The sequence below is a fragment of the Apus apus genome, chromosome 2, assembly GCF_020740795.1.
Source record: "Apus apus isolate bApuApu2 chromosome 2, bApuApu2.pri.cur, whole genome shotgun sequence".
Classification (NCBI taxonomy): Eukaryota; Metazoa; Chordata; class Aves; order Apodiformes; family Apodidae; genus Apus; species Apus apus.
In genome coordinates this window covers 28,564,624-28,636,712 of record NC_067283.1, presented here as the reverse complement: position 1 = coordinate 28,636,712, position 72,089 = coordinate 28,564,624, and the positions used below count along the sequence as shown (strand labels likewise).

At 41.1% G+C, this 72,089-nt stretch overlaps 2 protein-coding genes across 5 annotated transcripts in view; both read right to left on the bottom strand.

Moving 5' to 3' along the window:
• The window catches only part of ARL4A (ADP ribosylation factor like GTPase 4A), a 3,106-nt gene extending 974 nt beyond the window's left edge, over positions 1-2,132 (bottom strand). The window contains exons 1-2 of one of the 3 annotated variants that reach the window (XM_051610472.1): positions 2,109-2,132; positions 1-1,580 (exon numbers count right to left, since the gene is read on the bottom strand). The exon at positions 1-1,580 is cut by the window's left edge and continues 974 nt beyond it. In XM_051610472.1, the coding sequence (XP_051466432.1) occupies positions 894-1,496 (603 nt within the window). In that variant the 5' untranslated portion in view covers positions 1,497-1,580; positions 2,109-2,132 and the 3' untranslated portion in view covers positions 1-893. Of the gene's footprint in view, positions 1,581-1,838; positions 1,967-2,108 lie in introns of those variants that run through there. The other 2 variants (XM_051610471.1, XM_051610473.1) reach the window with 2 other exon arrangements.
• Positions 2,133-17,651: 15,519 nt separating this feature from the next.
• SCIN (scinderin) lies at positions 17,652-71,405 on the bottom strand. Of its 2 annotated transcripts, XM_051610468.1 has the most exons (16): positions 71,184-71,405; positions 66,691-66,845; positions 65,067-65,228; positions 51,332-51,481; positions 37,979-38,071; positions 36,239-36,371; positions 33,672-33,760; positions 33,263-33,478; positions 31,426-31,547; positions 31,188-31,278; positions 27,289-27,459; positions 23,986-24,163; positions 23,424-23,545; positions 21,624-21,701; positions 20,175-20,235; positions 17,652-19,355 (listed from the first exon to the last, which is right to left on the bottom strand). In XM_051610468.1, exons 1-16 carry the CDS (start codon positions 71,386-71,388, stop codon positions 19,222-19,224), a joined length of 2,160 nt encoding a protein of 719 aa, XP_051466428.1. In that variant the 5' UTR covers positions 71,389-71,405; the 3' UTR covers positions 17,652-19,221. The 2 variants fall into 2 exon arrangements, with proteins under 2 accessions (XP_051466428.1, XP_051466429.1); XM_051610469.1 differs by lacking the exons at positions 20,175-20,235; positions 71,184-71,405 and having other exon boundaries at positions 19,202-19,355; positions 66,691-66,839.
• Positions 71,406-72,089: the final 684 nt, after the last annotated feature.

The window sequence follows — 72,089 nt, the reverse complement described above, 5'->3', positions numbered from 1 at the left end:
AAGAATGCTGCCCTGGTTAGAACCACAACAGTCACGAGTTGTTCTTTCTAGCTCCTTTACTGCAATTAATTTACTTTTAACTTGATAGGAGGAAGACATAATACTCATCATTCAGAAATAAATTACTAATTTTGAGTAAGAGTTTAAACCTGATTAGCACTGTATAATGATGAATGGCTGCTTCTAAAAATAAAACCCTTACATACCAAAAAACATCCTGTATGTTGAGAAACCACTTTTTCATGCTCCAGTGTGTTGTTTACATTTTATATTTGTCAAAAAGTCCATCTTTTATCAGTTGAAGAATCCACAGCACTTAAATTTCAAGTATTTGAACTGAATATGATTGAATTTCCAAAAAGTGCCAAATTAAAAAAACTACACATGTAGCCAAGCTTTCATAGAAATCCCCAAATAAGATAAAAAACAGCCTCTCAAAATAATGGGTTACTAGCTTCATACGTTTTTAAAGCTGTATAATGTTCACCTAAACACTCCACTTACAAGCATCAGAAGTTTAAAAACACAGAACACCTTCAATGCAAACTGCTTGCAGAGGGCACCCTCAAACATGAATACAACACTAAGCAGAAACCCCTCGTTTTATTTGGCCATTTAGACATCCGTGTCACATATACCCACCCATCCATTTCCTGATAGTATTACATCATCGTTAGGACTTCTGAAATAACGCAGAGCCATAAAACTCAGAAGAGACTAGTATATAAAAAAAAAAGTTCCATAACAGCACAGCCTTCCACAAGGCAAGGTTGTGCAACTGATTGTTTAACGTAACTAAGCTTAACAGCATCCAAACAAGCAGGCCTGTGCTTGGAAGCTGTTTAATGTCAAATTTTGACCATGTAACTAAAATAGAAAGGTCAAAATAGAACTCATCTCTTCTTTTTCTGCTGCCTCAACATTTTCCTTCGCTTAATGATCATATCATGTAGTTTCTCCAGTCCCTCTTTCAGTCCATCTCCAATGATTGCACAGGTAGGCTGCAAATGCCAGGGAGTCGAAGAACTAAGCTCACTCATTGCTAACATTTTCTCAATTTCAGAAAGGGAGAGGGAGTTCCTCAAGTCCTGCTTGTTAGCAATGATAAGAACAGGCACTCCTTGATTTTCAGATATCCTAGTAATTTTATGAAGTTCTGTTTTGGCTTCCTCCATTCTCTCAACATCGACAGAGTCCACCACAAACACAATGCCATCGGTGCACCTTGTGTATGACTTCCACAGCGGCCTTAGCTTCTCCTGGCCGCCCACATCCCAGAAGTGGAAAGTGACCGTTTTCGAGTTGCCCAGCGTCACTTTTATTTTCTCTGTATTAAATCCTTTAGTGGGGACAGTGTTGACAAACTCATTGAACTGCAGCCTGTAGAGCACGGTAGTCTTTCCTGCGCAGTCCAGACCCAAGATGACAATGTGGAAACTCTGGAAAGAAGGCAGGCTGGAGAGAATGGGCGTCTGGTCCGAGAGTCCATTCCCCATTGCCAGGCGAGAAGGTGACAGCAGGCTGCCACGAGCAGAGGCCGGCTCCAACGGCTACGCTCTCCGCCGCGCTAGGCTCCGATCCTGCCAACGACACAAGCGGCATTAACCCACGGACGACTCCCCTTCCGTCTTGACCGGGCTTTCGCGGCCACAACGCGCCGGCCAGAACCGCCGCTTCGACTACCGAGGCGGCCACGGGCAGCGCGGCGCAGACCCGCCACATGACCCCCGCCCAGCCCGGCGGGCTCCGCCGCCCCGCGATGCGGCGGCGGCCGCTACCGACACTGCATCTTGCCGGGCACCTGCGCCCCTCCCCGCCCCCAGCCGCCCCTCGCCTACCGCCTGGCCGCGTCCCTCAGCGCGGGGACGTGAGAGCTGCCCGTGACTCCATGCCCACGCACCGCGTCCGCCGCACGCGCCACCAGCGCTGCCGCCACCAGCGCTGCCGCCACCGCCGCGACTCCCCCGCCTCTGGCGCCCGGCGCCTCCCAGCCCGCGCCTAGCCCCGCGCGCCCCGCCCCGCGGCCCCCATTGGCTCCGCCGCGCGGCGGGGGCGGGGAGGAGGGCGCGCTCCGCCTCGCCCATTGGCCGGCGGCACCGGCCACTCACCGTCCTCAAGGAACGTTGGGGCCGAGCGAGGCCGGGGAAGGAAGGGGCGGCGGTCACGGCCCCTGCAAGGGCGGGGGCGCACCGCTCTCCGCCCGCGCCCTGCCTGAGGGGCCTTACTCCGCCCTCCGTCCCCCACCTCCCCTTGCGGGGCGGAGTCACCGCCTCACACGGCCCGTTCGGGGAAAGCCCGTACGCCAGCGGGCGGGCGGCGCCAGGAGCCTCTCACCCCCTGCAGCGGGCGGGTGGCAGCGCCCCGACCGCCTTAGCCGCCCGCCCCTCCGCCACAGGCGCGTGTGCTCGTTGGATGTTGGGGCTGTCCCTCTAGCCCCGCCCCCAGCGGCCTGGGAGACGGCTCGGTGGCGCCTCGCAGCGCATTTGCGGCACTGCCGGGGGTGCGCAGCGCACCGGGAGACCGGCGGCACTGCCCTTCTCCGGCCGCGCTTTACTGCCGGTAGCACCCCGGGGGAGGCGGCCGCTGCGGCTGCTCCGCTCGCCCGGCCGCTGCGTCACGCCCCCCCTACCCGCGGCCGCTCCCGCTCCCGCCGGCGCCGCGCGCCCTCCCGTTGCCGAGCAACGGGCTTCAAAGCGGCGGCTCGCGAGCCGTCTTCCGCCAGTGGCGGCCCTGCCCACGTGACCTGCCGTCCCCCGCCGCCGAGGCGGCGCCGGCATGGCGGGCGCGGCTCGCGCCGGCGGCTCCCGGGGCGGCCCTGGTGGAGAGTGGTGCCGAGCGAGGCGGAGGGGCCGCAGCGCCGTCGGTAACGCCGTCGGCGCCTCAGAAAATGGCTTTCCAGCCATGATCTGCCGCAGTGACGCAGCAAGCGTGCCAGGCTCTAGGCCACCGCCGTGCCTCGGCGGTTGCGGAAGCGCCCGCTCTCTGCCCGCCGCCCTCCGCGCCCCGCGGCCTCTGCAGGCGCTGATACGGGCGAAGTTGGGCGGGAGGGAAGCGCTGCGCGGGGTGTTTCTTGCTGTTGCACAAATAAAAGAGTGGTCCGAGGTCCCGAGCCTGACTGTGTGTTCTTACCGTACTTCTCGCCCTTTGCTTGTCCCCATGAAATAGCAGAGAAACAGCCTGGGAGGAGCTGAGAGACCTGAGTTGATGAAATAGGCCTGTTAAAACACCTGGCTTACAGAAGTAGCAGCAGAGCTCGGGTCTGAATGTACGTGCGTGTCACAGCTTAGTTACAAGGAGGGTTTCCCACAGCGCAAGGATGTTCAAGTCATTCTGCATTTTAATATCTAATTTGAGCAGTGAAGTCTGTCAAAGTCAGAACTAATTACTAGTGTCTAATAAGACACTTTCATATGTTAAAAGAGTTTTCGGAGCATACAGGTTTTTCAGAGGCCTGGAGGAGTAATTTATCTCAGATATTTTTGCTGTATCTCCATCATTGTGTTCCTTCCCTTGACTCTTTTACAGCATTTTCCACTATGGTGTTTAGACAGCTGTGGCAATGTAAATGATTACTTCTGCTTCTGGTCAGTGTACATCAAATGCCAATAGCACACAAAAGGATCAGACTGCAGAGCATACTAGAAACGTCTTCATCTATAACCCTTAATTAGAGAAAAAATAAATCAATATTTTTTTATAAAAGCCTATGTTTAGCTGCTAACTTAAACTGTTAGGCTACTGAAGTATGTTGTTCCAAGCGTATGTTTTCTCTATTTGGTACCACAATCACCCAAGTTTTTGACAGGCAGGTCTCTAATAAAAAGGGAAAAGAGAGCATTTTCACTTCTAAACTTGCATTTTTTTCTAGAGAACTTTTGAATTTATTTATGTGGCTGGTGAAAAGAGATGAATTTTTAAGAACAGTCTGGCAATCATATTTCTTTTTTTTTTTTTCCTCTTTGCAAGTGTTGTACTTTATATTTTAAATCACAAAAATACTATGTGTAAAAGAGAAGTAATTTAGTAGTAAAAGGACATTGTGTAGCAACAAAAATTCTACAGTGTACCTTAGGCAAGGTTTCATATTATTGCAGTGTCAAGTGACCCATTATAATTCTACTAAAATTAGCAAAATTCTCATTTGCTTACATCTCAGATGAATGTTTCACTGCTTTTATCTTTGTTAGTTATTTACATCCTGATCTTGCAGATGACTCTGGTTGGAGGAAGTGGTCTATTTGTGAAGGAAAGTGACTGCATCTACGGAAAAGGAGGGGCAAGCCAGTACTCCTATGAACAACTAGTAAATTTCTGGTTTGACAGTATTTTATGCTACTTCTGCATCCTGTGAAGAACTGCACAGCTTGTAATGTAATAGAAGAGCATTTCTAGTGACAGTAGAAGTGGGCCTTAATTCTTTCAGGGATGGTTTTCAGTAATTTAAAATTGTTGGAAACCAGGTAGAAACACCTCATTAAGGAATATCACTAGAGATAATAGATTTATTCATAAAACTTGACAAGCTGAAATAAATCAGTTTGACCTTTATCTTCACCTACAAAATTATGTATTCTCTATTTCTAATGGAAAAATAAGCCTATTAGATACAGTCTTCTAAACTTTAATATCTGATTGTTACCAACATCTCTTCATGCTTTAACACAACTTTATAATAACGTATTTTACAATTAATTCCACAAGGAGGGATATGGGCCTGCTGCTACTTTTGTTTGAGGTATTTTAATATTAAACATAAAATATGGAAAGATTGCCTCTTATCTTATTTTTCTGAAAAGCAGTCAATATATAATTAGATATTTTGGTGCCATTCAAAAGGGAGGGATGCAGAACTGATGATTTCCTAGAGTATAGCATGTCCAACACACTAGGTGGAGAAGGAATCTCATAGATTATTTGTTTCATTGGAAGAAGAGTTTTATGAAATCAGGGAGATCATTTAACATCTTCAGCAAATTGAGTGTTACTGTATTTGTAAATACATACATGAAAATGATCCACACTGTCTAGAAAATGCTTGGAGTAGATTGTTCTGCTTCTCTTTCCTTCCCTACAGTTAATTTATCTCATCCACCTGTTGTAACATGCTATGAAGTGAGTTATGAACTCTCTGGGGCAGGGACTATTTTTCATTTTAAGTCTTTTTAGTATTTAGCACCTTGATCTTAATTAATGCCTGTAGGCACTTCTGCAAAACAGCTATTAAATAACAATCCAAGTTGATCAACTCCTCCCATGCCCTTCATGCTACTTTAGAAGTCAGAGGTGCAGACTGGGCAGATGTTCCAGGTGTTACAAAGGGAGTAATGGTATCTAAATTAGTGGGAGTGTAAGAAAGCTGACACATTCAACCTCTGATAATTGAAGGTAAGGGTGAAGCAAGGCTTTGATTATCCTGTAGAAATCTTGAATGAAGGAGGTGTGCAGCAAGAAGTATACTTAACTTTCTTTTCTAGCAGATGAATGGGGAAGGGGTTGTTATTAGATGACAGGTGACAATAACTGCAAGATGCATATATGAGGAAACTGAATGGACAAGTGCTGGAGCAATGTGCAGACTTTTGATGCAAAATAAGGACATGCCTAATTTCTGTGTTAGGGTCATTTCGCCTGCTGTTATTTTTCTCATTTCCTATCTAACATGTCTCTGAGTTCTTTCTGGCTCGTCATTGCTTAGTTCAAGAGAACAACTCCAACTTCAGGTTCTCTGGGCTAAGAACCTTTGATACCAATTTACTGGGGTAAATATATTATTTTCTACCTATTTTTCTTACGTACAGTCTACATATATGTCTACAGAAGTAGCAGCCTGGGACAGGTCTTTGTCTTTCAAGAAAAAGCAGCAGCACCTGCATAACACATGCCTGTTTCATTATGGTAGAATAGTTGTTGTTTTTTTTTTCCTAAATGGTCCAGGAATGATTTTGGTTCAGAGCAGGTTCATGCTGCAGCTATTAACAACCTCTGTGAAAAATATACCTTATTAGCTATATGAGCCATGAAACTGGTTGAAATGTTGCCAAGAAAGAATCTGCATAGGGTGGAAAGAGAAGATGCCTGAAAAATTTTAATATAACTACCCAGCAAAGACTTAGGTTACCTTTTAATACACATCACCTCATGTGCTACAGGAGCTGTCTCTTAGTGCTCAGATAACAACAAACATGCAAAGGATCATCAGACGTCCTCTTGTGAAGCTGTACACGTTCTTCACAAGAAGCTATCTTTTATATGGAAATAGCAATTAGTGGAAATTAAAAGCTAGCAGTTCATGAGAGGTTCACTGTAGCAAGATATTAAATCAGTGCTTTCAGTTAGGGCTGCTCATTTTAAAGCTAAATTCAATTTATGTAGGATGTGACCGTTGTTAAACAACCACATCTAGTGGCACAGCAGATGAAAAATTGTTTCCAAAGTGAAGCCACTGGCTTGAATTTCCTTGGCCAGATAAGCACAATATTCCTTTTGATTAAATACCATCGTTCTGTAGAACAGGCTAATGACATTTATTATCCAGTTCAATAGCTAATCACCTTAGCAGTTATTTTTTAACACCATGTGTTGTGAGTAGCATGCACATCAAATGAGAAGTGAAATGTAACACAAATGACCCAAATCCCACAGACTGCAGCTGCAGAGGGATACAGCTGGAACTGCAGGAGAGTACAGGACAGAAGGAAAATTGAGCAAATGCAGAAGGATAGAGAGGAAGAAACCAGCTGCATCATGGAACTGAACTGGTTGTAAAATGCAAAGGAACAAAGTAATGAGAATGGGAGAATGAAACTGTGGCAAGGACAGGTAGCTGGCATATAGTCTTGGGATCCCAGCACTTCTGTCTTCATGAAAGAGACATGTTAGCCACCTCACACCAGCAATTCTGGTTGCTCTGTGCGGAAACTGAGCAGATTCCTCAATGTCTATGAAAGAGAAAGTCAGTTGCCTTTCAGTTCAATGACACAGCAAACCTAGGCTAGGGCAATATGTATTAATGTATGTGTAATAATAATAATAAAAATAATGTTTATTATTATTACAGTAACCAACTGTAGTTTGGTTGTGCATTGAAAAATTCAAGTTACTTCTCTTCAGCTATACCTTAGATCTAAGATTAGAGCTAAAAGTGTTACTTTGAGGTGATGTTACATTGTTCTAAAAGATCAAGTTTCTACATAAAATACTACAGCAGTTTCACTATGGATTTTGAGAACCCCCTTGAAAATAAGCACTAACAGTGAAATCACTGACAAATTGTAACAGAAAGTTTTGCTCTTAAGATCATATCTTAAACTGACATACAAAATGTTCTGCACAAAGAATCCTTTTATCATTTTTGCTATGCCTGCTGAATTATGTTAACATACATGCTGCAGGAATTATTTCGCTTTGATTATTAAAAAGTAGTCCACGATAGAAAATAAAATTTATTTCCTCACAATAAATATCAAAGCTTAGAGCAGTAGGACATGGAGTTGCTTTGTGTTACAGTTTAAGTTACCACTCTAGACCAGTTACTTAAACCTATTCTGATTTCATATGTACCTTCACATGAAGTCTAACATTTACATTTTACTGGTTTCATTTTCATAAATAAGCCATAAAGTTGGCTAACAAACAAAAAACCTTGCTCTCTGGTACTGACAGCCACACTGAGTTACATCTTGAAAGCTGCTTAAGTCTGTTAGCTGAAAAAAAGTGACACTAGCCTATCTGTGTTCTTTGTCATACTGACCAAGTGTTGTTCCAGAGTGACCAGAATTATCATCTCCACCTTCCAAGTTATTTGAAATTTGGTTGTTTCATTCTCTGATAGGATGTCTATAAGGGCAGTGACTCCAGGTTTGCTGACCACAGGGAACAGTCTAACCACTTTCTGTACCTGTAGTTGTGAGTAGCATGCCTTCTTCCTGAGATCAGGTGGAACAGCAGAACAACTGTCCCCAACAGCATCTATTTGTTAAGGACTTCAATCTCAAAACTCTCTACCATCCTGATTGTTCATTTAATAGCAGTATGTAGTTAATAAGGGTTAAGGATAGATCCTGTCTTAATATATTACAAAGCTTATAGTCACAAAATCCAAACTCAGACATAGAACTAGTTATGGGACCGTTTTAAAGAATAAGAAAAAAGCATTATTGTTGCAAGTAGCACTGTTTTTGTCTCCTTACTGCTGCTTCACTAAGCAGCTGGCACTAAAATATATATATATATATATATGTATATAAAAAAACACAAACAAAAAACCCCACAAAACCAAAACCTGAAGATGTTTCTTTAATAAATAGAAAAAATACCTCCTACCTTAATCATTCAGTATTTGAGGTAAGATTTCTGCACCATGAGAAAGTCAAAAGTTTTCAGTGTGTGATACTACATATGACCTTTACAGCCTTGGCTTGTATGTTTTCTTCAGTGCTTTTATACTCATCAAAGACATCTGACATCATTCTCCACAGCAAGAGGTTCTCCACCCTGCACCTTCCCACCCCCTGTTTGACACCATTGTTGTGTTTTTTTTCTAGAACTACCAATTTTAGTCAAACACACTCTACAGCTGAGAATGTTGGGTTACTCAATGCTACCATTGAAAAATCCTGCCAGTTGCAGCACTGGTTCCAAGAGCTTTATTTTTTTCCCTAATATTTTCTCCCCCAGAAAAGTAAAAGGCACTTTAGAGGGGATTTTTAAATTATTATTTATTTTTTTCCAGAATTATTCTAAATTGTTTAAAATTCTACCAAGCTGAGATTTCAATATCAGCTACCATCTCCTCTCAATACTTCCTTTGAAGAGGATTGCACGATTTTTAAATAGATAACTTTTCTTTGTTACAATTGAAGCAGTTTGAAGCAGATTAAAAGTACTACAGTTTCAAAATACAGGAGGAGCATCTAACTTATTTTTGTCCCTGCATAGCTAGATTTAATGTGTGCAGGTATTTTCCCTACTCCAGAATAATAATTTAAGTACTACTAGTACATAATTGTTGTTTGCTTTGCAATAGTGCTAGCACAGAGTAATGAAGAAAAGAATACAGTTACATTTTTGCTTTTCTAAAGAACTATATAAATATTGTGTGAGTATTTAACATTTATAAGGGTACTGATATTTGCTGGGATTATAAAATATTGGATAAACAAACCAAACTCAAACATCAGAACTAAGGCTTATTTTTTCACTGAATTTGTATTTCAGTTGATCGACTAGTGAAAAAAAGAGATGCAAGTTCTGATTGAGACTTCTGGGTAAGTGTTTGTGGGTTGAAACATTCATTTAAGCCAGTTATTTTGTAGTAATCCATTTGCTTGTAACCGTTACTTATTTAAAGCTATGCTTTGTCCTTCAGGTACTGCATATATCCCAAAGGAAGTGCAAGGACAGAAAGACATGTAGAGCACTTAGTTCACAGAGTAGGACAGCTAGCATACAGTTAATGAACTGCTTAAATGACAGGGACAGTACACTGAAACCTGCTATGAGAGAATTTCAAAGACATTTGCACAAAAGAAAAAACACTGCAGCTCCAGGAGTTTGCAGCTGGCAGGTAGCATGTGCCTGCGTGGTGTGCACACAGCTGGATCCTGGATATGTTCTCACCCTTCTGGCAACAGCTCAGCAAAGATGCCCATCCAACATACAGAGCTGACGTTGACTGTAAAAATGAGCAGGCTGTTGGTCTGTAATAACTTTGTGTAAATCAAGTTAAGTGCACACCTTGGAGAGGAAATGTAGTTGTTCATCTCTCCTAAAAAAGGCATAGTAGCAATAGAAAAAGATTTCGCAGAGATTACAGTGTACAGTAATAAAATTTTATGGGAGATATACCTTAACTCCCAGGAGGGCTGTGAAAAAATCTTAAGTCTCTGCTTCAGTGTATAATGTTGTAGGTAGTGTAGTGATAATTGCACAGCTCCTTCAGATTGGTGCTCAGTGGCAACAGCTAACATAAGTCCCTACTGAGACAATGAAATAGCACAGAAACAGTTTGATGTTCTTCAACCGCTGTTCTGTGATTTATCAAGGCTTTTATTAACAGGAGCTTACAAGTACTCCTTGTAACTCCTGGTCACCTACAGAACAAATATGTATGGAACATAACTTCTTTTTGGCTTTCCAAAAGCATCTTTTTAGATGAATAAAAAGAAAGACCTGCTGACTCCCTGGGTACAGGGCACTGGAGATTATTTTTGTTATTTAAAGAAGGCAACAACTTACACTATGAGGTTTAGTCACATAGCTGAGCTCAGGTGTAGTTATAATTTCTTTAATAAGGCAATTAATAGATTAACAATATTGCTGAAGATAAACAATACAATATATACTTTGACAGATGAATTAACTTGGTGTTTTGCAAACCTTGGAAAACCAATTAAGTTCACCGAGCATCTGTGCAGTCTGCTAGTTTCATCCTCCATAGTGTTTGCTTCATCTGATGTCTTTCCCAGTCACTTCATCTTAGCACTATAGTTGTGAGGCATTTGTGAGGAGTTTTCAAAAAATCCATCACTGGTCAGATATTTTAGTCTGCCTTTTGGTCAACAGGCATCAGAAGTGGACAGGGGAAAATACTGCCTCTGGCCTAGCAAAATAAAACATAAATTTGCAGTCAGAATTATGCATGGTCTGATTAATTGCTTGCAAGGAGGGACAGACTTCTGAGTGGCTTTGCATTTACAGATTTACTGGGGACTAGGAGTTTTGAGCTAAGATTTATTTGCATTTTCCCCTCTTCCAGGCCAAGAGCACTCCCAGTGTGTAGCACACACTAACTGTGCTGTAGTAGCAGCTGTACAGGTCTGCAGCTTTCCCAGGTGTGTGGCAGTTGCATCTAACCCCTGAACACGTTTGGATTTTAACCAATACATTAAACCATGCTTTGGATAAGGAGAGCATTTAAAAAATCAGCTTTAGAGGAGACAGTGGAAAAGGCACATACTCCTTTGCTTTGATTTCTAGCATTAAAAGTAGACTTCAGTCAGCAGGATATGAACCAGAACTAAGTGTTCTAGATTGGATTTTCTCAAGCCTAAGAAGAGTTGTTTGGCTGCAGGTGATAAGAATTACAAAGTTTCAGTGCAAGCAGAGGAGTTCTTTCCCCCAGGGTCATCAAGAGTTTCACCAGGTAGCCTAACTGCTGTGTGAAGTTTTCAGTCTCTTCCGTGGACACACAATAGGCATCTGATACTTCTGTAGTACAGAATATTTGTTGCTGTTTCTAAAACTTCAGTGAGAAAAAGTAATTATCCTTCTCAGTCACAATATTTAAGAGTTTCAGTGAAAAATCCAAGACTATTATTATGTGCTATATGAACATAGTGAAAGGAATACCAAACATTGTCCTAGGAAACTCCCAAGCTTGTATTATGGTTAGGTGAAATAAGGAGGAAGAAACAAAAGAGAGAAAAGAGGAGGATGAAAGAACAAGCTTTCAGGGAAGACAAACATTGTGTGGGTGGGGAGCAGAAATTCCAACTCATTCCTCAGCTATAATCTAGAATTTTTAAGTCTTGACAGCTCACCATGTCTTCTTTTTAATTTAATAGTAAATCTCAAAATTTCTTCAATGAGTGCAAGATTTGACCTACCGTTTGCTAAAGTTTAAGAGCTGAGTCAACTGAAGGTTGATTTGAAAGCCAATCATGAGTGTGCTCACCAGAAAGCTTTTGTTCAAGCTCCTAGGTTTCAATTCTTGGATGGAAACAACAGTAAACTCCCTTTGAAGACCTTATAAAAGCTGTCTCTGCAAGATTATTTTTGCTTTCATTTCACAGAGAATATGATTCAAACAAACCACATTATACATTCCAGTTTCATAAAAAGAGTAGAAGTCTTCCAGAGAATCTGGCACCTAACAGCTGTTGCCACTAGAGTTGTAAAATCTACTTATGTAAAAGCCTGCAAAAATATTAATTTTGCAATACATACATTTTTAAGCCTCATGTTGTCATCACAGCTTTTTATCAGAATATAGGTTTCCCCTGTTCTGGCTCTCACGGCCACACCACACTACTTAGCAGGCTTTAAACAAAGTAAGGAAGGCAGATAAACAGGCTCAGGGAGGAACAGATTGTTTAGCTAAGATTTTAATCACATCACTTAACTCCAGTGAATGGAGACAATACTACAAGAGCCAGTAGTTCTGAGTTTCAAGGGTAAACTGTAGTTTTCATCTTTGAAGGCCTTCCTCTACACCTCTACCAGGACAGGACACAGAAGGAAGATTAAGGCAGGACTCTAGGAAGTAGAAGCAGCGGTAGGATATTATTAACATAACCTTATTTTTTTCCAGTTAACTTATTCCGTCCAAGGCCTCTCTGATGCTGGGGTATAGAAGGAAAAAACCAACAACAATCAAACAAAAAATATCTCTTTATGTAAGGAAAAAATAAACATGGACATACTGTAAGCAGAAAGAGACTATTTAGGCAATTCTTCGTGCTTTGAAGTCTTTGGATTTCAAATGGCAAGTGGTATGATAGATATATATAATGCATACAGCTCAGGAGGACATGCAACCCCAATCTGAATTTTCAAAGGAAGCAACAGAAAGCTTTAAAGAAGACACATGTTTGCATCCCTTTCTCCTGTTTTAATGATGGAAGGCCTCTGAAATTGTAGGTCATTCTGCAAAAGCCTGTTACAAAGTTTTAGGGATTCTACCTGATGAATTTCACTTCAGTGCCCTGTCCTTTTGTTTAGGGACATGGATATTTGCACAGTCTTTCATCTCAGGATTAGCTCCAGATAGAGGTTTTTTTACGTGAGCACCACTGCACTCCCTTCAAATCACTGATCTTTGAGTCCTCACTGACAACTGATTGAAGGCCCAGCCATCTAGCACATACAGCATATACATTTTGTGTTTTTCAGACCTGTGATAATTCAGAGTGGAGAAAAAATGATAGCTATTAGTAGTCACCATGTAGTCCCTAACTTTAAGCTTTCACTGTTACAGAACCAGAAAATTCTTCTGATGGCAGCCAGCAGATGTTTCAAGGTCAGAGACACCACTGAAATGCAAAAAACAAAGCCTCAAAATGGACAAGGTATTTGGCAGCTATCTTCCATCCTTCCATCTGTAGTCAGCAGGCATGTTCTGGTCCTCTCAGTTCATACACTTTACTGTGGATGAGACCCTTTACACTCTGCCTCTGGGATCAAAGCCATGTCAGTGGATGTATGTTACCCAGTGTAATTCAAGAAATATCCAGTAAATTAACAACAGCCACAGAAAATACCACTTGCCAGAAACAAAGCAAGCTGTACGGCAGGGAGGTCTTGTGTCCATAACAGCAGCAGAGAAAATTAAAGGCATGGGAGATCAGGCAAGTTGATACAGCTTTTAAAATTTAAAGTTCTCACCCTCCAGGTAAAAGTAAAGAAGCACCTGAGGATTTTGCTATTCCTTTGTAAGCATAGTGGAGCCTCGTATTCCCCTCACACTTACTGTCCCCAGAGCAGCTCCTACTGATCTGGAGAGGAATTTGTATGGACCTGATGCAGATACACCTACAGTTACAGTTTATACAGTGAACTGACAGAGCAACCTTGAACTGTGCTTCTGGGGGAGTTATTTTTGCTCATATTGTGTTATATTGTAAAAGCTTTCCTTCTCAGGTGAGGTGTCTCCAGCCCTTTCTCTGCTGCCCAAATGCCACCACTGATGGAGCTGGACCCATGCTTCAGCAACTTGTCTCATTGTCTAATCTTGCTCTGAACAAGTCTGTTCAGCTTGGCACTAGTAACCCTGGCAGCTGTCTAGATTATGAGCAGTGCCTAAAATATGACAGTGTTGAGAAGTGACTTCACTAGGTCAAGCATTTTTCAAACACATGGTAAAGGACAGCACGGCTTAAATAAACAGGGGAGGTTAGGAAGAAATCCTCATTTAATAGGTGGAGAATAGAAGCACCAAAATTCAGTGATTTACTTCAGGTTACACAAAGATGCACAGACCATGGGAAATGCAGGTTATGAGAATCCTTATTTGCTGCTTTAAATACAGGACAAATTTCCACCACCTTTCCTTATGCAATCTTAAAATCACTCATTTTGAGCTTTGGGAATTCATGTGGGACATTTACATAGTGGATGCTGGAGTGCATCTGCAAATTCTAGTATGGGACAGAGTCTGGCAGAGAAGGTGTGTGAAATACATACTGCTGACTGGGACTATCTAGCAGGAAAGTAGGGAATTGTTAGAGTGTAATTCCTACCTGTCATCCTTACTGATAAGACCTTAATAGAATTATACAAGAGTTTGGGTCAGAAGGGGCCTTTAAAGGTCATCCAGTTCAACCCCCCTGTAGTGAGCAGGGACATCTTCAACTAGATCAGGTTGCTCAGAGCCTGGTCCAGCCTGACCTTGAATGTTTCCAGGATAGGGCATCTTCTGCCTTGCTGGGCAGCCTGTTCCAGTGCTTCACCACCCTCATTGTAAAAAGTTTCTTTCTAATTTCTTCTCTAACTAGTCTAAATCTGCACTCTTTCGGTTTATAACCATTACCTCTTGTAATGGTTTTAACCCCCCAATTCCACTCCTGTCTCTTCTCCCTTCTAAGACAACTAACTTCTCACCCACTTCCAGTAGGAGATCTGCTCATTAGTTGTGGGAAGGACAGCAATTTGGGGACAAGCAAAGACACCTGTAGGCCCACTCAGCTGGCTAAATGGGGACTCAGCTGTACTGCCATGCCTGTTACGGGAAACCTGTCACCTTTCTGAGCCATATCTGTAAAAATCTAAACCCAGAGGCAATCTGTTTTAGGTTCCTCCTAGTAGTGGTCTGTTTTAATTGGTATTGTTGCTGTAGCTGATTCTTCTGTAGGAAGAGAATCAGACAACACAAAGCACTGTGAACTATCACGTAAATGTTGTTAAAATCACCTGATTGCATTCAGCCTTGATGGTAATGTTGCCAACTACTGTGAAATCACCCTAAGACACCTCAGTGAAATCTGTTAAAGAGCAGCAGGGAGAGCTGTGCTCTTCTATCACTGGTCAAGAGGCTTTGTTACAATAATCAAAGCATTATTGCTGCTGAAGCAAACACTCCTATCTCTGGGCCTTGCAGTGCAATACCATTCAGATTGATCCCAGCCCCACTGCTTGGTTTCCTAATACATTCCCAAAGATACATTGCACATACCTTCACTGGCCCTACTTGTCCCCGTCCTGGTAATTTTCTGAGCAAAGGATCTGTCTACCAAACAATACAAATTAATGCTTTTGCTTGATGCTTTCATTTCATGTGTGTGGAGGCCCAACTTTCACTGCTGATTGAGTAAATTGGTGGCAAAAGGCACAACCTTGTGGATTTCAGCACACTCATAGCATCCTCACTTGCATGTTCTAACTGTGGATGCATTAGGAAGAAGCTTGGTACAAACTGATTCCCCTTCTATCTGCTCCCCTGGAATAACTCAGTTTGCTGTTATTTAGAAGAAACATTTAAACCAGCTTAGGTGTTCTGTTGGGACAGATTTTAAAAAAAAAATATTTTCCCCTGTAATGCAAATATGCTTTAATGTCAAGAGGAAAATGACATGCAGGGGAAAAAAAGGCCAGAACAGTCACAGACTAATTTTATGGCATGGTGAGCCTCCCAGTTCCAGTTGGTCTGCCCTTCTCCCTCTTGCACGTTGGATTCTTTAATTGAAGTGAGTGTAGTTTATTGATGTTTAGCATAAGATAATGTGTTAATAGTCAGAAGAGGTCAAAGTAACTTTAGGTCAGCCTAGAGAGGCTGTAATAAGACATTAAGGACATGTAGTGGATCAAAGATCTGACTGTGTTTTCAATGAAATTAGAAGTTCCTTTGATTTTAGCAGCAAAAATCCTAGCCATAAGAAGGGAAAAGTGTACTGTTTCTTTCTTTAAAGACAAAATTATTTTATTTAAAAAAGAAAAAGCAGGGATTTCTAAGTCATTGCATTTTTTTTTGTCTTACATACTTAGATTTGGCTTTATGAAGCCATAGAGGCACAGCTTCAGTGGGCTGCTTAGGAAGCAATTCTATTCTAAAGTGAAGTTTGAAGGTTCTTTTCAAGCTTTCCTATAGAGAAGTGGACTCTAAAGTGCAACTTCAGTCCATGGAAAACAATAGGCTTGTTTTGGCTTTTTGGTGTTTTTTGTTTGGTTGGTTGTTTTTTTGTGTTGTTTGTTTTTTTTTAGACTTTTGGGATCCAGTAAAAATGAAGACTACAAGAAGACTGCAAAGTTTATAACAAGAAGTGGTTCTGTGTGAGAGCACCTCCTGCTATAGTCCAGCAAGCAATATATTTTCTGTATGCTTCCTTAGCTCTCCTGTGACAGATAGTACAACAGTTCCACTGTCTACAATTTTCATCATTTTCTTGTTGTTGCAGGAGAAGCCTCTGTGAGTCTGAGCTTGCAAGAGATCAAACTGTTCAGTTTCATTTCGCTGCATTTAACATAATCATTTACAGCAGATCTGATGCTACATACCACGATGTGGAATGCTCAAAATGGATATTCAGATCACTGATTCCAAAGGCTGGCTCTTGTCCTGTGTACAATCTGTAGTTCTATTCTAAGATTATGCTATTTTATGTAAACTACCAATACTATATAGAATTGGTATGATGCCTTGTTAGGACTAAAGATTTCTAATATCTTTCTGTTGCAATGAAATTCTATAAAGATGAAAAATGATGCTGTATTTACAACCAAGAGTATATATAAATACTTGCTGTTTGGTAGCATAATGAAACTGCTAACTCAAGGTCTAATTTTGCCATTACAAACAGAGTAAATGTAATATTACTCTGTGATAATAATGCAAGATACAGCTTATTGTTGACTGAACTTGACTCTACTGCATATATCTGCACAATTTTTTCTATTTATTCTGAAAACGAGGCAGATAGGTTTGCTATGTGTATTCATAAATTTATATGCTTAAATATTTTCTTGAAAACAGCTTAATCTTTAATATCTCCAAGCACTTGTAGTCTATCCTGTCTGTCCTCCTTCTCTCTCTTAGAGAGAAAGAAATAAATCTTTGTGTGTACCACACAGATATGCATGAAAAATAAACTTCCTCTCTAGCAAGTAAACTCAAGAACAATGTTGCTAGCGGCTGTTGTGCTTAAAGCTCAGTTGAGAACAGTGTTCCGTTATGAGCTCTCAATGCTCTTTGCACCATCAGTAATCAACAGGCCAGGACAATGTCTTGTAAACCCAAATGCCCAGGCCAGGAGACCACAAAAGCTCCTCTGTCTTGTATGAAGAAACTGAAAAGAGGCTTTCATAGTGCTGCAGAATATGCTGGCAGACTGTGCTGGGTTGAGAGTCCTCAGTGTTCTGGAAAATGCTTATGTACAAGGAGGGCAAATCTTGTCTAATACTTGGTTAAGAAGCTTCTATAACTGTTATTAAAAAAAAAAAAAGAAAAAAGAAAAAAAAGAAAAAAAAGAGAAGAATCATATGTATGTATCAAAGACAACCATCAGATAATTGCAGGCTAATCGTATGAAGTGCAGAAGCTGAAGAACTGAAAAGGTCTTTCTCTGAGAGATCCAAGTAAAAAGGAAGGTACCTACTAGGATTTGAGGAAAGTTTTGCTAGACATCAATGGAAGCACAAAGGAAGTTCAGCTGCATTTAAAATACTGGTTTTTGTAATTTTATTTAAATGACATTACATTCAGATACAGCCCAGTTATATTTGCAGAGATTGACATAAATCTTTAAAGCTAGCAAACTCCTATAATTAATCTCTTAGCTTTACAATTCTTTTGTCCTTAATATTGATTATGAGCTCAGACTAAATTAATTTTTTTGCATGACCAAGAATCAAAATCACAATTATGTTAAAAAAATACAAAAAAGTCTAAAATTTCACTTTTCAAACTAACTTTGTAAGAATAATAAAACCGTTAAAATGCCTTCGGTAAAAAGCCACACTGACATGATTTACAGCTGTACAAATTGTTGCTTAAAACAAGCATTAGAGGGTAACTGTTCAAAGCAGTGCTAAAAGATTTGAAGCAGATTTTCCCACTGCCCTTATGGAGCCTTTTCTGGTTAAACTACAAATAAAAAATGCCATGAAAGTGTATTCTTAAATTCACCTGAATAAAAAAAAAACAACAACAAACCACAACAAAATAACTGTGCCTGAGAGAAAAGAGGAGGCCATAATCTCTAGTGTCTGCTCACACTCCAAAGTGCTAGGATGTAGAATGTTACTGAATTAAGGGGTTATCCTTGTGCTTGATGTACTTGATATTTGACTAAGACCGGCATAGAATAGTTGTAGAAACACATCCTGCACCGGACAAGGTGAGCAATTTGCATGCTGGAAAGGAACTGAGTACTGCTTAGTAAGGCAACCAAGACAAAGTATGGCTTAAGTGCAATCCTGTTAAGGCAGACTATGTATTTTTGAAGCTGTTACTTCTGCTTCCATTTAAAAGTAGTAGTGCACTAGAATGTGTTCAAGAGCTTTTGTCAGAAAGGCCTTGTGGAGCTGGAGGTGGTTCACAGAGATAAATCCAAAGAAATTCATTGCAGTGAGCTAGTCAGTTCCTCAAAAAAACCATTCATATTCTTACAGCCATTCAGTCTGAAGTTCCAAATATATGTACTAACAATATAAACAAACATGCCAAGCACAGCTTTCTCAAAATACCCATCCCTTGTTTTCTCCCTACAAGACAAAGTCCCCACTCTGGATCAGGCATCATCTGAAGTTTAATGTGAGTGAACATGACACTAGTAAGTACATAATGTCCAACCCTACCTTTTCAACATATGTAGCATTAGTCCTTTATCAGGTGAAATTCTGCACACTAATATGCTGACCTTAATCTAAAAGAATCTCTTTGGCATTAGTTTGGATTTTTAAGTGATGGCAGAATTTGCCCATTTGAGCACATTAGAAGAAACTGATGCACAGATTCTGCTTGAAGAATCATTAGATTAAACAGATTATTGGCAGCACTTTCCATATTTAATACATAAAAAAACCCCACTCAACCCATTTGACCAGTTTATAAGTATCATTTATCCTTTCCAGGGCAAAGAATTTCTAGGTTATTCACCAGAATACATCAAAGCTTGGGAAAGTGTAACAACAGATGCATCATATTTTTGCATAAACTCATGCTTAAAAATACTAGAAAGTAGTTGGGCTCTGATCATTCTTTGCCCTGAAGCTGAAGCCTCCTTGGACAGACTAGTTCTTCCATTTGTTGGAGTCCCAAGCCAGGAACCAGCCTGTGAATGTTGGGGGTTCATGCCCCTGCTTCACAATTACAATGGGGGTCCCCTTATCTCTGCCTGAAGGATCTGTTTCAATATAGCGTTTGGCTAAAAACAGAGGGGAAATAAAACATGTAATATATTAGTTCATTCCTTTGGTATAAAAAATACATTAAAAGCCCAAGTGAAAGAACCCAGTGCTATTATAATACAGTATTCAATTAAATTCTTTCAAAAACAATTAAAAGATCATGTAATTGCTGATTTCTTCCAGCTGCCAGTAAAGGAATTTTCCATGAGGATAATACAGAGGGATTGTTGCTTTGATCAGTTTGTTGCCATAAGCTGGATTTTGGCTCTTGAACAGGAGAAAGTGTTTGCTGGTGCTGTGCAGATGTACAAGCATCATTGTACAAGCTACATGAAATCACACCAGAGATTATACATGATTTTTCAAGGAGGTGCACTCCATGTGAATTTTCTTGTTTTGTTCTGCAATTGCAATTTCCTCTTCTAAATTTAACTCAGTGAAGGGTGTAAAGACTTGAGGATTTGTTGGCACTCCTTGGACTATATACTTTAGTGTAGGGTACACCTCCATTGGTATCTCCCTTTACCCTCTTTCTCTTTTCAGTGCAGTTTCTTTTCATGGATCTCTCCTATGTATTCTTTATAAGGCTCTTTAGCCTACTAATGCTATCTTGATTAATTTTACCCTTCATAAACTTACAGGTAAGAAAGATGCAATGAGTTTTAGAGCACATTTAAAGGAGAAAATAGTCTTCTCCAGGATTAAATCTTAATAAGCTCAGTAACCCTTTAAATCACTGTAAACGTAACCAGATTTCTTCTACATTATCTTTTTCACTTCTTTAAGTAGTAGCAATGCTACTCCCCTCAGAATTCTGCCAAATTGATTTGATTTACCAGATTTAACAGATTCCTGTCGCTCGGTTTCATTTGCATCCTTCCCAATCCAGACAAAAACCTGAAAACAGAGGAGAGTAAGAAAGAGCTTCCATGTTGTGATGGGGATCTTGTGTACAGCAGGTAAAGTACAAAATACTTGATTCCACCAGGAGAGAGAACATACATTATGAAAAGACTGCAGAAATACACAGCTCTTACCAACCACAATTAATTATTTATTTTCCCTAGTGGAAGACTGTAGTTCTATCCTCTGAAATCTCTCCATTCTATTGACACTGGAAGGCCAGACCTTTATGCACGCTGATGGAAGGGATTATAATTACCTTTTCCATGGATGTCTTTTAATTTGCCAAGGAAATTGTTCTTTAAGTGCAGGTAAAAACGCTGAACAGGAGCTGTCTCTGGTTTGAGCTCTGCATGCACATCAACACTTGTGCCCTGTGATCAGCGCTTGCCAGGGTAACTGATAGATAACCTACTGAATAACCCAACAACCAGAGCCTCAAATCTGCAATCCTCACATTTTGGTGTTGTTTTTTTTGTTGTTATTTTGTCAAGGATCCTTTTGGAAACCAGTTCCATATCCTGGACTTCTTGCCTTTTACTTGAGTCATTATGTCCCAACTACTTTCCATCCAGATCTTCCACCCACCTTTCCCCACCACTTCTTCCCACATGGACCTTGGATATTGCTTCTAATTTCCAAAAAACTCAGCCTTTTTTTCCTTCAGCATTAGGCTGAAGAAGAGAAATAAAGCACTGCATCTTTGGCCTCCTCCCCCTTTCCCTCCAAGGGGAGGGAAAGGGTAGAGAGAATGTACTGTAAGAAACAGATGTGCCCTTTGCACCCACAGTAAGTTTGCCTCTTATCCAAAAAGCTCTCAACATTTTCAGTGAACCTGGGAAAATGACAGAGATTGTTTCTGTCACCCTCCACCCAGTTCTTCTGCAGAAATCTGTATCAGGGTCTAGTGTTTGTCCCCTTATCTAGTAAGACTTTTTGTAGGTGCTGATGCTACATGAATTTTGTAGCTCCTGAATACCTTCTATGCAGTAAGTTTCTTTTAAAAAAATAATAAATGTTAGTGATAAAGTCAAGAACATGATTGTGAACCTTTCAGAACACTGCCGGGGCTTATACTCTTGCAGCTTCCATTGGTTCCAATGGGAAGTGCCTCCCATAGTCTCACACTGTGCTTGGAAAATCAGTTGTGTGTGTTCACATCAGCACATCATACAGCTCAAAAAATATAGCTCCCTCTGGTATAATTTAAATAAATTAAATAAATAGTAAATAAAATTTAAATAAATTAAATTAATTTAAATAAAAACCCAAACCTCTTCCATTCTCACAAAGATTATTTTTCCTCCTGTCTTATGATTTAAGTGGTTAAGAATAAATTACCCTTTTTACTACAAGAAGCACTGTTCGGGTACCCAGCTTACCTGCTCCCAAGCATCCAGCAACATGACATCATCTTCAGCCAAATCATCCTGAGTGAATTCTCCTGGGACCTCCTCAATCTAAAAAAGATATTATGTTTTGGGGGTTTGAGGTTGTTTGGGTTTTGTTTTAATTTATTTATAAAGATATTCTGACTATCCACAGGCCAAAAAAACTTCAAAGAAGTTTCAAAGTTTCAAAGAAGAAGACTTAAGAATAAGTCCAGAAGATGGTGTGCAATTCTTCTTGCTTTTAAAGGGTCAAGCCCTAAACTGATTTGATGAATGTTTCAAGGGTGTTTCAATGAAAGGAAACAAATCACATAATTGCATGTCCTATATAATCAGCTCTCAGTTTATCAGAATTGATAGAATATCCTCAGGAGAGGCAAAGGTTTCACATTGTAATTGTGACTTGTTAAGCTGGGATCGAGATCTGCCAGAAGCAGACAGGGAAATTTCCATAGAGCACCTTGTACCAAGCAAACTAAATCAATCAACTGATATCAACTGACACAGTCATACCACTTACATTCATTAATAAGGAAAATAAACTGTTTTGGTTTGCAGTGGGTGAGCTCAGTGATGAAATACACCTCCAAGCAAGCTTTCCAGTCACTTGACAATGGAACACTACAGTTGACTAAGCCATTGAGAATTAAGCCTCAAAGGAAAGGCAGACTGCTTGCTTCTTCCAAGGATGTGCAGGCAGCAGGGAAAGCAGTTTAATGTTATTCTGTATGAGAAGGACAGATAATAATGTAGCTAGTGGTCAACCCTCTACTTTCAAAGAACTATCAAACTATGCTTGATTATGTAGGAGTGCTAGAGGGATGGTAAGCAGATGGTGCAAAAGACATTTATTCTTCCCACCCTGCGTTATGGCGGCCAGAGGGTCAAAGTGACCTGACCTACCTGTTCTGGTGAGCTCTAACAGTGGTGATTCTGTTACTGGATACAGAAAAGAGGGGATCTCACAGAATTTGGAGGGAATTTTAAACAGGAACCAAACAAGTGCATAGCTCCCAGAAAACTATTATAGAGGTTGGTTCCTGTTACTGTATTTCATAGGAGTGTTTTAGAAGCTTGTTAGAAGAATACACTTTACTACTCATAAGATTTTAAAGTCTATATTAAAGGATCCTATTTGATTTATCCCTCTCCAAATGAATGGGCTGTGCCTTAAGGAGACTTCAGAGATGGTAGCCAGCTCTGTCCCCTACCTAAAAACGAGTGCATCCTTGCCAAATGGTGACACAGTGTTTCCCTCGCAGAATATGGTAAGTAATTAAGCTTGAATCACAGGCTTAATACCCAGCACAGAGCTCTGGGTATTTCTGCAAAGGAAACAGGTCTTCCTACCTCCTTGAGCACAGGCCAATACCTTTGAGGCATAATTACATGTCTGAAATCTCTATGGAAAATTTCAGACTTCTAGGGATTTCTGCCAAGGAATATTTCTTTTCCTCACCACCACTATCAAACATGTAAGCGGCAAAGCACTGACCTGCACTTTCTCAGTGAAATGACAGCAGTCTGGCAATGCTCTGCCAGAACACAAGTGTTTTTGACTGGGCAAATGCCTTATCTTTTTGGGTCTGCAAAACTCTAGTCCCAGGCTGGAGCAGGCTGTCCACCCTTTGCATTTGGATTGATTTAAAACACCAAACCTCAACTCTCTAGTTCTTACCAAGCATGGCTAATTAAGTCATTAAATTCATTTAATGTCTGATGATTCCCAAAGCAAAATATATCAGAAAATAAGTAATTACACAGAGAGAAAAGTATCCCTCATATACTCACAATAAATCTGCCAGTCTTATTAGAACAACCGTATAGGCGAGGGAGATGATCTTCAGCCTTTGTCGAGAGCTGTGATGAAGTCTGGTATTTTTTTTTACCTCCAAGTGCTTTCCAGAATTCCTCTGAAATAGACAATATATAATTTATTCAGCAGTGGATTTAACATTTGACGTTTTAGCTTGTTAGATACTGTTTCAAAAATCCTCAAACAGTATCTTATTTTCTGTCTCCAAGATGGGTGCATTTTCTTACAGTTTTTCCTGCAGTTTGTTGAAATAATAATAAAGATACCACTTGCACACCTAGAAAGAGCAATGTGTTATGTCTTTCTCTCTTACTAGGCACTCAGGGTAAAGAAAGGACCACATTCCTCTGCAGCTCCTGTTGCTGTCCTACAGACTTTCAGGGCATTGCACTGCTTGTGCATCAGCCAGATCTGGGTAGATCTCCATGGTAAAATGTCAGGTTGGATTTTCAGAGGGAGAGAGTGAACATATGCTGTATTTCCATGCAGCTGTGTATTCTCAGCTGCCTATTAGCATCTACATGGCCTTATACTAACCGGGTTCCTGGCCTTCATTAATCTTAGCACTCTGGCATTTAAGAATGCTGGCAATATATTGAGCTCCTTGCTCCTCTTCTTTGTTTGATCCTTTTCCTACCCAGGTGTAGCCAGAGTTGTTTGGCAGTTTCAGAACGAAGACATCATTAGAGTTAAGTGACGTTGCATCAACATCAACCTAGATCAAGAAAGAAAGTGTTTTATGCTTTATATTTTCAAAGAGAGTGATCACTATTTTGCATGTTTATATAAAATGTGTAGATAGATGTTCATTATCTATGCTTTTTTTCTTCAATTCTTCCCTGGATTTATACCAATATAAATTAGAGAAGAACTTATATTAGAGAGCAACTAGAATGTATTGAGTTCTATCCTGGGTTGTGTGTCCTGGCTCTATCTGGTGGATGAGGAGTGAGTTGAGAGTTTGGGAGTGTGAATTAAAGGGTGGTCTAGCATGAGTGATACTGTTGTGGGTGTCTATTACAGGACACCTGATCAAGACGAGGAAGTTGATGAGGCCTTCTACAAGCAGCTGAAAGCAGCCTCACAGTTACAGGCCCTGGTTCTCATGGGGGATTTTTACTGCCTAGGTATTTGCTGGAAGGCCTGCTCAGCCACCCATTCACAGTCCAGGAGGTTCCTCCAGTGCATTGATGATAACTTCATGCAAATGGTGGATGAGCCAACTAGGAGAGGAGCACTGCTGGATCTTTTACTCACTAACAAGGAGGTCCTGGTTGAAGCAGTGAAGGTTGAGGGCAGCCTTGGCTGCAGCGACCATGAGATGGTGGAATTCAGGATCTTGTGCAGTAGGAACAGAATATCAAGCAGGATCATGACCCTGGTCTTCAGCAGGGCCAACTCTGGTCTTTTCAAGCAACTGCTAGGGGAAATCCTATGAGACAGGGAACTAGAAGGTAAAGGGGCCTGAGATGGTTGGTTAACATTCAAGGACCACTTTTTCCAAGCTTAAGATCAGACCATCCCAACAGGTAGGAAATCAAGAAAGGGAGCCAGGAGACCCACCTGGTTAAAGAAGGAACTGCTGGGCAAATCAAGTGGAAGAAGAGAGTTTACAGATCATAGAAGGAAGGGCTGGTCACTTGGGAGGAATATAAGACTGTTGTCAAGAGGATGTAGAGAAGCAACTAGGAAAGCTAAGGCTTCCTTGGAATTAAACCTTTCAAGAGAGGCCAAGGAGAACAGAAAGGGCTTCTTCAAATACACTGCAGACAAAACTAACACTAGAGGCAATATAGGCCCACTGCTGAATGCTGTGGGTGCCGTGGTGACAGAGGACACAAAGAAGGCAGAGGTACTTAATGCCTTCTATATCTCTCTCTGTACTGCTGAAGACTGTCCTCAGGAGCCCCAGACCCCTGAAGTCCCAGAGGAAGTCAGGATAAAGGAGGAGTTTTCCTTGGTTGATGAGAACTGGGTTAGAGATCAATTAAGCAATCTGGAAATCCATAAATCCATGGGTCCTGATGGGAGGCACCAGGGGGTGGTGAGGGAGCTGGCAAAACTCTTTGCTAGGCCACTGTCCATCATCTTTGGTAAGCCATGGAGAACAGGAGAGGTGCCTGAGGACTAGAGGAAAGCAAATGTCACTCCAGTCTTCAAAAAGGTTAAGAATGAGGACACGGGTAACTACAGACCGGTCAGCATCACCTCCATACCTGGAAAGGTGATGGAACAAGTTATCCTTGGTGCTGTCTCTAGGCACAGAGGGGTTATTGGGATAAGAGGGTCATTAGGAGCAGTCAACATGGCTTTACCAAAGGGAAGTCATGTTTAACCAACCTGATAGCCTTTTATGAGGACATAACCAGGTGGACAGATGATGCAGTGGATGTGGTTTATCTTGATTTCAGTGAAGCATTTGACACTGTCTCCCACAGCATCCTTGCAGCTAAACTGAGGAAGTGTGGTCTGGATGATGGGGTAGTGAGGTGGACTGTGAACTGGTTGAAGGACCAAAGACAGAGATTTTTGGTCAGTAGGACAGAGTCTAGTGGAGTCCCTCAGGGATCAGTACTGGGACCAGTACTATTCGATATATTCATCAACAACCTGAATGAGGGAACAGAGTGCACTGTCAGCAAGTTTGCTGATGGCACAAAACTAGGAGGAATGGGTGACACACCAGAAGGCTATGCTGCCATTCATTGAGACCTAGACAGGCTGAAGAGTTGGGCTGGGAGAAATGTAGTGAAATTCAACAAGGGCAAGTGCAGAGTCTTGCATCTGGGAAAGAACAACCCTATGTACCAGTATAGGTTGGGAACTGATCTGTTGGAGAGCAGCATAGGGGAAAGTGACCTGGGGGTTCTGGTGGACAGAAGGTTGACCATGAGCCAGCAATGTGCCCTTGTGGCCAAGAAGGCCATTGGCATCCTGGAGTGTATTAGAAGGGGTGTGGTTAATAGGTTGAAAGAGGTGTTCCTCCCCCTCTACTCTGCCCTGGCGAGGCCACATCTGGAATATTGTGTCCAGTTCTGGGCCCCTCGGTTCAAGAAGGACAAGGAACTGCTTGAAAGAGTCCAGCACAGAGCCAAAGAGATGATTAAGGGAGTGGGACACCTCCCTTATGAGGAAAGGCTGAGGGAGCTGTGTCTCTTTATCTTGGAGGAGAAGGAGGGGTGACCTCATTAATATTTATAATTATGTAAAGGGCAAGTGTCAGGAGCGGAGCCAGGCTCTTCTCAGTGATGTCCAATGACAGGACAAGGGGCAATGGGGGTGAAAGCTGGAGCACAGGAGGTTCTGCATAAACATACGGAAAAACTTTTTCCATGTGAGGGTGACAGAGCACTGGAACAGGCTGCCCAGAGAGGTTGTGGTTGTCTTCTCTGAAGACATTAAAAACCCACCTGGACATATTCCTGTGTGACCTACTCTAGGTGATCCTGCTCTGGCAGGGGAGTTGGACTAGATGATCTTTCAAGTTGCTTCCAACCCCTACCATTCTGTGATTAACTTGAGACAGGGAACTGACTTGAAGGGCAAAAGTTAGAACTATTTTGCAATAGGAAAGCCTGCCTCAGAAGGGTTGCTGATTTTTTGTCTATTTGTCAGCTGCCTGTTCACTTCACCTTTTCTTACACTCTTCTCTGAAAGATGTAGATTGTTGCAGCCAGTTACAGCATGTTCTCCTTGATTTATGAGATGGGTTGGTCACATAGAACAATGAAGTTCTGCATTTCTACCAGATGGGACTGCCCAACAAACTTAATTGGATGGCTCATGGCTGCTTACCATTTCCTATGTGGAATAGCTGGTTTACTTTGCAGGTGACCTTACCTCTGCAATCCTTGTAATGGCTGCCAGGTTCCTGCGAACTTGGAAGAGTCGTGTGGGTGGAGCAGGTTTCTGACCTTCCTTCTTGGATGTCCCATCCTTGTAGACAATGAGTGGTTTGTTTTTGAACAAGCTCAGTAAATGTGCAGGCTCTTTGCCTTGGCTGACTCGAATCTGTACATATGTGAAGAAATGCAGTAAGAGAAACAAAAGGACACAGGCAGTTATTTTTGGTCTTTGTTGAACAGCATAAGGGACGTTAGCCAATAATGCTAAGTATGTTGGCACAAATGAGAAGTGGCAATCTGAGAAGATCTAAAAATATAGTTCCAGACACATTAAAGTTAGAGCATTTGTGAGATTTTTTTGTCAATCACACTGACAAAAAGACAAGATTCAAACTTCTAACATAATGCTGAGCTGATTAAAAATGGCTGCTATCTACTGTAATAAGAAAATTACTCTTTTTCAAAAGAACTGTCATTTCTTAGAGTTTTATAGAGTGACTTAATTCCCCTGAAAAAGTATCTTGAAAGTTTAGATGCCTTGTATTTAAGCAGAAGTGATTGTATTTTCATCCTGTTCACTATTTCTGTATGTGTTTTACCTGCAAGAGGATTAAAAAGATGAGTATAAATCTATCTTGCAGAGGATAACATGGATGACAAAAATGAATCACAGAACCATTATGGTTGGAAAAGACCTCCAACATCATCAAGTTTAACCATGAACTCAACACCATCATGCTATATAAACCATGTCCTGACATGCCATGTCTACACATTTTTTAACACTTCCAGGGATGGTGACTCCATCACTTCCCTGGGAAGCCTGTTCCAGTGTCCGACCACTCTTCCAGTAAAGAAATTTTTCCTAATATCAAATCTATATCTCCCCGTGTGCAACATGAGGCCATTTCCTCTTCTATCACTTGTTACTTGAGAGAAGATACCAACACTCATCTCCCTACAACCTCCTTTCAGGTAGTTGTAGAGAGCAATAAGGTCTCCTCTCAGCCTTCTTTTCTCTAGACTAAACAACCCCAGTTCCTTCAGATTCTCCTCATAAAACTTGTGCTCTAGATCACCAGCTTCATTGCCCTTCTCTGTGCTCACTCCAGCACCTTCCTGTTTTCCTTGTAGTGAGGGGCCCAGAACTGAACACAGTACTTGAGGTCTGGCCTCACCAGTGCCGACTACAGGGGCACAATCACTTCTCTAGTCCTGCTGGCCACACTATTTCTGACACAAGCCAGGATGTCATTTGCTTTCTTGGCCACCTGGGCACACTGGTGGCTCATATTCAGCCATCTGTCAACCAGCACTCACAGATCTTTTTCCTCTGAGCAGCTTTCCAGACACTCTTCCCCAAACCTGAATGTAGCATTGCCTGAAGTTGTTGTGACTGAAGTGCAGGACCCAGGATTTGGTCTTTTTGATCCTTATACAATTGACCTCAACCCATTGACCTAGGCTGTCCAGGACCCTCTGTAGAGCTCTCCAACCCTCAGGCAGATCAATACTTCCACCCAACTTAGTATTGTCTGCAGTCTTACTGAGGGTGCACTCAATCCCCTCGTCCAGATCACTGATAAAGGTATTAAATGAGACTGGCCCACGAACAGAGCGCTGGGGAACACCACTTGTGACTGGCCACCATCTGGATCCAACCCCATTCACTACAACTCTCTGGGCTTGGCCATTTAGCCAGTTTTTAACCAAGCAACAGTATACCTGTCTATGCCGTGAGCCACCAGCTTCTCTAGGAGAATGCTGTGGGAGACAGTTTCAAAGGCTTTACTAAAGACCAGGTAGATTTTAGGTAGTCCACACCTTTTCCCTCATCCACTAGCTGGGTCATCTGATCATAGAAGGCCATCAGGTTGGTTCAGCAGGATCTGCCTTTCATGAACCCCTGCTGACTGGGCCTGATTGCCTGGTTGTCCTGCATATGCTGTGAGTGCACTCAAGATGGACCACTCCCTAATCTTCCCCGGTACTGAGGTCAGGCTGACAGGCCTGTAGCTCCCCATGACGTTCCGTTACAGATGCAAAAGATGTTATTGCAATCTCAGAAAATCACTGAGTTATGAAGAACAACTATTTTTAGGTTGATGTATGATAAAAGTTATTTGTGTACAACCCTTTTTTCTTCCTTTATAACAGTAACACCAGCTGAGGTGGAGTACTACAAACCCCTACCTTTCATGGTCAGAAAGAGAGGGGAAAAACGGGGACTGAGACACGCTGCATAGCCAGTTGAGGAAGAGAAACAGAGAGCTCCAGCCCTTTAGCTCTGCCCGGCGAGGCTGGGGCAGCTGGGGCTGGGGCAGCGCAGTGGCAGGGCGGTGCTGGGCAGCAGGAGTTGCCTGTTGCTTGTCCCACCACTGGACAGACGAACTTGCACAGTTGCCTGATAAGGATATCCTAGGACACGTGTGCGTGTCGGTGCCAAACTGTGGCAGGGTTTTGCAAATGCCAAAAACCATCTCCCACAATCGAGGAAAAACAACCCGCCCTGCAGCAGGAAACACTCCTGAAAAACAAGGGAATGACTTTTAGGAAGTCACTTGTACTGCAGTGCCATCTAGTGACCACGACATAGTACATGTAAACCTTTCAAATAATGCAAACACAGAAGTTAAGCACAGGTAATACATATTCTAGGTAGCCATGTACGCTCATGTAAATGATATAAATGCACATATACGCATGTGTGCGTATATACACATATGTATAAATACACATATACGTATTTCTCAATTCATTGCAGGCTAAAAGTACTTCTAAGTGTCATGTCCACTGGAGTGAGATGGATCTCCTTCAACTTTAATTAAAAGGCTTTTTAAGCACATTATTATTGCAGCTGTTAGTAGTAATATTATCATTACTTTACTGTTAGTGTTGGCCTTAATTATGAGCCAGGATCATATTGTGCTGAACTCTGTCCAAATAAATAACATATATTGGGAATATTTCAAGGAGTAAATTACCTAGAAGTCTTCTAATCCTTCTTTAATATAATTTCAATAATAAATAATAATTGATTAATAGATAAAAGTATGGTCTGCCATCTAAATTAACTGTACCTTGGTGGGTGGGGGAAGCCCTTTATTTCAGTAATTAAGAAATGGGAAGCACAGAATTATCTTCTGCTGCCTAGAAATCTCTGCCTGTCCCCAGTCATGTTCCAGCTCTAGCCTTTCTGTGAAAGGAGGGGAACTCTCACCTCTCCACCTACCCGCCACTCCTCACTAGTGATGAAAGGAGAGCACACACCCTAGTCATGCTAGGCCTAGCTTATCTCACACCTTTTAGCTGCCAATGTCCTGCACCTTGCCTTGCCCACCCCATTTCTGCAAGTGAGGATGCATCTCCTGCTTTCGTAGAGCTGCAAGCACTATGTGATGGGAAAACCCAAGTTAGGTTCCTCGCTATGTCAGGGACAAGCCAGATCATGTGGCACAGTTCCAGCAGGCTCTGCCCTTCTGGCAGTCATGTGGCTTCCATGTCTCACAGTTTTGGTCCTCTTAAAGACAGGTGTTTTTTTTGGGCTAAACATCACAGTTTCCTACATAATCAAAAGGAGAAAGGGCAGCTCACACAGATTACTCAGAGTGAGTTGCCTGGGAAGATCTTATCCTTCAGACTAAAACCTAAATTATAGACAGTGAAAGTTGAAGGAAAGAAAAGGCAGTTTTAAGTTGTGTTATATCTGTGTTCTTTTGCACATCTACATTCAGACAGGATGATTCAAATGGGAAATCTCTGGTGGCTATAAAAGGAGCCCACAGTGCTTGGCTCAATACAGACCACAAGCAATTTATATTCCCAGTCTTCAACCATTAACTGCCTTTTCAGAGGTTTGCATGTTCTGTTGAATTTTATCCAAAACACTCTAACCTGCACAGCCTGACCATTCAATAGGCGATCCAGCTGAACAGTCAGAAATGCAGATGCAGTCAGTTCATCTTTTGTAGCATGGGCTCCTTGCCTGAGGAAGACAAGGAGAAAGACAATGGTTAAGTCCAGTTTCAAAATAATCTAGAGCTTACACTGCATGACAAACGCACAGTAAACAAAAGTCAGCATAAAATAGTATCCACATGTTGGAGGTCTGTGTAAAGGCAACCAAACATACCATGTGTAGATGATCTGCCCTTTGGGGTAAGTATAGAGGATAATGTAGCAGTCACCACCATAGAACTGTCCATATGTCTCAGGTCCCACAGGAACTCTGCCGCTGCTTTCCACACGCCAGATCTGGGGAAACAGAAATCGCTGAAGAATGCTGAACTTCATCCTGAGGCTCTTCAAAAAGCAACTTATAGTGTCATCCCGTGAGTGACCTCGGTCTCTGTTCCCAAATTTTGTGAAATAATACCAGGAAGAATTCCTTATGAAGTAGATACACCCTGCACCCACTGAACGAATTAATAATGACCATCGATAAACCACTGCAGTACACTTTTCTTTGTCTTGATGCTTTAATGCCACATGATCACCTCATAATGTCTGTCGAACTTACTTTCTTAACATTTTCAGATGTTAATATGACATGAACAGCAATACATTAGGATTCATCACAGAATTATCATACCATTTGAGAGAGGCACACTGTAGTCAGATAGCAGGCTGTTTGTTAGGCATGTTTCTTCCTATTTGATTCACTACAGCCCAGTTCATTTAACAATTGAGTAACGTACTGCTAAAATTATACAGCAAAAAATGCTTCAGATCAAAGATGCTTTGGCTCAAGCCTATGGACCATCCCAAGTCCATCTTCTGTGGGCCCACTTCAGAAGGAAACTGGAGACCTGGCCATGCAGGACATAGAGAAGGTTGAGGTACTCAATGACTACTTTGCCTCAGCTTTCACTGGCAAAAGCTCTGCTCACACAATCCAAGTTAGAGAAGACAAAGGCAAGGTCTGTGAAAAGGAAGATCTCCCCACTGTAGGAGAAAAGCAGGTTCATGACCATGTGAAGGACCTGAAGGTACACAAGTCTATGGGACTTCACAGGATTCATCCACAGCTCCTGAAGGAACAAGCCAATGAAGCTGCAAAGCCTCTGTCCATCATATTTGAAAAGACTTGGCAGTCTGGAGAAATTCCCACTGACTGGAAAAGGGGAAACATAACTCCCATTTTCAAGAAGGAAAAAAAGGAATACCCAGGGAACTATAGAACAGTCCATCTCACTTCTGTGCCCGGCAAGATCATGGAGCCGATCCTCCTGAAGGCTCTGCTAAAGCATGTGGAAAACAAAGGGCCCTTGAAAAAAGTCCCCCCCCCCAGCTTTCCTGTAGGCTCCCTTCAAGGCTTGTAGTGAGAGGACAAGAGCTAATGAATCAAAACTAGAAGAGGGGAGATTTAGGTTAGACATTAGGAGGAAATTCTTTAGTGTGAGGGTGGTGAGACATGGGAACAGGTTGCCCAGGGAAGTTGTGGAAGCCCCGTCCCTGGAAGTGTTGAGGACCAGATTGGATGGGGCCCTGAGCAACCTGATTTAGTGGAGGGTGTCCCTGCCCATGCAGGTCGGTTAGAACTAGATTATCTTTAAGGTCCATTCCAACCCAAACCATTCTATGATATGATGATTTTAAGTATGAGATTAGAAACCCGGAAAATAGACCAATGCAACCGTATGTATTTGTCCTGTCTTTTTCTTCCAGAATCCCAACATGCAGACCTGTATTCAAGAGGCTGTGTTGGTGCAATGCCAACCACCACTGTGCAGCCCAAAGATATTCCTGCAGCATGATATGGATAGGTCTAAAAAGACTGTACAGTCATCTTTTTCTCTCCAAATCCAGGCTAATTTAGAGACACACTAGGGAAACAGAACACTATTAATGTAGTGTTACTCTATACAAGAGTGTAGAGTGGCAAAACATAAGAATAGCAGCTTATCCCACTACAAGTAACAGAATAAAATAGGCAGGTGATACACAATTTTAAAGAACTCAGAAATTACCTCTACTGTCCCAGAACCGTCATCTACCATGTTATGCTTGGCAGCCATTTGTGGAGACTCATGTAACTTGGTAGCATCAAATTCAATCTGCTCAATTTTAGCCACTCTCTCTGTGACATACACTTTGCCAAAGCCATCACTTTGATCTTTATCCTTCCAGTCTTTGAAAAACTGTTTGAAAATTGGCGTTTCTCCTCCTTCAGGAAGGACTTGAATCTGAAATGAAGAATGACATATGTAATGGAAAAAAACTTGACACAGTTACTCAAATCAAAACTTTTCTGAATTACCTGTTAGTGAAATATTTGCTTTATGTATAAGCCCTTAAAAACATTTTTTTGCTTATTTGAAAACAAATTCTTTAACAGAGCTCATGCTCTCCTGGCATGATCTCATCAAAAGATCACACCTGTGTGTTGGCAGGATAATTCATCTGCTGTATGAATTGTTCAGCATTCTTCATGGCAGCTTTTCTCTCTTGTGGGTTAGCATCTTTGCCTGGTTAAAAGAGAAGGATAACAATACATGAGAAAGGGTAATGAGCTCACAGATCCTGCAAAAACAATATGTCCTTGAGACAGGTTCTCTTTGACGTTGCTTTTGCCTCAGTCTTGGCCAAACACAAAATGGATGTAACATAAGCAATAGCATTCACACCAAGGTGAGTGGCCAAAACAGCACCTCAGTTGCTTTGAAAACAGTCAAATAAAATAAAATGGCCATTGTTTTCTGTTTAGTGTGTTTGTTTCTATAAAAAAATGATGTTCATAATATCTGCTTGGTTTCAGGTACAATAACACCCTGGCTCTTTGCTCTGAATCTCCCCTTGCTGGGCTGCAATACGGTAAATACAGCTGCTGTCCAGAACTGCCTTCCATTCTTCAGGCAGTGCCACAGTCTGAGTAAAAGAAACTCCCATTTTGTCTGCCTGGGCTTTCCCCTTCCCATGCATTTCAACTTGTTCAGCCTTCCTCAGTGTCGGACATCTCTGAAAGTCTCCATGGAGTGATATTGTGTATCAGGTCTGTGTCCCAGCTGGCTGTCCAAAGACCTCTTAGTCTAATAAGATGATCTGATAAGCTATTCATTGTATTCTATTTTAAATGAGACTATTGGTGAAGTAATTCACACTCCTCAGCTTAGTGGTCTGAAGATTTCCAGCAGAGATAGTAACTGCAGCCTCCCAGTGCAAGGGTGAGACTCACAGACTAATGCTTTTTTTCTCCACAAATTATTGTAACCAACAGCAGCAAAGTCAGGATGCACAGAGGAGCACATAAGGCCACATTCAAAGGGCCTAAACCATAGTTTATTTATTTTATGCTGATCTGGGTCCTGCACTTGGGCCACAACAACCACAGGCAATGCTCCAGGCTTGGGGAAGTGTGGCTGGAAAGCTGTCTGGCAGAAAAGGACCTGGGGATTCTAATTGGCAATCAGCTGAATGTGATCCAGCAGCGTGCCCAGGTGGCCAAGAAAGCCAATGGCATCCTGGCTTGTATTAGACATAGTGTGACCAGCAGAAGTAGAGAGGTGATTGTCCCCTTGTACTCAGCACTGGTGAGGCCACACCTGGAGTATTGTGGCCAGTTTTGGGCACCTCAATTCAAGAGTGATATCAAGGTGCTGGAGCGAGTACAGAGGAGGGCAAGGAAGCTGGTGAAGGGCCTAGAGAGTAAATCTTATGAAGAATACTTGAAGGAGCTGGGAATGTTTAGTTTGAGGAAGAGGAGGCTGAAGGGAGACCTCATCAGTCTCTACAACTACCTGAAAGGTCATTCTAGAGAGGTTGGTGCTGGTCTCTTTTCACAGGTAATTAGCGGGGACAAGAACAAGAGGGAATGGCTTCAAGCTGCAACAGGGGAGGTTTAGACTGGACATTAGGAATTTTTTTTTTTCACAGGAAGTGGTTAGACACTGGAATAGGCTGCCCAGGGAGGTGGTTGAGTCACCATCCCTGGATGTGTTTAAGGGTTATTTGGATGTGGTGTTGGTGGATATGGTTTAGGGGAGAACTTTGTAGAGTAGGGATGATGGTTGGACTCAGTGATCCCAAGGGTCTTTTCCAACTTGAATAGTTCTATGATCCTATCAGTTTGGTTCTTCTAGGAGCTATCAGGAAGAGAGTGAAAACCAGGAACCAAGGGTCAGGTAGACCTTAAGTCATCTGAGCACAGTGCTCCCAAAATGCTCTCCTTTAAAGGATGTTCCCCTAACTGCAAATGAAGTTTTCAAACCAAATGCTTACAATGCTTTCTGGACTGACTTCAGCAGTTTGACAAATGCATCAATTAATTATTTGCTATTGCACATGGTAAAAATATTGCAACAGAATAATTAATATACTTCCTCAGACAAAAAAAAAATGAGGAGATACTCAGCGCTGGATACAATTGCATCACCACAAAAATCCAGCTACAAGGTGTTCAGACCTAATTCCCCAATAGCATTATTCCCCTGGGAAATGTTCAGTGAAAGAAAGCATTTACAGACACCTCTACAAGCATGGGTGATACCACAGAGAAACATTCACAAGAAAAAAAGAACAATTGAAGTATATGCAAGCTTATGTTTTTAGTTGATGCCTCAGACATTCTACCTTTCAATTTCACACCTCTGTGGAGTAATATATGGAAATATATTATCTACCCATTATCAAAACTTCAGTGTCCAGATTTTGTCCCAGAAGATAAGGATTTGATGGCAATATACAAAGTTTTTAGGATTGTTTGTTTGCTCTATAACTGCGATTAGATAAGCATTTAAGCAGCCAGGCTTACAGATGACTCAAAAATAGCCAGGATCCATAGACAGGACTTGGTCTTGAGGCCTTTACTCACATGAGCAATCCAGGAAGACCTGTGTTCAGGATACTGTGTCCAGACAGTATTAAATGCTTGCTAGTGTCTTGAGGGCGTTAACTCCTTAGGTATGTCCATGTTGCTTCTGCATTAGAAACAAGAAGTGACCTCTTACCTTTCCACACAAAGATCTTCCTTGCAGCACCATTGTCCAAAATAAAGCACTCCTCAGACAAAAGCATAGCCATGGAGAAGGGGTTTTCCTCTGCTACCAAGGATACTTTCATGGATCCACTTGCATCTGATACCTAAGAAAGCAATAACTTCAAATTTATATCAACTCTGGCTTTTATAAACACACAAATTTCTACTCCCAAAATTTTAATAAGAATCAGTCACCTATATAAATAGCTATAAAATTCCTATATAAATAGCTGCATTAAATGTTTGTGATGTTAAAAAGATAAGGTAGACTACTGATTTTGTTTGTTTGTTTCATTTCATTTTACATCCAATAGAGGGAGATGTAGTCTTAATTTTACTGAGCCTGTTGGATCCCGGTCTCACTACTCACAAGAATTTATTAGCTATCCATATAATTTTCGGAGAGTTCACAGGATTCCAAAATTCACTGCAAGCACTCTTCTCAAGTACTGTTTTACTACACTGGTCCTGATCATACATGCAGGTCTTTTTTTTTTTCTTCTATTTTTCCCTATTTTTTTTTTCCCTAAACCCCTGTTATAAAGATAAATATATGCAAGATTTTTTTTTTTTGCAAGAATGGAATGAATAATGGGAACTAAATCCAGCACACAGACAAGGTCTAAAAGTGATCAGTGTAACAATGATCACCTCATACATGCTTCTTGTAAACCCCAGCCATACATGTGGGTAGAGGAAGAACCACATAAAAGGCAGGAGAGAGGTGGCTCCACCCTGCTGCGGTCTGTGGGATGCAGGAGCTGCGGTGGGAGTGACTCACCCACTCACACCTCACAGCAGCTTCCAAGCTACTGTAGATGGCACCTGAAAGGTCACACACATGGGGATCCAGTAGCACCTGGTGCTGTCAGTGTTGCCACTTGTTGACCAAACCGTTATTGTTAAGTGACTATGGGGAAGAAAATACATTGTAAGCCAGTAAGAGGCTTTTTTTTTTCTTTTCTTTTTTTTCTTTTTTCTTTTTTTTCTTTTTTTTTTTTTCCCAGAAAAAGAAATAGTTGTGTAGCCTTGTGTATGGGTAAGATACTATATAGTTAGTTCAAATAATAGATTTTATGCCTCTTCTAGGAAAAAGCAGTATGCCTAGCATAACATGAGGAAAAATAATAACTGTACTGAATGTAATCATAACTCTTATACTGATTTAAATGGAGTAAATATTTAATCCATTTTGTTTACAGGTAATTTTTCTGGCAATGGCAATGGCACTGTTCTAGTCAGTGTTAAGCCACAGCAGGTAAGGAAGGAGGAAAAGGGCCTTGCAAAATAAAGGAATTTTTGCATTCAAACTCCTTTGGATTTATATATAAAATATAACTATCTCTCAAACTCTGCTAAAAATAAATAAATCATGTATGACTATTAAACCCCTCACTGTTAAAATCAAGAAGATGTGAAATACAGTTTGATTTAAGACAAGTTTATTCTTCTTTGACCCACATTGAGTGGTTCAAAGGCCATGCTTCACTTGTTTCCTGAGTCAACAGGATTATAATCCATTTTTTCCCCTCAAATTACCTGTGCTGTCTTGATTGACATCCTTTGAAATACCAGCCCATTGCCTGCAAATCAACTAACAAAACAGTTCTGTAACTGAAACCAGAATTTCATGTATGAGAGATGAATGAATGCACGAACACTATTGAGTGTACCTAACTAAAGTAAATAAGTAAGTACATAAATAACTTGCCATATATAGTTTAGCGCTTCTCCTGTTTGTAATATCAGCCTGCTCATCATCGTCATCATCACATTCAGGCAGCTCTGGCTTGCTCCCTAAAACCTGTACAACAAGAGAAGAACAAACTCAATGCTGAGAGAGAATAGGTGCTGTAGTATAAATACCGAAACACGGCAACTGATTAATTTGGATCATCTTCACATATAGTCCAATCTAAATCCAAACACACGGGGGACTTGATCACAAGTATATGGTTAATTTTAAATAACTGTCAGATCTCCAGCAGCTTTAAATCTACATGCTGTCTTCCTGCAGGCCAACTTGCTGGTCATCTATAGACTAGGACAATAAATGATATATAGTGAAAAGTTTCAAAGGATACATGCGCACACAAATACACAAAATAGAAAGGTTGATGTGATTCTATTCTGTGTGTATTCATATGTGTCTTCCCCTTTTCCTCCCACTAACTTCTAAACTGTCAGCAAGCACATCTTACAATTTTTGGAATGACATTACTCTTAAAATGCTTAACAATACTAAAATTAAAGCAGAAAATGGAAAATATATGAGTTGAAATTACCTTTTAAAATATTTGAATTTACAGTACTCAAGGCTCCCAAAGCTTTTGAGCAAGGTTTCCCAATAAAATTACTTAAACCAACAGATGGTTTAAAGGACACTGAGTCTTCTGATTCTTCTTTACATATACTTTTAGCTTCACACAAATCCTGTCGTAGCTATATGTGCAGGACCTTGCTCATATAATTCTCACTATACAGTCAGGCTGTTCCATGCCTTATTACCCAGAATACTGACAGCTCTAGGCTGGCTCTCCTGTGCTGCTCTGAGGCTTGGGACCCTGACTCACAAACCTGCTAAGAATTCAGATCCACAGAGCCACCCTACACACTGGAAAACAGCAATGCTCTTTTGGAGACACAAAGACTAGCCATATTTTTCTCTGGACATCCAACCATATTGGCAACTCCAACCCATACCTCTCATAAATACAAAGGTACACACACAAGTTTTGTAACCACTTTTAAAAATAATTATTCTTATTCTTATTTACTGTAGTAGAAATGATCTAAGTAATAAGCAGAAGGCCCTGAGAGCGTGCCCATGCCTCAGCTTCCTCATGCTTTGGGCTTAGCATCTTTGTTTGCAGCTGCTGATTTCCAACCACAGAGACTCTTCATATCACTTCATCTTATCTTCCATTGACAGATTAAGATGTCAAACCACCCTTTCTCTGCTCTTTGCTGCTCCACCACAGAATGATGCTTATCCTCTCCCCACCATTGCTCCTTGTGTGCAGGTTTATCTGAGTCCCAGAGAAAAGCATGAGCAACTCTGCTCAGCAAAGGTGCAGACAGGCGTTGTGCAGCAATTCTGCAGTGATTGCCAGTGTGCACACTGCAGCCTTGTGCTGTATGTGAGACTGTTTAACCACTCAGGGCTTCATCTGCTTCACAGCTGTTTCAGAATAAGCCATGCCCACGGTTGGCTATGGCAGAGCCTACCTTGCTTTAGATGGCTAGAGCCTAAATGCCGGTTTACCCCTCAATGAGAGGATCAGACCGCCGAGTTCGTGTTGTTTTAGCAAATGTATTTGTTAACTCCACACCTTTAGATCTTGTCTATGCGGGGTGTAACAGCAAGACAATTTGCAATAATTTTAGAAGTTTGGAGATTTTAAGTTCTGTTAAACCTTTGTGTTGACACGCTTAGGTTAGTGCAAGAATATTTAGTGGAAAGCAACAGAATATCAGTTCCTCTAAACCAACCACCCAACTTTACTCTTATCTTGTCGCAAAGGCAATGTAGCTTATCCTGCCTGCAAAACCATAATCTCCTTTCATATTCTCATGTGCATGAGCTCTTCTCTGTAAATATTTGCACCCTCTTGGAGAAGTGCAAAATACAGAGCGAAAGCTTTTACTGACAAGTGAAATTCCACTTTGTTGCCCTTAAAAAAGAACAGAATAAATCACAGACAAAAGTTTTCTAAATCTGCAGGAATGTGACAGGATAAGTAATTTAAAATAAAAAGAAGAAATTTAGCAAACATTGTCTTCATAACTGGATAAACCAGCTCTGCACCATAAAATAGTTTATATTTATTTAGTGGGAGCAAGAAGTTTAAAGAGTTCAGTGAGGCTGAAAATCCAACAAGGAAAACCCTACTTGAAGAACATGTCAGGTGAAGGTTAATTAAGAAAGAAAACCAGTTTTGTGCAGTTTAACTTGTGTACACTAGCACACTAGTGTTTGTGTTTCTTACTATACACAGGTTGGGTTAGGTTTCTGGGTCTGAAACTGAACTATTTGTTGTGGCTGTAATCCCAAGTGTCAGATCTCAAAAACATTCAAATTCCCCTTTTTATATACTAAGAGAAATAGAAAGAAAAGCAAGCTGTCTTTTGGGCCTGACATTTTATTGCTTAACATTTCTGGAAAACCATCGGTATTAGTACCTCATCCTTTACTTTCTTGCACATTCTGACATAAGCAAGTATGACCTGCTCCTGCAAACTCAAGGTACACGTGGAGGCTGTGACAAAGAATAAATCCTCTGTGCAGGACAATAGGTCTGGACACATCTTGAACTCACTGGTAGATAAAGGCTTAGATTTTTTTAACCTTCAAAGCTGAGAGTAATATTACAAGCAATGTCTCTCTGAAATAAATACCACCTACAAACACATACTCCAAAAGCCTGTAAAACTTAAAAAACTATCAGACAGAGGAAGTGATGTACATGATGCAGGCCAGTAAGCACCTGGCTGACCCTGGGTGCCCGTGCAGACATACATCCAGAGGATCATCAGGAAAAGGTAGCTTTAGGGTTTTGATGCTAAAGTAACCAGCCATCGCTTCATATCTAGTAACTTTGGCTTACTAGTTCTCCTGCCAGAGCACAACCACTGCAGAGGATACTGTGGTCCTGACAAAAATAGCTTTTGACACTAGACAGACTATGAATAGCCAAATATGTCTATTTCAGTGGTTACTGTAACCTAGAACTCTCTTCACCATTCTGAGCAAACATTCACAGTCTTACAAAAAATTCATCTTCCAGCAAGAAAATAAAAATCCTTTCACTAAAACTGCTCCCATGTAGCTAGCAGGATTTCTGTCTGAAATTGCCTCTCACTAGAAATTCCAGCAACAACAGATGTCATCACATGTTCACCTTGAGCAGGAGACCTCCCACTTGCATGAACAGGACTGAAAATAAGACAGAAACAGCCAGAACGTACTAAGAAGCAGACACAAGGTTGTTTTATGCTAGCAAACAGTTCTGGAATGTTGCTAACTTTTTTTTGGCTTTCCCATATAATTTATCAAAAGGACTTTGTGGTACTAAGGTCTAAACTAGATCTGTATATATTCAGCTTGCTATAAAAAAGCAAAACCCATTAGCTGCTCATGTCACTTCTTGACATGTAAATTATGGCCTACATTTTTAGCCAGTTTCTGTTGTCTCAGGAATTTCAAATGCAAATCCTATGTTTACTCATAGCTCTATGCTTAATTTCCTAAAAATAGGGCATCAGGCTTTGGCAGTTTTTTATACAGTATTTGCAACTTTGCAGATCTATCTGGGATAATTTGGATATAAAACCTCTACTGGTATGATAAAAATATTCTAACATTAATTTTCAACTCTGTGAAACAGGTCACGGAAAACATGTTCACAAAAGAAGAGCATCTAGAACAGTTCTGAGAGTGTAAATTTGATGTTTTTCAAAAGTTTGCCCCTGAGGTAAAAGCAGCTGCTTTCTCTCCTGCTGGGGCTGCACAGCTGGCAGTATCTAAGCTAGATATTTACACTGAGATTGGGTATCCATGAAGTGAGTTGAGGAAACCCTCAGCCTATGTTATCTTCAAATGCCTGGCTTTTAGGATGCCTCCAAGATGAACAGTGATCCCACAGCAAAGAAACCGGGAGAGTGAATGGCAGTAACTGTGCAAACACAGCAGACTTTTTGTAACTATTCATGCTGCTGAACACTGAGAATTGAGCTGTGCAGTGACTTGCAGCATAATTAAAAATACAGTAAGTAACCACCCCTGTGTCTTTTTTGCATTAATTCTAATCCTTTCTACCTAATTTTTCAAATCTTATTGCTTTGTTTCATTCCCTTTGGATACCAGGGAAAGTGTTAGAAGTGAGACCCAAATCCTGCATAGCTTTGCATATGAGATGCCTGTTTTTTCTGCTTTACTGGGACATAAAGTTAGGCACACACTGAAGTCTCTGTAGCTTGGCAGATCTCTGTTTGAAAGCCTTATGGATAAAAAAAACTTATGTGCTGCATGAACTGCATGCCTAAATATTGGGAAATGATGGAAATATATCAGTAAATAAGTAACAAGTATCAGTAACAAGAAGCCTCAACATAAAGAATATTTATCTGCTAAAACCCACAAAACTCCCAGCTTTTTGTTTCTTAAGTGCCTTCACTTTTGCAGCAGGACATCTGCAGTAGCACCACGCAGTCTGGTCCTGAGGCTGTGGTAGGCTGGACCAACTTAATACTGGAATAAAAAGAGGAGTATGGCAAATACTCTGTGAAGCTTGAAACAGCAGGGAATAAATCGGAAGAAACAGTAGGTGATGGGCAGCCAGCGACCCTGCTAGAAAACCAACATTCCCAGGGGATCTATAGTGTCTGGAGGGAGAGGCAGGCAGCCATGATACACCGCAGCATGAAGGCAAGCAGAGGTGGTGTTTCAGTGCTCAGTCCATGAGATGGGAAGGTTGAAAAAGCCACTTAGGGCACTGAAATAATTTCCCAGTGCACCACTGGCTGCATTCCTAAGCTCAGAATTTCCAGTCCTAAACAGCCTTATAGATCAGGTAGGCCAGGGAATCACCCCTCTAGTATGACACCCAAACTCTGGCATCCAACATAGGGCCCAGATTTGGATCCTGATGTTTAAAAAAGCAAATCAGAGAGTATTTCGATAGATTTGCTCTAATGCTTCTGGCTAAATCTTGAAATATATTAAATATTTATTAGGACAGAATAAGCAAGAGACCAAGAATGTGTCTTTCACCTGGTTGTATAGGAGATACATTCTTCTTAGCTCTTTGATAAGAATTTCCTCCTGCTACTTTAGGTGACCTCCAATAAATTAGTTCTGTTTTTAAGTTCCTACACCTCAGATTTTGTGTTCAAAAAAGGGGCTATGATTCACAGGTAAAAGCTGCAGCACTGATTACTGCAATATTTAAATCCATCTTACGTAATTTAATCTACATCTTTTTTTTTTACAGGTAAAGCCTGATAGTATCAAAGTCCTAGGCAGTTACTTAAGGAAGGACTTGGACCTGATAACCTGCTTTGCAATAAATACAATAATTATGTTTAGATTTTTTTCAGCATTACACGGTGGTGGTGGAAATACAGAACTGATCCCACAACACGTGGAACAGTTTATTCTATACAGCTGTTCTTCACCCTTGCCCAGATGTGAGAGGACTTTTTGTATGACATTTTTTTTGTTATATGACATTATTTTGTTACATGGCCTGGATAGGGAACAGCAATATGTGCACATGCAGACTCCTCTGAAAAAAAAACTACGAAGTTTTCTCCCTGAGCTCCTCCTGCACTGGGGAACTTTCACTAAAGCAAATTCATAGGCAACCTTGAGCAGAGAACCCTCGAGAGCTGATCTGCATGGAGTTTGGGATGAGACAGACCTGGTGGGGAAAGAAAAAAAAATAAAAGAAAAAAAGATTTCTTTTCAAGGTGTATTTGGTTTGGGGACATGGGGGATTCCAGGAACAGCATAGCGCCGACCTTTTTATAGGAAACTCTGCCCTTTCAGTTCTTCTCCATGAAATCTTCCTGTAACTATAAAGTACATGGCAGTAACTGCTAACAACTCCATGTAGAGAAAACTGCTAGCAACTCTTTTCTTTGGCCTTGTCTTCTTAATTATGCTCATTTAATAACTGAAAATTATAGTGTTTTTTCATCAATAGATTTCTTGATAGTCTAGCAGAGAAAAGAAAAAGCCATTACAAACTCCATTAATGTTCTAACATGCAATTATAAGATTATAATTGAGTAACATGGTAACCCTGCAAGCTCTACAGCTGGTGAAGAAGAAAACAGAGATGAGTGCTTTCCTCACCCACCAGCATGCAAACGAGACATGTTACAATTTAATTGCAAGCACTTCCAGAAATTCATTATGATTTTAGAAATTCACTAAAATACCTAGTCTCGAAGCATCTTTCCTAGCATAAAAAATTAGATTTTAAACTCTGTTGTTAAAGCTCTTCATAAATTATTTGGTTCATGCCGTGCCATACAATATGCATGGACATTTTCCAAAGTAAATTTCTAATGCAGGCACTGGAATTCATATTTAGAGACTTAATTAAAAGCTTGACTTTCAGATGTACTTGCCACCTGCAGCTCCTGTTCAGTTCACTGTCATTTAAGTACCTGGCTTCAGCCAGGTAAAACTGAAAACTGCAGCTTGAAGAACATTATGGGTAACTCACTGCTGCAGTCTTCCTCCTACCCTCTGCCTGGGCAGAGGGCAAAACCCCTCCTGATTTTCTGCCTGGGCCTGGGGAAATCACTGGGAGAAATGCTCAGCTGGTGCAAAGCAGCTAAGCTCTACTGAAATCCAAGCCACGCAGGTTTTGTCTCTGTACAGGCTGCATAATTAAGTCATTTAAATGGAAATTTGCATCAAGAAAAAGGACTGTCCTTAATGAAGGAGAAACACTTGGTAATTAGAAAGAAAACAGGATGCCTGATTTTGACAGCTTGAAACTGGCTCCCTGAAGAGCAAGGGGTTTGTATCCACATTCATAGCCCATCAAAATTTTCATTAAGCAGTCTAATCATTAATAAACTTCCACTCCTCAGATTGGACAGATGTTGCTGTGAAATGCACATGAGCATGTGTAGTATTTTCCTCCTGGACTATTTTGATTTCATATCCTACAAACTCTTACTCATTGTTCAAAATCTGAAGACCCTAATGTTACTCTTGCTGACTTCACTACAGTGAAGAAATGTGCTTATTTTCCTGAGGGGTAGATTTGACTCATAATTTCAAAGCAGCCTGGGAAAGTTGTTCATCTGAGTAGCTTATTCAATTACAGCTAGTAACTACAGCTATTAGTTTGCTATGTTTTGCCCATTAGTTTTCTTAAGTCTTTTCACTCTCATGAAAGTGTAGTTCTCTGTGCATGTTTGACTGTGTTGCTGAATCTTTGCACTCATAACTCATTCCATTTCCGTTGTCCACGCTCCTCTCCCAATGCATTCATTTTTCTTTTTATGTGTATGTTCAATACTGCCTTTGCCCTGGGACTGAAATTAATACCTAGTATTTATTTCACAAAACTCCCTGGAAGCTTGCCCATTTTTTCCAGCTGTCCTGGTTTGAGCCAGGATAAGGCAAATTTTCTCTTTACTGATTTTTTAATTTTTCTTCAGTGAGCTCTCTTTTAAGTAGCAGCAAGTTTTCCAGCTAGTGGGACTGCTAATGCTGGAATGTTTACAGATACTGCTGAGACACCAAGGCCCTTTTGCTTTGCTTGTTGAATTCACTGTTTTGGACACAAAAGGAGTAGAAGAGTTGTATGTACAACCCTCCCGTAGGGAGGAGTGTATTAGACAGTTGGCAAATTCAGTAAACCAAAGTATTCCAAACCATATATAATTCAGGAATCATGTAAGTCAAGGCCCTTCCTTCCTCCTTCTTCTTCCCTTTCTTCCATCCATGGCCAGTGTCTGGGGAGGACTTCATTTATCCATCACCACTGATCCCTAGGCCTGTGCATTCCTGACTCTCATGACTCTCTCCTCAGCTCCTGTCTGCTCTGCCACTCTCTCCGGCAGCTCCGGGACATTTTGGAACTGCTCACTGCTCAGGAGATGTCGTGGGAGTTGCTGAGGGTGGGGGGAGGCAATAGGTTTTTGCACATTTCCTGAACACATTTGTATATAATTGCACTTTTTTTTTTTTTTTTTTTTTTTGGTCATTAGTATTTAATTAAAGCTGTCTAGTTTAGTTTAGTTTTCAGTCCTGAAAGTCTCTCTCCCAATTCTCTCTCTCCTTCGCTCTCTGGGTGGGAGGGGATCAAGAGCATTGTTGTTGCTGGTTTGATTGTTGCTCCTGAGTCATACTGTGACACCAATTGTCTCATTTTAGATAATAAAAGATAATACTTTGGCTTACATATCCACAAAGCCATGCATATTTTGGCCTAATGTGACTTCATTAGTGTATTTTCGTATTGGGCATTTTCTTGCTGATGAACAGGTCAGGCTGGATGATAATAGTTACATGCAATTCATAGACTATGAATTCACAGCATTTGAGTAAAACTGTGTACAAGCTACACAATAAAACAATAGTTTAATCTCTAACAAATGCCTGGAATTTGATTACCCCTCTTCCTCCTACATCACACTCACTCCCCTGTTCCTCCACTCCTCTGTATACAAAACAAATAAACCTCTCCTTAGCATGATTTGACCTCATACTACAAGCAAAAGCAAGGGAACAAAAAGAAATGCAAATGTTATGAGAGCAGAAATACTGATTTTTTGCTTTCACAGAGTTGTGATGGTAGATCCCACTCTTGCTGGCTCTGGGAACACCACAGGTACCAAACCAGCAGGGCTTGCACTGCTCTTCAAGCCTTACGCAATGATCCATGTGACAGGACCAGAGATGGCAGGAACCTGCCTAGCTCCTTCAGAGAAACGTGTCCTTGCACTGCCAAACCTATTTATACCAGTCATAAGTCACAGCAAGCCTTAGTTTTTCTCCAGCTAGTGCACTGTGCTCTGTGCTGCTCTTGAAAATCCTCTTTGTTCTGTAGCAAGTAATCTTCAGGGGCTTGAGTTTAACAAGAAAGGAGGGGGTGGTCATACTTTTCTGCCATATGCCCAGACACCAATCCAACTAATTTAAGGTTTACTGGAGCTTAACATTGTGGTGATGTTTGCATTATTTGGGTCTCTGAAGAAGCAGCCTCTGTAACTTGATTTGTGATTGGCACTTCTTAGTTTCTGTGCTCTTGAGATTTTATCCACATGACTGAGCACTGTGCAGTCCTACCAGTCCCTTTTCCAGCTACAGAGGTGGAAATGTGTGACTAGCTCTAACACAAGCAAGTCATTACCATACCTTCCTGCATAGTATTTATTCAGACCACATGCAAAAACCATTGTTGAACACAATAGCGTTCAGGAATTCCCAGGATTAAGCACTTCTTAGGAGCTTGAAAGAAAAAGGAGGGAAGAGAAAGGTTGAGCTATCAGAAAGCAGGAAGAGGTTCCTTCTGTTGCTCAATATGTAAACAAATATAAACTAGGCGAATATTTACATAAGTACTTCATGAGAAGTGAGTCGGCACTCATCTGTTTCAAGGCCACTAGAACTCTGACAAAAACAGGCACACGACAGATACAAATGCTGTGTAAACAGAAGTCATGGCATTTTTTTTTTTAAAGGCAGAAGAGATATTTCAAAGATGTGTTCTAACATAAGCCTTCATTTTCTTGTGGTTAGGGATTGCAGCAGTGTATTTTTCAGGTTTCATTGTTTCAGCCATGATATCAAAAACCCTTACAAAAAGGAAACAAAAGCCAAAAAGCCTCAGCAGTAAAAACTGCAGCAATTACAGGCAACCAAGAGCTCCAGTTTTAAAGGAGCCATTTGTAAGGAACCAATAAAGCAGTCCTAAGAATCAGACAGTTTTGACAGCATGGAAAACAAGAACAATCCTGAAAAGTGTTAGCTGAACACTTCCTGATTAAGGAGAAGTGACAGATGCAGGCTCAGTACTTGGTTTAGTTCAAATTCAGATTCTAATACTTTTTCATTGGATCTTACACCTTGCATACAGACTACCACAGCTGCCTGAGATACCTAAAATCTATCATGGGAGATGAATCTATGTAGTCAGAATAGTACTTTCCATCTAAAAATCTTTTAGGGTGTGTAGTATGTCAAATTACACAAATACAGTAAACCAAATTTACTAAGATTTTCTCTTCCTCTCCTACATCATCTTTAAGGTATGATGCCAGATCAAGGTGCTGGTGATCTCTCGGGTACACACATGATCTCTGTGAGGTCTCTGCTACCACTGCAAGCAGTCAGGAAGACAAGAATAAGTGTCAGTGCAGCCAGCCCAAGTTTTTCTGACAGGGCTAGCAACTGATCCAAGAAGATTTTGGTCCTAAGTTAGCTTTAAAACCAGATATTCAGTATTCCTTTTGCTTAAAAAACAAACAAACAAACAAACAAACAAAAGAGCATACTTAGCTCTAACCCTAATGTGGTCACTCTAGAGTGACCAAACTGATTCAAGCACTGCCAAGAGCTACTTTTTTGATTGGTCCCATGCAGATTAAAAATTTCCTGTAACACAATTTCAACATTCAGACCTAAGATTCAGGAGAATGAATAAATCTATTCAGCCATTTATATGAGAAAATCAGAGCAGAGTAGCATCTGGTGAATTTTACTAGGCACACCTGCAACTGTGGAGACCAGTCATGGGTACTGAGCAGTTAAAGCAGCAATTTGTCCAAGGTGGTCAGTTTATTTTTTTAAATTTGCAAGGCAGCAACTCTATACAGCCCTGCTTATTTAAACCTGCCAGTTAGTACCTCACCTAAAGTGTAAACATGGAGGTGAAACTAGGTAAATACTTTTGACATGCTTAGACAGAAAGTTTCTGCCTCGTCTTTGCAAAGATACCTAGTAATTACTGCAGCACTGTATAGGACCTAATGTGCACCAGCTGCAGGTCTGAGCTTTCCAGGCACTCTGCATTTCCTGAGTGTGAGCACAGGACAGTCACTGTTTGTTCCCAAGTAGCCCCTGGTCGCTACAGCAGATGAAAAAAGGGCACGCTGCTGTCAAAACTACTCAAGTACCCAGGTTCTAGCCACTCTCCCTTCCTCAGGGCAAGCTAGCTGCATCATGCTGGCCTGCCACAGTAATTCATCCAGCAGTACAGCATGCTCCAGACAGCTTTCTCCCATGGGCAAACTTCAAGCAGGGCCAGCCTGTTCCCAGGTCCTTGCTAAAAATGGTAGTTGGGAGCAGACAACTGCCCTTGTCAGGCTAATTCACCTCACTCACAGCTCCCCAGCTCCCAAGGGGAAAGTGGGCAGACTGCAAAACACCAGCCCGGCACGGTCGCTGCTGTCTCTGCTAATGCCACAGCAGGCAAGAAGCCTGGCAGGGTTCGTTGGAGCCACCTGCATGTCTTGCCTTCGGGGTGGGGCGTAGGCATTCTGATTTCAGTGGCATACTACATGAGAAAAGGAGTGTTTAAAGTATGTAAATAAATAAGATTTTTTATAAAAAAGCTGGACCCTTTGTGATTCGGAGGGAAGGTACAAGCATAATGGCAGTTTCAGAGCAGTCAGCATAGGCAAGTGCTACAGCAAGTTAGAGACAATTTTGTGGGAGCAAGGAGAAATGAAAAGGAAGAACACCAGGATCTAGATACAATTTGAGCAGGAATAGGGCTGAATAGTTTTTTATGTTGAGGTTAACTACTCCTCATGCTCATGCTCACATTTCAGAGCTTGGGCTGCAATGGCCAAAGCCAAGCTGCAGATCGTATTATGTGAGCAGCAAGTGAAGAAAAGATTTATTCCCTGACACAATAACAATGCATTACAGGATCATAATGCAACCTTGGCCTTTTCCCTGCTCTTAATCATGTGTCAAGGTTGCTACAGAACAACAGTTGCACCCAGCTGAAAAAGTCTGGCAAACAGAAGCAAGGGCAAGGCCAGCACATCCTTGCCGCTCACACCCTGTCAAAGGAGGAGGCAGCCAGTCCCCTGACAGCCACCCTTGCAGGCAGCCCCGGCCTTGCTGCAGCCCCACAGGACTCTGACTTTGCATCAACACCTGTTCCTGAGTCAGATAAGAGGTGCAAAGTGCAGCTATTCTGATCAGTGCTCCCAAATCTATCGCAAGCTCCTGTGCAGGGCCTTGACCGGTAACCCCAGGATGGGCTTGGCAGCAAGAGGCTGCTGTCACGGGACCGTGCCAGCAGGTTCCCACGGTGCCACCCAGCCCTGGGCTGCAGCCTCATGCTGTGATTCAAATAAAGAACAAGAAGTTGGGCTCTAATTGTAAACTAGTGTTCTTTTCATAAAAGTTATAGGTCTAAAATATATGCCACATCAGAGCTGCTGTGAGAAGTCTGTAAAAAGTCAGATTGAGGATTGTCAGGGTTTTTTTCCTTCAAAAATCTCTGGTGCATTGTGTGCCATCTCCTCTGCCTCTGAGCACAACCACATCTGTACTCTTATCCACAGGTAAAAAGTCATTGCAAGCAGATGGACAGATCATCCAAAGGGGTCACCACAGCTAGTGTGGCCAAGGGCTGGCAGCTCAGCACTTGGCATGTTTTGCTGCTTAGGCAATAACTAGTTATAGCCCATGTAACAAGACCAAATGTGAGCACTATAAAAAATGATGGCATACCTGCATGCACCATTAGCATTACTTCCTGAAGTTAATCTGAAGTACAAGACCATATTCTAACTCTCAGTTTTCCATTTCATTGAAGGACTGATTTATGACCCTGCTTCCCTCTTCCTTGTTTTTATAGAATGTATGGAAAAAGCTTAATGTAGCAAACAAGTGCCAAGTGCCAAGTCTTTTATTAGTATGTGGTCTGCAACAATGCATCTGTGCTCATTCAGCTTTTTAAGATCTGAAAACTCCATAAATTGAGGATTTTCTTTTTTCTTTTTTCTTTTTTTTTTCCAATCTACTTTGATCATCAGTTATGAAATCTAAATTAAGTAAACAGTTACATTTTCTAAATATAGAGGCTCAGTACGGTTATGAGAGGCTAGGTTCACATGAGTTCATAATAGAAGTGGTTTTGCAATGCAGTGTGCTTGGCCCACGCATCTCCACACAATTTGCTACATTTCTTGACATCTTAGACATAGTAATTCTCAGCCATTCCTCTTGTTTGGTGCTGTCCCATCTCTATGCTACTCTTTCCTCATACAGAACAGATAGTGTGATTCAGGTATGAGCTGTTCTGTTAATTCAGTCACCCTACAGCTAATTCAAAACATTTAGTTCTTAAAATTATTTTTCTCAGATTAATTATTATCTCAGACTTTACTGCCCAATAAACTTTACACTGCTTGGATAAGGAGGGAAAATAATTATAAACTGGCCTGCCATAACCTAAATCTGACTTCCTGGGATCCCTGAAAAAGATAAGGCTTGAGCCCAATACTGTTTCATTCCAGAGGTGTAAAAACATTTTATTCACAGCCATGTCAGCAAAGGGTACACATATTACAGTACCTCTATGAGCTGTTCTGGTTCACTCCCTTCTTCCACAGTAATTAATTTAGACCTTCCATTTCGTTCGTTGTCCCGAATGCCAACGGCAACTTGAGTAGCCTTCAGACGCTCGTATTTATTGCATGATGAGCCACACCACTGATAGATTTCCTAAAACAATTAAAGCACACACACATTAGGAGTAAGATTCCACATTGAGCAAAATTATGAAATTAATGTTTTATTAATAATTATTTTACTGGATCGAAACCACCAAAACATCAGTGAAGCTACATATTTCAAAAATACTTTCCAGAAGATTTACTAAATCACCTAGATATTTATAATATGCAAGATATTAATGTACTGTAATTTAGCATCCACGTCTTAGGTGACTGCTCAGTCTTGGAATATTGGTTTGACTGAGTTTTATCCCAAATACAGATATATCTTCAGATATCGAAAAGAACCTATAAACTCCAAAAATTGCTACTGCAAATTGTTTTTATTTTATGTCTTACAGTTCCTCTTCTATGCTACTTTAGGAGTGCTGGTTCTCATGTGTAGCAAGAAACAAAGTAATTTTAAAATCTCAAGGAAAACAAAGCCTGACTGTATCTGCTACTCAAAGGTAAAGTGAGATCTTTCAATCTAGTTTTTATTTTGGTGACTTTTTGCTATAGAATTATATTTGTCGCTCACACTGCTGCATCATACCACAAAACTAGCTCAGGTGCAAATGCAAGACACAGGTGTTCTCAATAAAAAGTCTTCTTAACTGGAAGATTTTTCCTTAATGCACAGCTGATCCAATGATCATAGAAGTTTATCAAGCTCAAAATAATGCAAGCCCTTCCACCTGTAGTTATCACATGTCTTTATAAATTAATTCTAAAGATTTACAGACCAGTAATACAGATTTTCTGATCAGATAAACCACTAAGTTCCTCCCTAGCAGAAGACGGACAAATACCATGTTCCTGCCTCAGGAACAGACTAAAATAAAGACAAGAAACACGTCTGTAAAAGGTGCCTCCATTCAGGAAACACAGCAGCTAGAAGTAAGCTGCTGCCACAGGGACACTCTACCCCATCAAGGTTGCTGCCTTTGCAAGGTGCTCCTCGGACACCACAACAGTGCCTCTTCATGTTGATAAACAAGCACTCTGGTAGCAGCATTCCACTCCTGAATATCATCTAACAGGCCTTCAAGGCCTTCATTTCATGGGTATGGCCCACACCTGACAGGGAAAAGCACAATTCGTACAGAATGGTGCGCGTTCCCAAGACACATGTCAGGAAGGAGGGCCACTATAACCAGCCTAAGACAGGTCACTTAATGCAGTCACACCAGAGGCCAAGGACCCCTAGCTTTGGCGAGTCCCATTATTCATCCTGAATGCAAAGCATTTCAGAATAAAAAACTTCTATTTCAGTCTTAATGAAAATTACTAAGGGGCAGAAAATAAGCTGCAGAGCTGCAAGAGGCTGATCTGGAAGGAGCTAGTCAAAATAAATTAATCAGCTTGGCTGGTTCCTTTTTCCTCCCCCTCCCTTCTTCTCAAAGAAAGTAATTTGATCCTTCTTCACATGATTTTATCAAATAGCCCAAATAGTACAGCAATAAAAGCACACAGTCATTTTCAGCTTCAAAAAAGGTTGAACTGGTTTGTGTTCATCTCCAATGCAAAATAACAAGGATTTAATCAGAGCCCTCAATGAGGAAATTACTGAGGTTTTAGTTTTACAATGTGTATATAACTGTATAGAACACAGATTTTGGATGGAAACCTGTTTAATTTTTTAAAAAGCCTTAAAGCTATTTCTGTGGATCCCTTTTGTATTGAAATAGTGGCTTGAGATAAGTGAGATATGAAGCACAGCTTCTCAGTATTAGCAGATGCAAACTTTTAAATAAGACAGCTAATGTTGACGCCACCTGCAGGCAAAACAGCACCAGTAAGTTTTGATATTTACTTTTCACCAGCTTGGACACACAAAAAACCCCAAAACAAAATTGGTGATCTCACAGCCAAGTTCCCTTCCCTTTGGGAGCATCCTTCAAAGATAAAGTTTTCAGCTTACGTCAGGATTGCACAGGTTCCCAGAACTGAATCCTTTTTAGCTTGCAGATATTATGCAATGGAAGCTGTGAGGTTTTCAGTTCCCCTTTACCAACCTGACTCTAGGCTTAAGCCAAGGAAAAAAAAAAAAATCTGATTCCAAATTCTGGTTTTAGTACTGTCAACTTAATAAGTATCCAGAATCTGGAAACATACCTGGCTTCAGGTCTGAACCTTATCTCAAATCTGACTTTCGACATTTCCACAGGAAAGAAACAACAAACTGTGCATACACACGGAAACAGAATTTTCTTAAGAATTAATGAAAGACTGCCTTGATTGTGTAGAAAGACAAATGTTTCCATTTGAGCAGATTTTTTGATATAGTTATTGTAGCCATGCAATGCTTCAACCATCTTCTCCCAAAAGTTAGGAATTCCAAAAACCCAGACTCCTTTAGTTTCTGAGAATTTCATCACTCAAATTTACTCATTCTTATCTTGGCCCACCTCCTACTAATTGAGCTTATTTGAAAATATGTCAGAAAACAGGAGTCACTAGAGATCTAGGAGAATAAATAGGAATTCTTTATTTTACACAGTCTGTTAAAAAAATAAGGAAAAAGACATATATAGAGAATTAGCTGAAGAGGTCAGGCAGTTATTGCCTTATCTCAGTGTGTATGCTGCAATTAATGAAAATTACTCCTTCAAAAAGGTTAAAAGTTCAGTTTCAGTTGTACGTGTCAGCCTTCTCTTGGTCTTTTGGTAACTGGCCATGCAACCTCCAACACATATTCTGATCTACAACATGAATAGTACTGTACTGACCACAAAGGACATTGTGAGACTTAAATTGTCACTGCAAATTACAAAGACCTTTACTTCTCAGACAATAAATCCACATTTTCCTTTCTTAGCAATTCCTCAAGGTGCAGCCTGGCTACCCTGCATTCACAGCATATTCTCCCACTTTGTATTCAGTGACTAGTAACCTAGAAAGTGACTAAACTAAGCTCTTCTACAGCCCACTGGCTCTAGTCTTCAAGGCAGCCTAGCCTGAGGAAGGGGAAAGACCTTTGAAAATCTACAGTAAGAGATTTCAATTGTTTTTTTTATTTGCAGACTTAATTATTTTCCTTATGGAGTTCACCTTCCTAAACTACAGAAACAGACCCACAAAAGAAAGTAATAATGTAGCCTAAATACTTTTTTCCTAAACCAGAATAAATGAATATGAAATGTTGTCAGCTGTGACTTCAAGAAACTTTGTGTGGTAAGGTCTTCTCCTTTGACATAAAAAAAATTTGATTCAACAAACAGTGCCTGAAAGCATCCTTGATCTGGACTTCACATGGATAAGCCGTATCATTCCTACAAACTCCATCTTCCCTATTTACTTAAAAAATAGTGATTTTAAAACCTAGGGAAACAAGAATCTGATTCTTTTCAGCACTAGAGAACAAAGACAGTATTCTTTATTAAAACACTGGAAGCTGAACTTCAAGTACTGTGGTAATTCAATAGAAGAAGGCGAGCAGGTACAAGTCATAAGAGTGTCCTGAGGTGTATAGTATTTTACTGTATTTACTATAAGCACTAAACAAATATCTTACACATTCAGTGCCACAAGCCTTCAGGAGCTTATGTTTTGTTAATTTTCTGTTCTGGAGCAAAATAAACTTCTCAATTATTTTTAAATGTATGTAATTTGGCAGCATCCTGGTAGAAGTCAGCTGAGTATTTACAAGTTTGTCTTCCTGATGTAACTTACCCATTTCAATCTCTAGCCCAACTGGGTTTTAACAATTTAAAGCCAGAAACAGGTATTTTTAAAAGTTAAAGCCACTTACTGACAATGCTAATATTTGGATCTGGATTTACGTGAAACACAGTCATCTAGTTATCTAATCATGTCCAACAGACCACTGAGCTTTTGGCTTCCCCCCCCCATATATTTATTCTTAGGAATATATATAAAGTGCTCAGCTACAGACATAATCTGGTATTTAGCTTTAGCTCACTCAGTACTTTCACAATTTGTTAGCTATACTACACCTTCACTATTTTTAGGCTTGTTTTGCTAACCTTATTTTGAATTGGTGGGCTGACAAAATGTTTCCCTTAAAATGAAAATAGACTTCAAGTGTTCACTCCCATAAAAAAAATGAAAGAACTTCATTCAACAGTAATTCCTGTGCCAAGCCCAGTTTATTTTCAGAAGTTTGTACTAGCAGTATTCATTTTTTAATCCCTTTAAGAGAGTTTGAGAGAGATGTCATAAGAGAGCTATTCTGCTACTTGATATTACTGGTTGTTGTTGGTATCGATATACTTACTGGATCATGGTGGGACAATTGGTAACAGAGGGTCAGAAATTGTTATCATTAATAATCACAGTGACCACCCTAGTATTCTGAGGGAGGCTGGAAAGGCAAACTAGATCTGTGCCATGCACACTGCAGTGACAGCAAGGTCTCTCATCTGCACATTTTGGGGCATGCAGTTTGGTCTTCTAGTCATAAAGTAGCAGGATTCACTACTTGTATTCCTTATGCTTCTGGCTGGCAAATCACATGAGATTTCTACAGCACATTAAAAGTGACCCTACTATTTAGCTTCTATACAGAAGTGGGCAGCAGAAGGATCATGTATAGCTTGTGTAATTCTGAGTCAAGAGTACCTCAGCACTTTCCCCTGTATGGAGAGAGATTGTGAAAGTACACCTCCTGACTTCCTGCTCCAGCCCCAAAGGCATGCAGAGAAAGAGAAGGAAAAATACACCCACAAAAAAGTGCTTATTTCAGAAGTGACATAAAAACCAAATTTTCCTTTCTAACACACAGCCACCTCTGTATTCAGCTGGCAGCCTGCTCAGTTTGGAGGCAAATGAAAATATATTCTGTGTCCTGATGTCTCTTCTATGAATCTTAGCCAGGACTATGAATGCAAACCCAAAGAACTCACAATTTTATTCTCATTAAAAATATGTCCTGAACATAAAAGTGTTCTGTCTTTGTTGTAGTACCTATTAATTCCCAGGCCCATACTGTAACTGCTGATTTGCATTCTCTTATAATAAGAGACATTAAAAAGCTAAACAAAGTAAATAGGCTTCAAAACTCTATTGGAAGCAAATTTGTTGCAAAACCTCAAATTTGGCAGAAAATAATCCCTTAAACAATTCACTGTTAGGTCTCACTAATCTTAAAATATTAAAATAAAAATTATTTTTTAACATTTCATTAAGGAAAGACCTTAAACCAAGTATCACAAGCTGATTTGCCTCTATGCTTTGTTGGCAGGCCCTCATGTGCTCTAAGCCTGTCCACCTTTGCCTGCAGGTATACGAGAACATGCTCCCAGACTGTAATTGCACCTCAGTTAAAAAAAATTACTGCTCTTATTTAAGAGTTAGATAAATCTATACTGTGTATAGTGTCATATCAATATGTTGTAGCTTGCACGACTTAACGCACGTCAGTCAGGATGCTGTCTTCTGTTCCTCTAAACCACAACATCAGGCACGGAGGCACAGCTATGACGCAGAGGGTCTTGGCATGAAAAAGACCTTCAGCAAAACCTGCTTGCTCATGTGAAAGACCATACTACATTCTCTTTACCCCCACAACTCATATAAAAGGGTTAAAAGTAAGAAAAGAAAGTTTGTAAAGATATTACTACCTTAATTGCTATCTTCTCTTCAGCTTAGCTGCTTCTGCTTATTAGGTAGACTCAGATCAAAGGCTGTGCAAAAAAACACATCACAGAAGGCCACTGTAGTGGTTTCACAGTGGGCAGGTAGAAGAAAGGGTGATGAGGCTTGTAAAGAAAGATGGGTCAGGAGGAGAAGAGCTGTGGTGCAGGAGTGCCCAAAGGAGCCTGCACTCCCAATGTTCACATGTGCGTGAACCTAAGATACCAGTTATTGAGGAAAGGAGGAAAAAAAGCCTAGCAAAGCTAGAGGGAGACAGAACATGTACAAATATTGACAAAGCTTTGTATGCACCTTAGCATACTTCTAGGTTTGTATCAAAATAACTGGCATGCACTCAGCTTAGACTCCAGTCATTCTCATCATGGTCATTAATAAGCAGCTGTTCTGATAAGGCAAGAGTTCATTTTAGCTGAAACTGTTTTTTGGTCTAGTCTCTTAACAGATTTAAAGGAAAAATGCCAAAACAAAATGCAAATAGACTTGGAAAAAAGTTTTTATATGAACTGTAAACAACATAAACCCTTCCTGTGCCTTCATTTTTCAGGACAAGTAACTGTAAAACAGATGTACATTACCCTGGTATACGTAATTCAAACACCAAGTTTTTGGAAACCAAACAGAAAGCCCTAAAGCAAAAGTAGTACTAAATAAAGAAAACAAAGTCTAAATGGTGGGGAAAATAACTGAACAGTAAAACAATAAAATTACTAGGATAGTAGCACTTTTACTAGTACTTTTTTGTCAGCTCACAGACATTCAGTTTTAGGAACTGACATATACATATAAATTGAGAAGAATGTTTTAATTGAACCAGGCTTCTCTTTAAATTATTTAATGTTTTTTCCTGTCTTGGCTGTTGAATTCTTGATACAGGCAGGGAAAAGCAAAATAATTTCACATATTCATCAAATCTGCCTTTGTTGAAACTGTAATACAGTGAACCATTGACAGCTGTGGAGTTCTGATAATGCAAAACAAACTCTGGATTCATTCAGCCAGAACGCTACTCAGGCCACCACGAGCCTGGCCCTGGTATAATTACAATAGTGTCTTTGTAATCAGTCTTGGAAACTCCCCTTTAATTGAACTGGAACAAACTGTCAATAAAAATAAGTCAGATGTACCACAGTCATACACTTATTAAATTCATTTGTCTTCTCACACCTGTTTTGCTAGTATATTTTGGGAATAGCTGTTGCAATACCACAGTGCCTTAAAGGGTGAGTACCAAGAGGATATTAATTCTAAATAACAGCAACTCAAGCAGCAAAACATCTGGATTTCCTACAGCATCAGGAAAACAGTAACCTAACTGAATCCTTGAGCATACACGTATGTCCTGTCTACCTGAAGCTGTAATGATTATCTGTTTCAGCCACTTTTCTGCATACAAATGGGGGAGAGGGGAAGCTTTCTGGTCCATAGAGTATGAAGAAAAAACTACATACCCTGAATATTCTAATTGAATTTTGAGTTAGTTACGCTCACATATCTATGTTACACTGTGCATAAATATAACCCCTTGTTTAAGCAGTTAGTAAGTCCATAAAGTTAATAAAGAACTAAAACAGCTTAGTTCTTCAAGCTCTGTTACTTGTATGGCAATTAATGCCCTGTTACTGCACAAGCAATAGTTTAACTCAGCTGTGGGCAAACCAGGGAAGAGGTTAGTTGTAGGAGAAACATGTGAATGAAAAACATGGGAAAAGGACATCACTAGTTGGTTGTTAGTGCTAGGGAAAGCAACTAAGAAGATAAACATACAGTGATTAACTCCAACATTCAAGAATCTGCTCTTCCAGGCCTGTTTATACACAAAAAATTACTTGAATTAAGCACTTAATATGCTGATTGTGACCTGGCTTCTCTAAAGCAAGAGAAGCAAAGCAACCTAGAAGAGATAGTGCAGGCAAGAAGGCAGGGAGATTACAAAAGCAAGCAAAACTACAACTATGCATAAGGTTGCAATGTGATGCTGAATCATATCCTGTAGTCATGATCATAAAACAAGTATCTGTCCTCTTGGCCTTTCACTGTTAAAAAGCAGCATTTAACTTTCTTTTAAGACACAGTTGACACAGTTACATAGTTAAATCTACAGCAAGTTATCAGTTTTTATGGAAAGTCAGCCTTTTTACTTGATGTATTTTTTCTAGTGTCCTTGTGCAAGACAGCAGTCTTTTTCCTTTTGACATAAGTATTACATCAAGTAGGAGCATACTGACAGATGCATGATCACAACAGCTTTATTCAGTCTCATACTTTTTAGTTCTAGCATCATAGTTCTCACTTGTGATTCATGCAGCCCTTGAGAAGTACATACATTTATTGATGGATGACACAAGTTGTTTTTAAGCACACCATAGGCTCTTAAATTTCCAACCAGAAACTTCTTGGCTGTTTATAAATCAGTTTATAAACATCACTATAGGAATGGGAAGGATGAACAGCTGAATGAAGTTTACTTTCAGTCTTCCCTTAACTTGAGATATAGTTACCACCTCATCTGCACTCTTTGGAAAGAAGGGTAATGTTTCATTGGCAGAACTTTGGTTGTACTGACAAAACTTTCCAGCTTCAATCAGGCCCAAGCTCAGAACTGCCTGGTACTTATCACACAGCTGTCACCCCCTGCTCCCCTCTTTATTTTAATAACTGTCGCCTAATTTATTCCAGGAGACTGAATGGTACACAGCCCTCCCCCTGCCCTCTGTGGGCTCTTGGCTGATAAGATTGCTGTTGCCTCCCAACATGAGGGATGCCAGCCAGATAGCCAAGTCTTACATTTTACAAAGTTCTATCTGAATAAAGGCTTAGAGAGTATTTTTGCTGATCACTAAGGATACAACTTTAGATAGTCTTTGTACAGCAGAGTTTCTCAAACTGAGTGGAGAATGAGAACAACCCTGAGTTGAGGACATCCCTGGAGGTTTCTAAGGCCAGGATGGATGAGGTTTTTTTGCAACCTGATCTAGTGGTAGGGTTCCCTGCTCATGGCAGGGGGGTTGGAACTTCATGATCTTTAAGGTCCCTTCCAACTTTAATGATTCTATAAGCTTTCAATAAAGTCAACAGATCTCCTCATGTTGTTTCATTGTATTCCTACTCCCATTATTTCTGCTCCATGTTTGGTAACTACCCAAATTATCAACATAACTCAACATTCACATTTTCTGCACCACCAGCATATTCAATGTACACAGGGTGACCTTCACAATACTGCTAATTTTCCTTCCCACTTTAAACTAATCAGTAAGGAAACTGACAAAAGAGATGAAAGTCTTTAGCATGCCTTATCAGAAAGACATATATAAAAGCTATATTAACATATGCATCTAGATGATACTAAAATAGCCTGGGAAACAGTGTGCATGTTATTCAGTGATTGGCACAATGATTAATCTTTCCCCTTCCCTGGTCATTTTCCATGACTTCTCATGCTCCTTGCTGTTTTGAGAATTTGTCTTGGTGATGGAGGAAGAAATAGGGAAGTGGCTAAGGGGAGGTGGCTGGGGGACAGTGTGATGCAGGTGCAGCTGCATTTGGAGGTAAAGGGGACAGCACAGAGCAAGGCCAGACAATTTATGTCTGGCCAAGGACTGCCAAACCCATCCTGGCACCTCTCAGGTGAGACTCCAGGAAGACATCAGCACCCTCCAGCCAGAAGGATGGGATGAAAAGTGTTGCAGAAAATTATGATTTCTGGAAGAGCTTCTTTAGCACAGCTCTGCCAGGACAGGACACACACTAAGCAGCACCTGCCAGGGTAAGGTGTGCTTTACTCCAGGCCTGTACAGAGCCTTCTCAGTGACTGCCTTGCACTTGTCTTGCTTGTCCTGTCCCAAAGGCTCCCTTGCAGGGAGATTCCCAGGTTCATTGAGAAGGTGTCATGAAAATCTCTTATAGAAAAAAAATATTAAAAAACCTATACATTGGGGTCTGGCACCCCAGGCACCCTCCTGGATTATTCATTGCACTCAACTATCAGTCTGGTGGTCACAGTGCTCATGTCACAGTCTTAAAGAAGCTTGTTTGAATGTCTTTGCACTTTACCCACAGCTAATGATTCCCCTCATATCAAAGACACAGTGTTGTCTCTGCCATCTGCAGCTATTTTCTGTTCCAGCCTAGCAAGTTTAAAAGAGGCAAGATAAGACCTGGGCAAGATATTTTAAGTGCTGTAAATGTAGTTTAATAACATATCTAGGTATGAGGTAACCATCAGAACCTGAACCATAAATATGACAACCTAGCTAGAAATGCACACCAACCTTTTTACTGAAGGCATTATCCCCAGGAGGGAAACCTTAGTGACTTTAATGATTTTATTCCTGGTAATTATTACCTTTCTTAATTTTTTCTTATCTGTTGAAGCCACACATTTAAACTACTGGTGTAATTGATCTCAGTGGGAAAACTGAAATCATGTTTCATTATATTAGATAAGTAGCTTCATAAAATGTAACAGGAAATGGACTGCATGTGCATTTTTGCAGTAACATGAAGACCCCAGTTCTGGCTAGCTAAGAGACTGGGGATAGTTCAGTCTAAGAAATTAATCTGATTTGACATGCTACAATAATTTGATACTAAAAGCACTGACCATAAGCTCATTATTTTATGCAATTACTGCCCATTATTCTCAGACAATGACTCAGTAGTGCCCTGTGATAAATCCCAAGACTGAAGACCAACCCTATTTAAGATTAATTTTATTTCAATTATTAAGTAAAGGAATCTACTTGAGCCCAAACCCTTTTTTCTTTCTTTCAAAGTGCCTTTAAATTAAATTAAGAGCTCCTGTAAAGACTCACCCTTTTACAATGGACCTCTAGTCATGGAAAATTTCTTTCTGAAATGCAGTTATTTCAGCTTGAAATATAGTTCTTATAAAATTTGCTCAAGATTTCCACCATGGCAGCGTATTTCCCACCACACCTATTTCTCTATAGGCACTTCACTAGACTTAAATATCTTTATCTTGAAGTATGACATACATTGCCTTTTCATCTCACAGAATCACAGAATGTTACCAGTTGGAAAGGACCTCTGGAGATCATCTAGTCCAATCCTCCTGTTAAAGCAGATTACACAGAAACACGTCCAGGCAGGTTTTGAATGTCTCCAGAGAAGGGGACTGCACAACCTCTCTGGGCAGCCTGTTCACTGCTCTGTCACACTCACAGTCAAGAAGTTTTTCCTTATGCTTAGCTTGAACCTCACATGCTCCAGTTTGTGCCTATTGCCCTTTGTCTTGTCATTGGACACTGCTGAAAAAGACTGGACCCATCCTCCTGACACCCACTCTTCAGGTATTTATCAACATTTATCAGATCCCCTCCCTCAGTCTCCTCTTCTCCAGGCTAAACAGACCCAGCTCTTGCAGCCTTTCCTCACAGGGCAGATGCTCCATTTCCCTAATTATCTTTGTGGTCCTGTGCTGGGCTCTTTCCAGTAATACCTTATCCTTCATGAACTGGAGAGCCCAGAATTGGATGCAGTATTCTAGATGTAGCCTCACCAGAGCAGAATAGAGGGGGAGGGTAACCTACTCTGACCTACTGGCCATACTCTTCTGGCATCCTGGCACCCCAGGGTGCCATTAGTCTTCTTGGCCACAAGGGCCCATTGTTGGCTTATGGTCAGCCTGTTGTCCACCAGGACCCCAAGGTCCTTTCCCCAGAGCTGCTCTCCAGCAGGTCAGCCCCCAACCTGCACTGTTACATGGGGTTGTTTCTCCCCACATGCAGTACTTTACACTTGCCCATGTTGAATTTCATTATGTTTCTCCCTGCCCAACTCTCCAGCCTGCCAGGTCACACAATGGCAGCACTGCCTTCTGGGGTGTCAGCCACACCTCCCAGTTGCATGTCATCAGCAAGCTTGCTAATGGTACACTCTATCCCTTCGTCCAGGACATTGATAAATAAATTGAATAGTACTGGTCCCAGTACTGACCCCTGAAGGACTCAAATAGACACTGTTCTCCAACTAGACTCCACTCCACTTACCACAACTCTGAAACTTGTCTTTCAGCCAATTACCAATCCACCTCACTGCCCCATCATCCAATCCACACTTCTTGAGTTTGGCTGTGAGAACATCCCATGAGAAAGGTCTGGTTTACATCATAACTTATGATAAAATTACTACAAATATCTGGATGCTGAAACACTTTTCCTCAACTTATTAGTACACCCAAGAAAACCCATCCCTCGTACAGCACTGACATGACCAGACCAAGAACTGTTATTAGTCATGTGATTTGACTAACATTTCCCATAGTGTGGTAAAGAAGAGCTCTAGATGTTGTTCATATCTAATCGTTCTTCCTACAAAGGCATAGGGTGCTGCTTGACCCCTGTCTTGTCAAACAGGAAATCAGAAACCAGAGTGATGTACTAAAAAAAAAAAAGCTCACAGTGTACATTCAGTATTAGAAATCAAGACTGTAATGCCATATTACATTTAAGTTGCTTAGTGACAACAAAGCAATTCTTGTCTCCTCTCAATAAATCTCATCAGAAGGGGTGAAGCCCAGGCTACACACACAACACGGCTATGTAGCCATAGTGTATTTCATCAGTGTCAGTGCCACATCAGCAGTATGATCTGAGTAATAATGTTAGGTGAAGTGGGAAATTGTGGCAATATAAGGGTCAGGACTAGTCAAATTAATGGAGTACACCCAGTTCCACTGGGTGTCCATAGGAGGTTAACTCCAAACCAGAAAACTCAAGCCCAGTGACAGTCTGACTGCAAAAGCAGCACAATCAAGGTTTAGTTCCAACTTTCCCATCTCCCATGAGTTAATTCTGAAAAGGAACAGATGATGTGAGTCTTTGACACATCCTAAATACAAAGTGAGATTGAGAGATAGCTGTCTGGATACAGATCACTTGGCTGTTTCAGATTATTAGACCACAGTGCCATAATAGGAATTAGATAATGTTAGGAAAGCACTGGTTGGTTTTCTATCTGAAGGCTGCTAAGCATGATAAAATTTTAACAGACATAATCAATTCAGCTACTTGATACCAATGTCTTCAATTATAGCACCAGGGTATGCTTCTCAGAAGAAAGAGCCAAACATGAGCTCAGAACAGCTCCTCTTTTAAACAGTTCCAAAAGCTTGCTGAAATAGCTGACCACTTCCTTATGAAGCACAACAGTCAAGACCAACTGCAGTTGTTGCCTTGCAGATAAACTGTTCTCTTTCATATGCTCTTAATTTTATATGTGTCAGCATATCAGGCATGGGAATAATTTCAAACTGATAATTAGCATCTGACTAGCATGGACGACATCACAGCTGTTACTTTCAGAATTCATTTTAAAACTTTGATACTAAGGTGACAGGACTATAAGTCATCCAAAGCAAGCAAAACTATCTTATTTGTCCATATGCTTCTGCTCTAAGTCTCTCTACTTTCAGCAGAAAGCTTTGAAATACAGGATTGCTTCTTAAGTGATCTGTTGAAATACTCCAGCAGTTTTAAAAAACATCGCATGACAAGTTTATTATGACAACTTCTTTTGCATCTTTTTCTTTAGGATAAATTGTCATGATCAACATTTTATTAATATGATTAAACACTTATAAGAGAAAGATCCAGTTTGTCTTTTGCTCAAAACCCCAGCACTGATGCCATTCAGCTAGTGGATAGTGTCCAAGTCAGACAGGACTGTGAGCGAGCAGTTTAAAGTTCAAACATCAGTAGTAAAAAAATCCAATGCTTTAATTGGGAAGGAGAACTGTTTTCTGAAGGATAATGTGTGCATACTTCAGAAAATGTTTTGGGTAGTTTTGAACCTTCACGTTGTTGTGACACAAACAGATTTACTGAGGCAGAGTCTTTGTGTCAGTTTGGGTGACTGACAAAATCAGTTGCGCATTTTAGGGAATGATTCAGACCTTAGAAGGGATGCTGCATCTCTCACTTTTCAGTGTGTTTTTCTCTAGGATTCAGACTTACAGCTCCAAGGTCAATAATGAAACAATCTCCTCTGTTGAAGCTGGTCCAAGCCAAGGGAACTTCTGTGGCTCTTACAACTCTCCGGCCCTTGATATGCAGAAGCCTCCGAGCATTCAGATCATTAGTAACAACATGATTAAATCCAGAGGCAACACCACCTGCCTGAATAAAACAAAGCAAAAAAACAACAAGCTTTATTTCAGATTGATTTCTGCAACCTTACATTTTTGCTACAGCTGAGGAGCTAGCAGGGAAAAAAAACAGCAGTGAGAGGTAAGACAAAATAATGTACTGTTGAACAGTGCTGACCACAGACCAGACAGGTCTGGGGGACACTGCTGCTGCTGAACTCTCAGGTGTGAGCCTTTACCTGATGATGGCACCCTGCTCCAGAGGGTTTTCAGATGATGGGGAATGGGAAAGTACAGGATTTACCACACTTTCCTGCATCATCCAGAGGATAAGGTAATGCTGAACCACATTGTTAGGACAGGACTGAGGGAGAGCAGAGGAATATGCAGCTCCTCTACAAGTTTCCACAGCTTCCTTAAATTCAGAGGTCTGGGTGTTTTTAGTGCCTGTTTATGTGTAGAGAAAAGTCATCCCACAGCAGCTCTGTAATTTTCTGAAAGGAGTATTTGCAATTTAGGAGGTAACTTAGCAAAGAGCACCAAACTGGGGGAAGCAAGACTAATGATTTACAATCTATAAAGTCTAAGTTTAATCCTAACTTATTCCTGTTAACTGTCTTGTCTGTCTGTCTCTGTGAGGCAGCATTCTCCTGTCCTCCAGGAGACAGAGATCTTGGGTTAGAATAGAAAGTGTCTCTTTAAATTACAAATTTTAAATAAATAAATAGAGTGAGCAGGTCATTGTCAAGCACTCCTATGCAAGTAGAGTTAAAAGCTTAAAACTGTTTGTGCAGACTGTGACCAGTTACAGATCTCAATGATGAGAAAAAGGCTGAGTGATGGCTCGTAGAGCCCCTACTACAAAGGGATTCTCAGCATATACATTAATTTATTCCTAACAGAGATGTCTCAAAAAATTTCCTTCCAAAGATTCTGCTCCTGGAAGTGACAAAGAGGCTGACACTACATCATTGTAAAACTAAATTTTCATTAAAAGTATTTGGAAGTTTTTTTATGTACCTCAAAGAAAACAAAACAAAACACTGCAAAAGAACCATTTTTAGACTAAAGTGAGGTTTTGGTGTTTTCCACTCTGCTCATGTTTTAAACCACTTAAGCACATTGGGTTCTGTATTTGAACAAAATGATTCAGTCTACGACACAGAAATGGTTTCTGTGAAATTTACTGCCTCCCAAACAGGAAGTCCCTACTGTGAGTGTCCTTAGACACACAAGTATGAAATATCAGGATAGCCTGATTTGGGGGTGGGGAAATAAATCACTGAGGCAGGTTTCCACTTATTGGAAGAGACTGGTAAACAAGCTGCTGCTTTCTGTACAAGTACTGAGGCTCCTATAGTTTAGGATGGGTAGTTCACTAAACATTAAGAAACAATTTTTAAGCTTTTAGTAACAGGTACAGAGGTTTAATTTTAATTGGGACACAACGTTACATATCTTTTTAGAATGTATTTTGACCACAGACTCTTTACCTTGTATTTAATTCCTCCTTTGAAGTAGCCCACAAACTCAGTTGACTCATATCCTTGAATTTCTCTACTCTGCACAGGCTTTCCTCCTAAGTAGTCATCCATTTGAACAGCAAAGATAGCTGCAGCTGTGCTTTCATCTTGGGTACATTCTTTCCCTGAAATAAAATTAAATATTATGCTTATAAAGCACTAATACAACTTCATCTTCTGGTGGAGAAATTGTTTCTGTGACAATCGGGCATTGCCTGCAGCAGGTTGTACAGCCCATGTATATGTTGCAACAAAGCGCTACATAATAACCTTGTTTACCACCAAATGCATGACCACCTAGACTATTTCTTAACTAATTGTAGAACTGCATTCATAAGGGAAAAAAAAAAAAAAAAAGCTAAGTTTGCCTTCTATCAATCTCTTTGAATAACATAACATTTTAATTAAGTGATTTTATCATGAGAAGTAGTGCTTCTTGGACTTTGTGTTGAAGTGCAAAAACCAAGGAAGGTCATATAGTTCATAAACCATGTACGTAAGCTAAGAGCACCTCATCAAACCATAAAGTAACTCAACAGCAGTCCTACTGACACTGTAATGCAAGCAATGGATTTTATTTTTTTTTCTTAGATATCTCTTATTAGATTGCCTAATACAGCTAGGAGAAAGAAATGCAGCTTTGAGGCTCAGATATTTGCTTCTTGAGGTCATCCGGGTTTGTATCTTTCAGAGACTAGCCTCTTCTTGGGATGTGGTAAACTGGCCTCCTTACCTAGCCCACTGGTGGCCTAATCAGACTGCAAAGTAGGCTCTATATCAAACCAAAACTTTTAGCATGGGCTCATACATTTTTTTATTAACATTTTCAGCAGTTTTGATTGTTTCAAGAAGATAAGCAAGTAAGATCAAGTCTCAAAATGCTGACTTTTCAAGAATTTTGGGGGGTAAGGAAAAGCAAGGGTTTTCCATTTAGGTTTGTTTTTTTTTCTTCCTAAATAACAGGGAGGTGCTGGTATGAAAGCAACAGTTCTTAAGAGCAGCTTCTCACTTCTACTAGCCATTTCCTTGCTTCTAGGTGATTGACTGGAAAAAATACCATGGAACTCCAAAGATACATCTCAGAGACTCTGGCAAAGGGGGAAGTGTAGAGTGAGGTCTTGGTGTGACCTCAGGGTGTATTGAGTCATTGGTATCACGGGAAGCCTGTTGGTAAGGTATTAGGAAAGAATAAAGCAACGAGGAGGGGGAAGGGCAGGGATGCCTCAGGGGATCACCAAGCTAGGTCCTCTCTTAAGCAGAATGAGTGCCCTGTTCACAGCTCACCAGCGCAAATACCACAAAACTCCCCTCTGCCCACCAACAACTGTGCTGCTCCCAGGAGGAGCATCCTCACTGCCACCACTTCAGCTTTTGATTGGACACACGTGCAACAGAAGCCTCTAGAAAGCAGCAAGGATGAAACAGAAAAGATCCAGAGGATAATGGAAGTACAGGGAAGAGCATGAGGCTTGCACAAAAAAGGTAAAAAAAATACTGAAAGCAGAAATTAACACAAAAATATCTGAAAAAAATACAAGATCTCCATTAGTCAGTGTTAGAAAAACTGGCTATGTGGCAAATAGCTTTCTCAGACCTGGGTACCACCTTAAAGTTGGGAGTAAAGTTTTGATTTTTTTTTTTTTTCTTTTAATAGGGTTATTCAAAACCTATAGGACTAGATCTTTCAGATTTATTGCTTGCAATTACACAACAGGGTTCAGAACAGTGTTTGAGATAAAAACCACTATCAGGCTGCATCTTGCAGCTCCTATGCAATAAAATAATCAGTGAAACCCTGTTTACAAACAAAAATACAAGGGAGCATGAATTCAAGTGTAGGTTACTCAAGCTTGTGTAAAAAGCATATTTACCTTTAGTCTGAGGCACAAACAGCTGCAATTAAGCCAGAGTACATAAGAGAAAACAAAATTTTTATCAGACTTATCCTTGTTCACATGGATAGGTTTTATCACTTGATCTCTGGGGCAATATTTTATTAAAGATACCAAGTGGGGCATAGCCAGTCTTACTCCCACAAGTAGCCTCGTTCTGGTATTGTATATACTGTTTCCACTAGTGAGAGTTTCAAGTTGAAACAGCTCCCTTAGGATTAGTAGTTTAGCTACTAAGACATCCCTCAAGTGCTAGTGCAGACAATCAAGCCAGGATCTCTGACCAAAGTTAAAAAAGGATACAGACACCATGACACAGATCCACACTGATTGCTTGGCCATGCCAACATCATTGCAGCACCTGAGTTATCTTGTTAAAAAATTATCTGGACAGCACTTCACTATATGTGAAATATGTGGTAAAACAATGGGCCAATAGAACAATTGTTTGGTCACTTTAACCCTTGGATGCCAATCACAGCACAAGACCATCAGCACATCAAGGTCACACGTATCCTCCCATAGTCTAGACCTCCTTCTAACACATTGTATATGCCCAAGCAAGGTGTTAGGAGTTGCCACTATATAATATGAAAATTTAGTGTTATGCTTTTTTCTGAATTTGGGGTCTTTTCTGGCAAAGTTAGAATCCATTCAGAGTCAAAGACACCTTATGAGTCCCACACAATAACACATGCTACAGATGACAGGCAGGAGTACGATCGTGTCACCAAACGGCAAGGCCCTTGTAAGGATCTAAGCCCAAAGTCTGTAGGATTTCCAACAAACTGGTTTCACAGAAGTCCTCTCCAAGTCTGACTGATAATGACTGCTGTCACTGGTCTGAGACAGCTTATGGGAAATCTTCACAAAGATCCTACTGAGGTCTTCTGGCCCACAGGAAGCCCTTGCTCATTAGGTAAAAGTTTGGTGTACGTAACCATGGTGAGAATCAATTAGCAAAAATACCAAAATTATACAAACTCTTGCCCTGGGTGTGACTGTTCCTCCCCACACACCTTGTATAAAATCCTGGTCTCCTGCTGCTATTCAGCTTGCAGCAGTGTTCGAGCATCTCCACCCCACTACTGGAGTATCTGCACACAGGAAGCAATAGCTCAGCAGTTAGCTATGCTGCTGCCAACCTGCCACCTGCATCAGAACAATGTGTGCCCAGATTACCTAAGCTATTTACAATATTTGGATATCACCACATCAGCATGAGATGTGCATCAGAGTGTACAACCAAAGCTTCTCAGCCAACAAAAGGATTTTAATTAATGCAAGTATCAGTCACTGCTTTGACTTCACTTCAGTTGCACTTAGACCTGGCATCTTCCACTGAGAAGTATCCACTCTACCTTATCTATTATATATGTAGTTCTAACTTCATTATCAAAGGTCTAAATAGCCAAACCCTGCTATTAAATAGCAGTGCTGTTGACATAATAACATCTGCCAGAAATTCATTTACTCTGCCATCTATTACATTCTTGTCAGAGACAGGCACTATATCCCACATGCCAGCTGGATAACTCATAACACAAGCAAAGCTAAACAAGCTTCAAGCATTTATTCAGAAACAATCCCACCTTAATCTACTATTCTTTTTCAATGCATTCAAAACTACAATAGGAACCACAGCAACTCAGACAGATTAATGTTATTACACTCATTGACCTCTCTGTATGTGCATTCCCAGAAAGGATTGCCTACAAACACAGACTTGATGGGGAAGCTAGAACAAAGTAATACCTTCCAGGCAGCTACACAGCAGCGTCCGATGACTTGGTGGCCAGACAAGGGAGTCTCAAGAAATTTCTAAAAGATGAGAAAGTCACCTAAAATGCTATCTTATGTCAGACTTCTCTTTTGCTGTAAACACTGTGCTAGTCAAGGCTGAAGGCAAATGGCATCATCCCAACCCCAGTGCTGCCAGTTACTCCAGCAGGGGCTTTACTCGGCTGTCAGACTGCTGTCAAAGAGAAGAGGTTTTACAGACAACCTGGTGACTTTGCCTTCAGCCTCTGTATGATTAGAAAAGAAAATTAGTCTAGCTGAAAGTGGCAACATCTGGACCCAGAGCAGTGCAGCAATGCCAGAGGGACACGGCTGAGCTGAAATTTTGGTCCTAGTGGGAACAAAGACAAGAAGACTCCACCTGAAAGAAGTCGGATTTCACTTGTGAAATTGATTCACTTGTCTGGATGCAGCCAAGACTTGACTTTAACCGTTCACCACTTTTCCAAACTAACATTACAAAGCAAGCAAATATTCACCTTACTGTCACCCCCACTTTTCCAACCCCCAGAGTCCCTTAGCCCCTCCAGATTAGAAGCAGTGATGCTCGGCTGGGATCGCCCAGATTCCTTGGCTGCAGCCATGAACTTTCGCTATTTAAGTGCCTCAACTCAGCAGCTGCACACACGCAGCGCTTTTGAAAGAGGACAGGGAAAAATTCAGCTCCCGATCCCCTGGAGCCCAGCGAAGCCGCACGACACTTCACCAGAGCAGCCCGGAGACTCACGGGGGGCCGGCGCACCCCCGGCCCGACCCCCGCCCGCTGCCTACCGAGCCAGTAGTGGAGGCGGTACGCGGCGGCGGCGGCGCCGGCGGGCCGGGAGGTGCGCAGCACCAGGTACGCGTCCCCCACGAAGAAGTCGCCGTGGCGGCTGGCGGGGACCGGCACCAGCTCCAGCCGCTCGACGCGCCACACCTGCAGCCCGCTCTGCCGCCCAGCCTCGGCGAACGCCGGCGGGGGCCGGTCCGGGGCCATGGCCGGCAGCGGGGAGCAGAGAGACAGCACCGCACCTCGCCCGCAACGCCCTTTATAGCTCTCGACCCGGCCCCGCGGGCGGAGCGGGGCCAGCCCCGCCCGGCAGCCGCCCCGAGTGGGGATCCCGGCCGCCCCGCCGCCCCCGGCCTCGCCCACGCCGCCGGTGCCCCCGGCAGCGGGACGCGCCTGCCCAACCCGGCTGCCGCTGGCGCTCCCGGTGCTGGACGGCTTCGTTTGCACCCATTTAACATCCCCACAAAACTGAGCCGGAACATTTCTTTCTGTGCCCCAAAGCCTTTGCTGAGGTGTTACAGCATCTCCTGCTGTAAATTGATATTGTTTTTCTGTATTCTGAAACGAGAAAGGAAAAAAAAAAAAAAAAAAAAAAGAGTCAAGAAAGCAAAGTTCCGTTGGTTTAACCCAGTAGCTACTGGCGTTATTATGTGCATTTTGCCTCTATAATTATCACATCCGCCGTGATTTAAGTTGCTCGTACCAGAAGACAAGGAGTTTGCACTTCCTGCTGGGCCCTCTTTTTTTTAAACCCCAGATTGTTATAGCAGAGCACAACTCTTATTCTCTATCCAGTAATTTCATTTGTTTGTTCGATATTGCCAGGAATCTCGTTGTAGGGGGGGGGAAACCTTGGTTGGTTGTTTTTTTTTTTAAGATTCCAGCTGAAGCCCAGAATTTATATAAAT

Coding starts and splice junctions, on each gene's coding strand:
- SCIN (XM_051610468.1), bottom strand. CDS start 71,388: ATGGCCCCGGACCGGCCCCCGCCGGCGTTCGCCGAGGCTGGGCGGCAG. Junction 65,229..66,690: donor AAGGAGGAATTAAATACAAG/GTAAAGAGTCTG, acceptor TGTTTTATTCAG/GCAGGTGGTGTTGCCTCTGG. Junction 20,236..21,623: donor TGCTGGATGCTTGGGAGCAG/GTAAGCTGGGTA, acceptor CTCTGTTTTCAG/GTTTTTGTCTGGATTGGGAA.